Source organism: Leucoraja erinacea, chromosome 14 (assembly GCF_028641065.1).
Source record: "Leucoraja erinacea ecotype New England chromosome 14, Leri_hhj_1, whole genome shotgun sequence".
NCBI lineage: Eukaryota > Metazoa > Chordata > Chondrichthyes > Rajiformes > Rajidae > Leucoraja > Leucoraja erinaceus.
Window position 1 is genome coordinate 38,355,518 of NC_073390.1, and position 72,089 is coordinate 38,427,606.

General features: G+C 41.7%; 2 protein-coding genes and 1 long non-coding RNA gene across 3 annotated transcripts in view; 1 reads left to right on the plus strand and 2 right to left on the minus strand.

The window, feature by feature from the left end:
* The window catches only part of LOC129703597 (uncharacterized), a 14,002-nt gene extending 107 nt beyond the window's left edge, over positions 1-13,895 (minus strand). The window contains exons 1-6 of the mRNA XM_055646195.1: positions 10,462-13,895; positions 7,199-7,296; positions 6,751-7,107; positions 4,256-4,528; positions 3,643-3,750; positions 1-1,039 (exon numbers count right to left, since the gene is read on the minus strand). The exon at positions 1-1,039 is cut by the window's left edge and continues 107 nt beyond it. Coding sequence (XP_055502170.1) covers positions 948-1,039; positions 3,643-3,750; positions 4,256-4,528; positions 6,751-7,107; positions 7,199-7,241 — 873 coding nt within the window. The 5' untranslated portion in view covers positions 7,242-7,296; positions 10,462-13,895 and the 3' untranslated portion in view covers positions 1-947. The remainder of the gene's footprint in view (positions 1,040-3,642; positions 3,751-4,255; positions 4,529-6,750; positions 7,108-7,198; positions 7,297-10,461) is intronic.
* Positions 13,896-18,576: 4,681 nt separating this feature from the next.
* Positions 18,577-35,412, minus strand: LOC129703600 (uncharacterized). The gene is made up of 4 exons (XM_055646201.1): positions 32,527-35,412; positions 25,161-25,514; positions 22,753-23,031; positions 18,577-18,835 (listed from the first exon to the last, which is right to left on the minus strand). The coding sequence occupies exons 1-4, from the start codon at positions 32,615-32,617 to the stop codon at positions 18,831-18,833; spliced, it is 729 nt and encodes a 242-aa protein (XP_055502176.1). The 5' UTR covers positions 32,618-35,412; the 3' UTR covers positions 18,577-18,830.
* LOC129703601 (uncharacterized) lies at positions 22,905-46,884 on the plus strand. The gene is made up of 3 exons (XR_008724591.1): positions 22,905-22,937; positions 45,632-45,780; positions 46,643-46,884. It is a non-coding gene; the product is annotated as an uncharacterized LOC129703601 (long non-coding RNA).
* Positions 46,885-72,089: the final 25,205 nt, after the last annotated feature.

The following is a 72,089-nucleotide window of genomic DNA, read 5'->3' on the forward strand; positions in this document are numbered from 1 at the left end:
TGATTGTATTGGTAAAAAATTCCAAACCCCCACATGACTTTTATTTGTTGTTCTCTTTAACGGTGAATAAACATCTGTGTTTTGGTTAGAGTCATCGAACACAGTCCATGGGCCAACTCATCCATGCCGACCAGGTTGCTAACCCAAAACTAGTCCAGCTTTGTCCTCACTCCTGATTACCAAGAAGTTGAAAAGCACATATTCTTGCTAGAATAGATGATATTGATGATAAATTCTAAAGAGTGGTTTTGAGGAATTTTAGGCATAAATCCACAAACTCGTCTTCCACTTCGATGGAAGTGCAGACGATGATATTCTGGGTGATCTTATAAACCAAATGACTGCTCAACACTGGTGAACCAACAGTCAAAGCAACTGACCTTTTATCAGTTGATCAAATTATCTTCAATCTGTTCTGGCTGCTATAAAAAAGGTTTGATTTCATGGAGATGATTTTGAAGATGTTCCCTGTCTGTAAATCCAGCACTGCGGACGGAAAGCTGGTAACTTTTTATTGAAATTGATGATGCTCCATCCCAACTTTCTGTCTGTACTGCGGGTTTTTTTTGGTCAGAACGTATGTACATGAGTATTTTGTGTCAGAACACAGATGAATCAAATCCTTATTCTTAATATGCAGTTGTTCAACACAGAAGATTTTGCGAGTCCTATCTTACAAATGCACATATGATCGTACTGATCTCTGCTGAAGAAACATAATGACATAATCGGCTATTTCAGAAGTATAAATTGCCAGGCTTCACATTAACATCCAGCCTCTGCCTCCTGGGTGCATACACGTCTGGTGATTCATTTCGTTTTAGTTCTCATTTTATCGTTGGTGAGATTCAATTGCTTTCTCCCAATTTTTAGTTACTTGCTCCATAAGCTTCTCTTCACATGGAGGCAATCAGTGCAAGTGTCACTCTGCAGATAATGCCGAGTCATCAGCGTGAATCAACCATGGTAACATAAGTGGGTTCAATAAGTTCATGTTGAACAGAAAACATTTTCTCTTCAGACCTTTGTATTGATCTATCTGAAAAGTACATGAGAATATTATTATTTTAGTATATTAGTACTTTTTTGTGAGAACCACTCAAAAATGCAAAATATCAAGATGCTTTTTGTGTAGAGGACGCAGCTGGAATATTTTCTGCATTCCCAGATGGATGCAAATGTTGAAATTGTATCAGGACAGCTTGGCTCTAAAGGTGGTTGTGTCTGGAGCATAAGTCCTTTGTACTGCAGGTGGGATGTAGCCCAGTCCCATGGTTTTCCCTGTATCCCATGTGCTCAGCTGATTCTTAGTATCACATGCTGGTAATTATATTGTTGAATATTGACTTATGTGATGGTTGTGATTTCAAGACAGAGCCTAGATGGGTCACCTACTTGGAACTTCTGGTTCAATTATTGCTGTAAATGCTTTAACCATGTCTTTTGCATAGTTATGCTGGGTTATTAGTACATGAATTATCAACCACCAGTTGTGAGTAGTTCCAGCAAGACTGCTGAGTTTTGATCTGATCTGTTGGTTGTAACATTGCTTCACACTCTCTGTCGCATGCTAATGCCTCTGCTCTGCATGCTTGCAGTTCTCTCTTGCAGCTTATCCTAGCTGGAGAAAATCTCGCCTAAAATGAAAAGTGTGAACTTCTTGTGTCTATATTATTCAAAACAGGATGAGGTGGATTTAGAGCTAAATAAATCTCTGATGTATGGCGATCTATGAGAGAATACATCGGGAAACAGTGAAAAAAGTCTATGCTCCAGTCATGAATTGATTAGAATGTTACATTATGATCGGGCTTAGTTAGACAAATGCAGGGGTGGCGTTGCCATGTGAGGAGCAGACCAAAATGTTAGGCTGTCTTTAAAAATAATTGCTGATAAATTAACAAAGATCAATATCAAAGATCATTAACAGAAAGTTCTCCACACAATTAGAAAATTGAATTAATTGCTAAAAGGAGGAACTGAAACAAAAAGCACAGCTAAAATTAAGGAGAAGCTTTAAACATATGAACAAGATCAACTGTGATGGTGAGTATTTGAGGAACCTCATTTCGGGCAGATACTCCAGCATTTTGCAAATGGGGCAAACGGGCTCTTTCTATGCTTCACATTCAGTGCGCAGCCTGGGGCTTTACCTGGATGGGGAGGTACTCCAGTACTTTGGACTTTTTGTAAATGGTGCAAAAATGTCAATTTGTGCATGTGTGGTCTATGCAAAAAAGGATTTCACCCTGCACTCACGAAACAATAAAGCAAGACAAGAGACAAGACAAGACAAGAGACATTTATTGTCACATGCACCAAATGGTACAGTAAAATTTGTGGTCAATTGAATTCTCTATAAAAGCACCATTGAATTCTATGTAAAATGTTTTTCATTTCCTGGCTATAAAAATGTGAGGTTTGATCCAAAGATCCTATAGCAGAGGATCTGCTATAGGATCTTTGGTTTGATCTGTTTACGGTAATGTTTAAATGATTAGACAGACACACAGTGTGATAGCGCCCCCTGCCTCGGATACCTGTCACTGGCTGACAGCTCTGGAGAGGTCAATCACGCTCATCATGTGTGTTTGTCCCCACAGTCACGGGTTTGAGGAAGACTGAGCCACTGAGACAAACCTGAGACCACTGCGTGGCCAAGGCTGGGATGACAGGAAGAACTCCTAGTCAGCCACGGCTTCACTGAGGTTAAGTCTAAATGGTTGGGGCAAGCATGAGATGCCAGTGCCTCTTCCTGCCCACAAACAGTGAGGGACTGTGCTCACACGCTGAGCCGCCAGGGTAAGTCTGAGATTGCCACGCCTACTCCGTCAAGACCAGGACTGAACTACGAGGTCAAACCGATATCGCCAGCGCCACCACATATGTGCCCTGTAAGTGAAATATATCACATGAGTTCACCCTACTGTGAGTGTAGGTGTGGTCACTGCCAAACCCGGAGTCATCCCTGAAGGGACAATAGAAACAATGTACTCTGATAAAGGAATTAAGGAAAATGGGACATAGCCTTAAATTACTTAGTCGTTTAGTTTAGAATTTTTTTTGTACAAAGTGCAATGAAATCGTCTCTTAAAATACAAAGAAGGGATAATTGATGCTTTTAGGACTATGAGAATATTATTAAAGGATATCAAGGGATACGGAGCTAATGATATTGGATAACTTTGAATTACAGATCAAGCATGATCTATTGTAATGGCAGAACATTTTTTAAGGGCAAAACCATCTTCTACAATCCTCGGTTAAACATTTTAAAGCAACCTATGGTGAAGGTGGAATGGACTGACTAGGAAGAAGAGTGGGGACATTCCTGACAGAAATGATTTGATAACAGGAGTGCACACAGTAATTTTAGTTTTAGCACCTATCTACGACTCTTTTACATTCTTGTGCTTTATGGTCATAACTTGTAAGTATAAAATGTCTGGGATTACTAAATCTATTTTTTAAGATAATTAAGAACATAAAGAATTAATTGGGCAGGTGGATTTTCAAAACTATATAACTTCTACATGATTAAAAATACAATTCACAGGCATGATTAAATCTTGATCTTACAATGCACACAACAAATTATGCATAGTTGAACTTCCGTTTCACTCATAAAATAATTATACTTACTGTGTCTTTTATTATTAACAGCATATTTCATTTTGTGGTTGCTGAGCATGATTAAAACCAAAATTAAAAGAAATACTGGTGCAGCCAAGAGCCAAAGTAGTTTCTTATCTAAAATGAATCACAAATAATTTTTTTTGTTGTTATTAAAATGATGAAATAGAAGCACAACCAAGATGTGACAACAAAATCAATTGCTAGTTGTTTCTAAATTTATGTGTATGTATTTGAATAGATAGGGGAAAATTGTGTTTTGTCGATGAAATTATTTCCCTGGATAACATATAAGCAAAAAGAAAAATGTACTATCAATTTCACAGAATGTACAGTATGGCCAGCGCTGGTGCCCTCACCAACAAAATGAAACCTAAAAAAAGTTTTCTTTAATCATTATACCTGATGGTTTAGTAATTTAATAATGGTTTAGTCTTTAATAATTATACTGCTAATGGATCAAGTTTTATAGGGAGGAGACTGCAGATGCTGATTTTCAAAACTGATGCTTTTAACCTGATCTGTATGCTCACTGCTAGGAATTTTGCATTAGTTCACATCCATGGCGGGAGACCATTCATGAAGTGTCAAATGCTGCAGTATGAATAGATTTTATACTTACATTTATAAACATTTCCATTACATGGCTCTATGATTGTTGGTTCGCTACTGGCATTGCTGACTCGGTTCTTTGCTATGCATCTATGTTGTTCTCCTTCTTTCATATGGTGTATCACCAGCTCTGGCCCATTGCAGGTTGTGTTTATGCTATTGAACAAGGAGTGAATATCCCAGCAGATTGTAACATTTGTTCCATTGGAGACAGAGCATCTCAGAGTAATATTCGGAGTTGAACAATTCCCAGTTTTTGTTATCACCGGCTTTGAAACTGCCTCTGAAATGGATACAGTAGTTGGAAGAAGAATGAGGAGACTTAGTTATTTCCAGAATGTTAGCATTTTATTAACTGCCTAAAAATAAATTATTTATTAGAATCCAGAAATGAGCAAACATCTCTGGTAGCCCACGATCTGTGCATGTAGTAACACCAAACCACTGTTCACCAGCATTTCTCTGTGAGGCTGACGGCACTTCTGGCATCTAACACACAGGATTAAGTATAGAATTCCTCTCAGTGATACCCTGCTCCTCATCTTTGATTTTTGATTTGGTTTATTATTATCACATGTACTAAGATACTTTTGTACATGCTTTTGTTTGCAGGCTACTTAATTAAATCAGAAAATACATAACATGAATACATTCAAGCCTTGACAAGTTCCATTAAATAACTCCAATGTCCACAATGAGGTAGGTTGGAAGATTGAACATGACATCCGCGCCAACAGCTTGTCATCTTTTGTTGTTTTGGTCTGTGTGTACTTGTATGTTTTTAGTGTACCTTTAGTTTTTGTATTGCGTGGGGAGGGGTTGGGGGGGGGGGAGCTGGCGTGGAGCTGGCGTCCCTTTGTTAGGAATTGACTGCAGAAGCTCCAACTGCTTGAGCTTTGACCGGCCCGATCAAGGGAGCTTCGATTGCCCCAATGCAAGAGCTTCGATCACTGACTGCGGGAGCTTCGATTGCCCCGACTGAGGAAGTTTAGATTGCGCTGACCGCGGGAGAAAAGGAGGAAAGAAGGTATATGTTATCTGCCTTCCATCACAGTGGGGAATGTGAGGTCACCGAAAAACAAGATGGACGTGCTGCCTGCACTGGTGAGGACTCGGAGTGAGTGCAATAATCTCGGTGTTTTGCGGGTCATGGCTCCATGAGGACTTCCCAGAGTCTCGTGCGAATGTAGATGGCTTTCTGACTTTGGGCGGACAGAGACTGCAGGGAGAGTGACAGCAGTCGGTACAACTCTGGTCACATCACGGTGAAGGAGCATGTGTGTGGCCCAGACATTGAACTGGTGGCTGTGGGTCTCCGCTAATGCTGTGTGCCCTGGGGATTCTCACACTCCATTGTGGTGGTTGTTTAAGTTTATGTTTAATTTTTATGTGGCTATGTATCCTGTTGATTTTTGGTATGACTGGTGGCAAATCAAATTCCTTGTATGTTTACATACTTGACTAAAAAATGAATTACAATTTAGCAGGTTTTTTTTGCTCTAAACATAAATGGGAATGGTAAGCTATAATTGACCAGTAGCTGAGTGATTATTGAGTAAAGTTATGATTAGTACTGACAGTTTTGCAGTCATTGGCATACTGAGTTTACAAATGTGGAGTCTTATTCATCAGTAGATGACTGTAATCATTAACATAGGGGTAAGAAGACTTGACATAAAAGATCAGGTAGAGTCATCCAAGAACATGGACAGGTGATGTTTTGGGTTAGGACATCTCTTCGGATAGTCTGAGGGGTGGTGATTTTGTGTGCCCACGATTGATTGTGTAAATCCAGACAGCACAGTCTAGACTCCAACAGTCCTGGACCCAGTGTCCTTGTACGAGGTCTTCACTCTATCAGGCCCGTGTGGTATCTGCTGTGAGCCACCACTCCCATCTTAATGGATTCAGGCACAGGCATCTTCCACTCCACCTCCTTGGAAGCTGCTCACATTTAGGTGTGACCTCTATACATCCATAATTGTACACCGCTCCTTTTATCTGGCCCTCAAGCCCAACCCGTTCTGCTCGCCTCTGTTGCATCCCCCGAACCTTCTGATTATCTCACTCGCTCCCCTCCCACCACCGCTCCCTTAGTAGTCCTTCACTCTCCCTCTCCAGTCCCATTCCGTATCGCCACCACTTGTCCTGCCCCCTCTCTCCCCACCTCCCCCCCCTCCCCACAGGTTGGGGTTCTTCCCTCAACCTGGCTTCAGTCGCCTCTCCTGGCCTTTCCACCGGCTCCCCCACCCACCTCTCTGCCGTCCTCTCCGTCACCTCCCTCCCTCCGAGTACTCATTCCCTATCCGCGTGTCAACATTACCCTGAGACCCCATCACTCCGCCCGACCGCCCGCCCCCAGCAACTGGAGCCGCCGGGAGTCCCCAGCCAGCCTGGTGATTCCGCAGCTCCTGTGCTTCTCCCGGTCCCCGATCCTCTCCACAGCCCGAGGTATTCCCGGCAATCTGCCCACCAGCTGTGCCATCTCCCCCATCAGTTACCTACCAAACACATGCACATCGAAGGTTTTTTCACGTTGCTCTGTAGTTAGTTGTTGGCTGGGGCAGTCGATTTGGATCCCATATCTTTTACTGTCATTCACCTGCACATTGGACAGCACTGGTGATCTACTCGCGTCCCAATGCAGTCTGTCTGCGTACACTGGGTGAAGGGTCCCGGATATGTTCTTTACAAGTGAAGCAACTTTAGCATCAACCGGAGAAAGTAAATGAAATGCTACATCACTTTGATCTTCACACAGATTATCCACAGGGAAGTGAACATCTTGTCCAACGACGGCATCAATGACTGTATCGGGTCGGGCTGAGATTTCTGTACCGCTGAGTGTCAGTAAATGGAGTGCTGGGATGGGAGACAGATGCATTTGTATTACACTGGTGAATGCTAATGTTTCTGGAGAACAGTTGGCTGAATCATTACCAAAGTGTATTACCTGAAAGCACTGCGAGCATGTTTACACGGATGAAGTCATTCATTATTTACGTTTCTACTGTGTAGTCTGTATTTGCTCCCCGTTTATGGCAGCGGCTCCTAAAAGAAATACATTTAGAGAGGAAAATGAAATTGTTGTGCAACAACTCTACCGTTTCGAGGGAAATTAGATGTCTTCAAATTGGGCTGTTGTAGTTAAAGTGCTTCGGGATTAGTAAACTGTCGAGCAACAAGAGAAATTTTCAAACAAGAGAATTTGGATTAGGAAGAGTATGCAGATAATACCAAGATAAATGTGGTGTTGTGGATCAATGACGTACATGGTAAATGGTAGCGAATTAAGATTTTGAACAAAGTCTACAGAGAGATTTAGGCACATAGGGTTTAAAGAGAGCTTTTGTGTGCTGGCTTATAAATCAGAGATTGGCATAGAAGGAGATTTAATGTTAAAATTGTACAAGGCATTGGTGAGAAACAATTCTGTGCTACAATTTTGGGCCTAACAAATGTCAAAAATAGGACGTACAGAGGAGTACATGGTTAAATGTTGCCTGGTTTAGCTAAATTACAAGAAAGGTTGAAACATAGAAACATAGAAACATAGAAATTAGGTTGAACAGCCCTCGAGCCTGCACCGGATATGATAGGATCATCCATCAATCCCGTACCTGCCTTCTCTCCATACCCCCTGATCATAGGGTTACCCCTGTGGCAGAGAAGGTGGAATCTCACTTAGATAGGGTGGTAAAGAAAGCTATTTTGGTCTATCCAGTCTTTCTTCAATTGACAGTCCTGACATCCCAGGAATCAGTCTGGTGAACCGTCTCTGCACTCCCTCTTAATAAATCAGAGCATTGAGTATAGAAGTTAGGATGTAATGTTAAAATTGTACAAGGCATTGGTGAGACCAATTCTGGGGTATGGTGTACGATTTTGGTCACATATTTATAGGAAGGATGTCAACAAAATAGAGAGAGTACAGAGGAGATTTACTAGAATGTTGCCTGGGTTTCAGCAACTAAATTACAGAGAAAGGTTGAACAAGTTAGGTCTTTATTCTTTGGAGCGCAGAAGGTTAAGGGGGGACTTGATAGAGGTCTTTAAAATGATGAGAGGGATAGACAGAGTTGACGTGGATAAGCTTTTCCCATTGAGAGTAGGGAAGATTCAAACAAGAGGACATGACTTGAGAATTAAGGGGCAGAAGTTTAGGGATAACATGAGGGGGAACTTCTTTACTCAGAGAGTGGCAGCAGTGTGGAATGAGCTTCCAGTGGAAGTGGTGGAGGCAGGTTCGATTTTATCATTTAAAAATAAATTGGATAGGTATATGGACGGGAAAGGAACGGAGGGTTATGGTCTGAGTGCGGGTAGATGGGACTAGGGGAAAATAAGTGGTCGGCACGGACTTGAAGGGCCGAGATGGCCTGTTTCCGTGCTGTGATTGTTATAAGAGTTGTATCATGCGATATAATCAAGAGCAAAGCGGTCCGTGAACGGGTTGGTTAATTATAGAGAGCAGGAAACCTCGCTGGCACTTTCGAAAAAGCTACGCGGACTTAGAGTGCCTTTACTGTCAGTGGGATATGAACACAAGAACTGCGGATGCTGGTTTACAAAATAAGACACGGAGTTTGGAGTAACGGGTAGGGGACATCTCTGTAGAACATGGATAGGTGAAGTTTCGGGTCGGGACACCTTTTCAATCTCAAGAAGGATCTAAAGAAGAATACCGACCCGAAACGCAACCTAACCTATTCATGTTTACTGGAGATGCTGCCTGATGAGCTGAGCTACTCCAGCACTTTGTATATTTTATTGCCTCTGAGTTTTTTTCACCAGTCCGTGCAAGTGCAACAACTTCATATCATTCAAAACATTCCCGTGGACACCGCGTTTGGACACATGCTGCAGAGGAGCATCTTTGTATTACCAGCAGCATGGGGCCATGCTACGACCAACGGCGAGTCTCCTGATGTTCTTTGTTCCCTTAACTGTGAAATGTGATTCAATGTGAAGATTTCAGAAGATAGAGTAAAAGCTGGAGTAACTCACAGTGGGACAGGCAGCATCTCTGGAGAGAAGGAATGGGTGACGTTTTGGGTCGAGACCCTTCTTCAGACTGCAAGTCACGAGAAAAGGAAACGAGAGATATAGACGATGATGTAGATTTCAGAGATGTTTGAGAGCGTATTTTCGAATGTTCCGCTTGGGTAACTTGCAACCTAACTGCAAGAGCGTTGACGGCTCCAAGTTGAAGTAACTAATGTACATAAACAATGTCCCTGGATGGATGTGATGGAGGCGATATAGGGACACATGTTAAATCTCCTGCTGATGCAGGGGAAAGTACCTGGGAAAGGGATGGTTACAGTGACACCAACACTAATTCCGGTTGATGTAACCATATAATTCAACGGGACAAGTTCAGGGCGCAGCGGACTAGTTCAAGTTTCTGTTCTGTATAGTTGCCGATGTCCTCCTTGGCCCCCAAATGCCTAGCGTTTGACAAGGTAGACAAAAATGTTAGAGAAACTCAGCGGGTGAGACAGCATCTATGGAGCATTTTCCCAGCATCTGCAGTTCCTTCTTAAACATAGCGTTTGACAAGAGTAATTCAATCCCGACCTCCCAATTATTCTAACTACTTTTTGTTATTGAATTATATTGGAATTATAAACAAACAAATTTTATATTAGGGGCGTGGATAGCCGATTCTTATAATTTATTTCTACGTTCCTCGAGTTTAGCGACAATTCGAAACAATCAAAGATTCTAGCAACAACGTGCAACGAGAGAAAAATAGTAATCGTCTCCACTTTTCTTTCAAAGTTTAACTGTGTCTGGCATACTTTTGAATAAATAATACCAATGTAATATTTCGCCCAAGACTACATCATGCAAAGACTATGTGGTCGGTGGCGAAGGGGACAACGTAGAAGCGTTAGTTGTAAGACTTTCATTCAATTAAGTAATTGGTTCCGTTTGAATAGAGAATGCCATTGAGAGCAGGACTGTACGAAGGCGCCCGCATCTATAGATGCATATATTATAACTGTGGAATTAATGCAAGGAACGGCAGATATTATTAGTTTACCAACTAAAGACACAACATGCTGGGATAAATCAGCGGGTCGGGCAGCATCCATGGATGTTCCGGGTCAGGACCCTTCTTCAGACTTTCATTAATTCCTTGTACATCTTCATTAGATGTTCTTGTTGAAGAAATATGTTCAAATAAAAGCTACACATAATGTTACCAACCTGCTTAAATTATCTCCAAAGGGATCTGGATGCAGGTAAAGGGAGAAAGAAGTCCACGATTGTTGATCCTTCTGGGTGCACTTTATACTTAACCAATACAAATGGCCGTTCCAAACTTCAGCTCACACTTAGCAATAGCTACCGTTCACATGGATGTCGAGAGTGGTCCCGACGACTTTCGCCTATGACCGATTTGAGATGAATAAATACTATGTTACAATCATTTTCAGATTTGGGTCAGTATTCACAGAACAGTAATGGCGAACCATAGAATAGTCTAACAATTACTGCCAGTTCTTCTTTCTATACGCGAGGAGATCTCAGAAATGCGTGGACAAGGCTTTCCCGCGATCTGCTCGTTGGGTTCGGGCGCCACTTGCCAGACCGTGCCCTTCCTACGGTCAAATACGCACGTCTTAAAAAACATCTGTCGCCAAGAGGTCGCGTCCTGAAAATTAGGAAACAGAGCGTACATTTTCGCATTGTGGAGTCAGAGACTCGGTAAAGGCAGCGTCCCTGCAATGTCCTCACTCGCAAAACAGAACAGGGTTATTCCCCAGTGTCCACCCGTATTGTTCCAATGACTTTCAACGGCTGAAAGCTCCTGTTCACCGTATAATGCAAATCGTTAACAGCTTTAAACATGAACATTATTTCTCCTGGGATAAACATTATTCGCCAAAAGCTTCGGATTAAAAGATAATTGCAATTCTTCTTCCAAAGTTTTTTGGTAAACTCGCTTATTCCACGTTTATCCTGTACATGTACACTGTGGTCATTGTGGACGGCTTGATTGTAATCGTGTATAGTCTTTCCGTTGACTGGATAGCACACAAGAAAAAAGCTGCTCACTCTACCTCGATAAACGTAACAATTAACTAAACTGTATCTAAGAGCAGTGGTTATCAGAAACGGCTATTGTGTTTCAGTACATTCTGCAGGAAAACGTCTGTTCACACTTCTACAACCCTCTTACCTGTTACCTTGGAATCTTCTTCAATATGTTGCACATCCTGTGTCAAATGTTCTGGAAGAACCCTTCCTTAAAGTATCTCCCTTCTGCGAACAAAATGTCTAGCTTCTGTTATCCGATTTGATGAATCGGTTAACTTGTTGATGCAGATCAGACCTGTGTGTGACGTATGCTGAATTCTAGCCAATATTACTACGGTGATTGTGAGTTGCGAATAATATACTGGTAAATAAAACGTTACACTGATCCGAAATTGTATGCTCGTTCCTCAAAAAAACTAGTGGCACTCGGTAGCGTTGAGACACTTTCAATTCCAACTATGTAGGTTTTCTTTTAGTTTTCATCTTTTGTTGGAAACAATGAATTCTCAGAGTGTATTATGGTGTGACACGGTTCCAACTAAATTCTGGAGAATTTCAGAATGAGATAATGAAGGAGTTGTCCAGACTGAGGTGAAGAGGGGGCAAGGTATGCTTTTAATCTTTGATTTCTAGTTGTTTTAACTTTGTTAATCTGGATGATTTTATTGAACCATGTAAAAGAACAACACTGCAGTTTATCCATTACCTTCAAACACAATGTAAATTGTTGAATGCAAACAACCCTAACTCAAGGCCTGAGCCATAGCATTGGGGCAACACAGTGGTGCAGCCGGTAGAGCTGCTGCCTCACAGAGTTGGAGACCCAGGTACCATCCTGACCTCGGGTCCTTTCTGTGTGGAGTTTGCACATTCTCCCTGTCACCATGTGACTTTCCTCCGGGTGATTTGGTTTTCTTCCACATCCCAGAGACGTGCGTGTTTATGGTTTACTTGATCTCAGTAAAATTGTCCATAATGTGTAGGGAGTGGATGAGAAAGTGGGATAACATACAACTAGTGTCAACGGATGATCGATGGTTAGTGAGTACTTGGTGGGCCGAAGGTCCTGTTTCTATCTCTAAACTAAAATTAAATTTGGCCCCAAAGGACACAAAGTGCTGGAGTAACTCAGCGGGTCAGGCAGCATCTGTGGAGAACATGGATAGGTGACATTTCAGGTGGAGACCTTTCTTCAGACGTAAGGTTTGACCCATTCTTAGGGTGAGGGATTCCTCTTGGGGCCATAACTAGAAATTCAGCAGATTCTGGCATGTGCTTGATGAAGTGCGAGGTTGCGCTGTTGAAGTCCTACAGCATGGGATGAAAATCATGGGACTGTAGAACTGTTTTTGTTTCAAAGCAAAGCCCGGTGAGACAAACCAATTATTTCTTCAGATCTCTTGTTTTAGTCAAATCCTGACCCTCTGAAGGATATTTCTTCAACCTGCTGAGAATATTCACTAGTAACCTTTAATTGCATCATGCAATTAATTTAATTATCAGATTACCATCTAAAAAAAGCGCCCACATGACAAAATTGTCATCTCACCCACGGTGCTGTTTTTCTGTGGCTTATCTATCTGTACCCTATCTGTGGGCGTTTCTTCAGGTCAATTAATTATCCGAGACACTTCTTTTGTTGCGTGGGCTGCTTAGATGTTCTCAGAAATATAAAACCAATTCTGCTTGCATCAGGGAGTGAAAAACCAAGACCCTAGAGCCTTTGCTAAGAGATGTGTATCTGGGTTTCCTGCCACTTCCTGTTATATAACCCCCCTGTGTTAAATAACACCTATTTATCATCCCACACATTTTCCATTCAGCTGCTGAAATGGTCTAAATAAATACAGTCCACACAACTAATACTGTCCGAGGACACCTTCTTTTAGAAGTTGTTTCTTAACATCTTTTTAACACGTGGACATGTTTATTTCTTTTTACAGAAAACCACATACAGTGATCAGTTGCAGTCCTATTGTTTAAGTTACTACTTTTGAAGAGTGCTTTCCAACCTGCTATTAATTCATGTGTTTTTTGTGCATTTTCTGCTTCTGCTAATATTACACTTATAACCATATAACAGGCCATCTCCGTGCCGAACACTTACTGTCACCTGCACTCAGACCATAACCCTCCATTCCTTTCCCTCCATTCCTATACCTATCCAATTTATTTTTAAATGATAAAATCAAACCTGCCTCCACCACTTCCACTGGAAGCTCATTCCACACAGCTACCACTCTCTGAGTAAAGAAGTTCCCCCTCATGTTACCCCTAAACTTTTGTCCTTTAATTCTCAAATCATGTCCACTTGTTTGAATCTTCCCTACTCTCAATGGAAAAAGCTTATCCACGTCAATCCTGTCTATCCCTCTCATAATTTTAAAGACCTCTATCAATTCCCCCCTTAACCTTCTGCGCTCCAAAGAATAACGTCCTAACTTGTTCAACCTAACTTCTGACGTTGTTGTTTTACAAACAAAATGTTGAATGTCAAGTCACTGAGAGAACCCCTCATATCTCCTTCATCAAAAACTTATTGACTGATGCTTTTATATGCAGAAAAAAGGAATCAGTCATTTTGACCTGTAACCTCGTGTCCAATCTTGGAGACACATCTGCACTGGTCTGGAGGAAGGTTATTGTCCAGGTTGTTATGTATTACATCTCAAATCAATAAAAGTGAATAAATGTATTAAATTTAAGGTCAATAATGTTAAATATGTAAAAAATAGCTGTTTCAGGACTGGACGAGGGTTGGTCAAGATTATAAATAATGATCTTTTCTTTTTTATTTTATTTTCTTTTCTCTATTTTCTCTCTCAACTTTCTTCATTTACTCGTTTTCTTTCTTCACACACTATATATTTCACATTTTTCTATCCTTTACTATCTAACTTCTTTTTCTTATTCTCATCTTTTTTCAATGTAACAAAAAAAAAAGAAGTTGTACATAAAATGTATTATGAAAATATATATTAGGCACTTTGGTGCCATATGACTGTGCTTACTTCTAATAAAATAAAATATTAAAAAAAAAAAAATAAATAATGTTAAATATCTATTAAGGGATAGTATTACTACTGGGGACTAAAACTTGTTGGGGATTTTTAACATAACCCTTTGTAGTGTAACATGCCTGAGATACTACCAGTTAATCTATTTGAAAAGTGATTCCGAAATGAAGGTCCTCACTTGACGAAAGGTCGACTTCAATATATGGAAGGATATGGCAAGCAGCTACTTGTAGCAAATCAGTATGTGAATGGATGGAGTGATTCAAAAATGAAATAGTGAGAGTTCAGCGCCAATGTGGTCCCATATAGTTGAAAGGTAAGAAAGACTAACAAGTCCAAGGAACTTTTGATGTCATGGGATATTGAAGACTGGCTTTTTTTTTTGTTAGCTTGTGGCACGTCTAGAGGATTGAAACAAGTGAGGCCATGAGAGCAGCATAGATTGGGTGTTGGGTACTTAAAATATTTAAAAGCTGGAGAGGTGCAAAATGGAACTGGTGGGCAAGATTAAGAAATATCCCAAATGTTTTATAGGCATGTAAGGTTAATTGGATAAAGAGTAGGACTGATTTGGGACTACATGGCTTTCTGTGACAGAGTTAGAAGATCAAGGGGAAATCGTAAATTAATATTTATGATCTGTGTTCATTATAGGGCATTGTAGTTTGACAATTTGGGAAGGAGATGGTGGAAATGTAGAGCAATTTGCCATTGAAAAGGAGAGGATATTAAATGTTTTTGCAGGGATAGAAATCAGCACAGTGGCATTGCTGCCTTACAGCGCCACAGGGTTCAATCCAAACAATGGGTGATATCTGTATGGAGTTTGTACATTCTCCTTGTGACCACATGGATTTTCTCCAGGTTCTCCGATTTCCTCCCACACTCCAAAGACGTGCAGGTTTGTGGGTTAATTGGCTTTAGTAAAAAAAATTGTAAATTGCCCCTGGTGTGATAGTGTGCAGGGTGATAGCTTGTCGGCGTAAACTCGGTGGGCTGAAGGGGCTGTTTCCACTCTCTGGTTAAAGCAAAGTGGATAAATCTCCAAGGTCTGAGGAGATGTATCACAGGCTGCTGTGGGAGGAGATTGCTGTGCTGCTGCGAAACATTTAAAAACGTATTTGTTCATAGAACAAGTGCGAGAACAGGTGCCTGAAGCATAACAAGTGTAATCCTTTTATTTAGTACATGCAGCGTGGATAAAACAGGTAATTACATGCCAGTGAGTTTAATATCGGTCCCACAGTCGGGATCGATCCTGGGTCTCTGGCGTTGTAAGTGCAGTAAGGCAGCAACTTTACTGCTGCACCACCGTGCCGCCCATTAAATTGGTGCTGCTTCTAGAATACCCTCTATAGTTCTCATTGACCTCTGAGTTATCATGATACAATGAGGAATGTAGAAATGTTGTATGTGGGTGCATTACTTAACTTCTCTCCTGCATAACATGTCCTCAGTCCTTCCTCTGTTCTGGTTTAATTTTGTACCCAAGCAAACAGCTGCAAACATTCTAATTACATTTAGCTTATGATCATTATTAAAACATTTATTGGTTGTTAATAAAGTTATTTTTTACTTCTCTGGGCACTGTGAAAACTCGGTTAGTTAAGACCAGTTAAATTGGAAACACTATTAACCAATGAAGTAATATAAAGAGAAACAAAACTGTTCAATAAAGTTCAGGCAATGCATGAAGCCTAAGTCTAAAGGCTGGCTGTGGCTCAATGACACCACCAGAGCCCTAAGAAGAGAGTGCAGAAAATCAGAATGGAAGTACAAATCTGATAGGCTTCAAATCTCCTTTGAACCTCTGAGAAACAATCTTCACAAATACCAGGGAGCAGTAAAATCTGCAAGAACAAAAGACTTTTCCGCCCTTATTTCCCAAAACGCTCATAACTCCAAGGTATTTTTTAGTACCATCACCTCCATCATATGCCCTGCCCCCAGCACCAGCTTAACTGGGTCCCCTGCTAAGTGCGAAGAATTTACTACATTTTTCACCAGCAAAATTAAGAACATCAGATTGAATATTTCCCCTCCCATCCGTGACCTAGCTGTCTCATTGGTCTGTTCTTCAAAATTAGACTGTTTCCAACCTGTAACTCTACCCTCCCTTGTAAAACTGGTCACCACCATGAAACTTACTACCTGCCCCCTCGACGTTGTCCCCTCTGCCATTACAATAGCCGGTCCCAGCATCCTCGCCATCTTCAACAGTTCTCTGGCCACTGGCACTGTTCCTACCTGTTTCAAGCATGCGGTGGTCCAGCCCCTCCTGAAAAAACCTAACCTCGACCCCACCTTGCCTAGCAAATACAGACCTATTTCAAAACTGCCTTTCCTTTTAAAAGTCCTTGAAAATGAAATTTTAAGTCAACTTATGCCTTACCTTCACCAAAATACTATTTTGGAAACTTTCCAATCAGGTTTCAGGGCCCACCACAGCATAGAGTCTGCCTTGTTGAAGGTACATAATGACCTACTTCTCACCATTGACTCCGGCAACTGTGCAATCCTGCTCCTTCTCGACCTCAGTGCAGAGTTTGATACAGTCGACCACACCATCCTAATTGACCATCCCCGGTACGGGGCTGGTATTGATGGCACTGCCCCTGAGCTGGTTCATCTCCTACCTCAAATGTAGTAGTTTCTCTACTAACATAGGCAACTCTTTCTCCTCCCCAGCTAGCCTCTGCTGCGGGGTTCCACAAGGTTCCATCTTCGGCCCCATTCTCCTCTCCCTGTATATGCTCCCCTTAGGCCTAGTCATTCAAAGGCACGGCATTTCCTTCCATTGCTATGCAGATGATACACAACTCTATCTCCCCCTGAAGCCCAACAACCGATCAAATCTACTTAACCTTATCCACTGCCTCGAGGATATAAAGTGTTGGATGGCCCAGAACTTCCTCCAACTAAACAAGAGTAAGTCTGAGGTCATCCTTCTCGGCCCCTCGGACTCAATCAAAACGATAGCAGGCAGCCTTGGAAGCCTTAACCCATTACTCAAACCTCACGTCAAAAACCTTGGCGTGATATTTGACTCAGCGTTGAAATTTGACAAACAAGTCAATGCCATGGTAAAAGCTAGCTTCTTCCAGCTTTGGACGATAGCTAAAATAAAACAATTCCTCCAGTTTGATGACCTCGAAAAGATCATCCACACATTTATCTCCTCCCGCCTCAATTACTGCAACTTCCTTAACACTGGCATCAGCCAATCTTCCCTGTCCCGCCTGCAACTGGTCCAAAACGCCGCAGCGAGACTCCTGAAGGGCACCCGAAAAAGGGACTACATCACCCCGATTCTGGCCTCTCTCCACTGGCTCCCTGTGCGATTCCGAATAAATTTCAAGATCCTTCTTTATGTTTACAAAGCCCTTAACGGGCTTGCCCCCACCTACATCAAAAGTCTGCTAACCCACCACACCACCTCCAGGTCCCTCAGATCAGCCGACTTGGGGTTACTGACCATCCCGGGGTCTAGGCATAAGCTCAGGGGGACCGCGCCTTTGCGGTTGCAGCTCCTAGTCTGTGGAACAGCATCCCTCTTCCCATCAGAACTGCCCCCTCCATCGACTCTTTTAAGTCCAGACTTAAAACTCATCTTTAGAAAATAGGTGCAGGAGTAGGCCATTCGGCCCTTCGAGCCTGAACTCGACCCTTTACTCTCAAGCCTTTCTTGGTGTCCTCTGAGGGAGGGCTATATGTATGTATGTATGTATGTACTTAATCTATGAACCACTGTTGTATAACGTTAGTACCTCCACCAATGTAAAGCACTTTGGCCAACGTGAGTTGTTTTTTAAATGTGCTATAGAAATAAAAGTGACTTGACTTGCAAGAAAATAATGTTTCCAGCAATATTATAATCAAATTCCTTGACAGTGTAGATGATGCACATGATTGATGGAGGAGAGGATTGGGGAATGGTGGAATTTGTGAAGGATATCAGTACCAAAGGTAAGTACCAAAAGAAGGCATGAAGCAAGAAGAAAATAGACGCTTTGTGGCCTAGGTGGATTGAATCTGAAGACTATTAGTCTAACTTCTTTATGTTTACAAAGCCCTTATTGGGCTTGCCCCCACCTACATCAAAAGTCTGCTTACCCCCCCCCCCCCCCCCCCCCCCACCCCCACTTTCTGTATACATGTGCTGTATTTTGCTTTCTAAAATATAATTATCAGGCTTCTCATAAATACCAATATCTTATGTGTAAATATTAATATTTCTAAAGAGTACACATGTTGGAAAACTGGGTTTGGGTATTAACAATAGTTTAATTGGATAATGCTCATGCAATAAATTCATTGTCAAAGGAGTGGCAATGTTGAACAAAGTTCCCATGCTGCTGTTTTTCATTCTAATGTTGGCGAAAACTCAATCACCGTTTTTCCAGTTTTTAGTTAATTGTTCCTAAAACTGACCAACAATACAAATGCCACTTTGCAAGAGGAGCACGTCAAATGTAGGTAATCCATCTTGGTCAACAGTTTTCCTGTCAGTCCCTTGTATTACTCTGAAAAATGGAAGAAAGTCATATTGTTTTAGTATTAATTTGAAAACTTGTCAAAAATGCACAATTAGCCAGCTAACAAAGTAATCCAAAGTATTCCTCCCTTTCTCCTCATCAAATCATGGTAAGAGATCATGCTCTACTTTTCTAACATCTGTGCATCACCATCTATGCTGCTTTCTTCAACTTCTCTTACATGTCTGTTCAAGTAAATTGTTCCCTCTTGTCCACAAAGTGAAATATGTAAATTCCATATCCAGTATTTTCCATTATTTTTGCTCCCATCATTAGTGCACTACATAACTTAGCAGCCTATTCCATATCTGTCCATTTTGTAGATAAACTATTTGGCACAGCAGTAGTATGTAAATATATCCGGCTATAATATGGTGAATGGCTGGTAAAATAGAGAAATGAATTATATAAAATTGTGTTTAGGTTTATTATTGTCACGTGTCAGATACATTGAAAAGCTTTGTTTTGCATACTATCCACGCAGATCAGGTATACCATACATAAATACAATCATTTCAACCTCAAGTTCAATGGATAGAGCAAAGGGGAAGATGCAGAGTTCAGAATATAGCTCTCAGCATCGTAGCAAACGTTCAGAAATAGTACTACACTAATAGGTAGAAAAGAGATTTAAAATATCAGAATAATTGCATCGGATGATAATAGATCCATCTCTGGGAAGAACATGCAAATTTATAACACAGAAGATCATTTCAACCTTCAGCTCTGTTGAAACAATTAACACAACCAATTCTAGCACCATTGTCCTGGTTTAGAAGATGGAAATGTTGTTAATACATCATTGCATTTATAATGAAACTTACAAACTACATCTTCTAATTGTCCTCTACTGTTTACCAATATCCCTGAATATCCAATTTGATTTAATGTAACTATTGTATGTATCTATTTAATGTAACTATTCACACCCATGATGAACGAGTGTGGCACGACCACCTGATGGCGCCACACTCGCAAGGTTTTGCCTGCTTTGGTTTTGACCTATTAATCAACTTTGAATTGGCATCCAGGACCAGGAAAGTTGCTGATCTGTGTGATCAAGGTAAGCGGCACTCATGATCAACTTCTTTACTCATTATAGTACAGTAGTTAGCTCTGTACTTCCAAAAAGGTAATTTATTTGCATTATCAATATTTCAACATATCAATTAAGGATCATATTGAAATAGAGATTGAAAATCATCTTCTATTTCAACTTATCAATGAAGGATCATATTGAAGTAAAGGTTGAAGAGATTTAAAAGATTAGAGTGATTGTACCAGATGATAGTAGATCCTTTTCTAGGAATTTATAAAACACAGTTCGTGAGTGGATTAATTTCTTTGTCTCAGAGAGGATTGAGTGTACGAGGAGAACAGACCAGAGACGCAATTAAGATATCTAAACTCGTGAAGGAATGAGGTAAAGTTAGTAGGAAGAACACATTTTCCTCGTGCACTTTGTGCTTATAATCTGTGAGTATAAAAAGTTTAGGGTTACCATGCCTATTGGTTAATAATTATTAATAAGAACACAAACACATATTTCTGCTACTGATTGTTTGAAAATATAACTTCTACATGATTTAGAACACAATTAACAGTCAGGACTAAATCCTGAGATCTACGTACCCTTGAACTAATGCTGCAGGCTTGAATTATTGTTATTGTTTCCTTTATCACCGATAACCTGTTTTATTTTGCAGCAGATGAAGATGGTTAAACCCCAAAATAAGGGCAATGTTGCTGCAGCTAAGAGCGAGTGAAGTTTCTGATCTAAAATAGATCACACAGAGTCATTTTTGTAACATTGTGCTTTGAATGAAAAGCCATATTGAGCTGAAAAATATAGAGGAAAAGATTAACATTTTCCTTATCATAAATACTTCAGCAAAAACACTTAACCAAATATTCTAGTTGAAATATATTGTAATAAATGGAGTTGATATATTGTAATCCTCTTGGTAATTTATGGGTATATTCTGCTGCAAAATGGCAAAGTATTAAACATGCTAACTTTGCACCTACTTGTGAAAATGAAAAATAGTGAGCACTGCTTGGCTTAGGACACAGTTTTAATGTTATAATTTCTTGAAGCTGTTTGAAAAAGAGTTGTCAACTCGGAATGGGAGATTAGTTGGTGGGAAGCATGGGGCATGAGCTTTGGGAGTTTGGTGTTGGATTGGAAGGCTGAAGGAGCAGATAAGTTATTTATCAAGTACCTCAACTGTTTCGGGTTCCCTGGGTCAAGGAGTCAGGAGATGGTAGGTACCACACACAAATGCTGCTGAACATTCTAAAAGTGGCATTAGGATCTGCTCATAAAAACACATTAGTTTAGTGTGGGGCATGTTTATCAAGTCATAGTTGTACAGCATGGAAACAGGCCCTTTGGTCTAACGGTCATGCCGACCAAGATGGCTTCCTAGTTATGCCTGCGTTAGGCTCATGTAATAGGCAATCCTTTCAGCTCAGGGCTTGGCCAAGTAAATCTCCAATTCTACCACGTTTATAAGTAAGGGGACAAACCTATGTGCAGTATTCCAGTTGAGGCCTCACCAGCACCCAGTACAACTGTGACAAAACCTTCCTTTTCTTAAACTTCAATATCTTTGCAAATCAGACCAACATACCTTCGCCTTATTAACTACTTATTGGACTTGCCAGCTACATTTTTGTAATTAAAGCAATAGAACACCTAAACCCCTCTGAACTTCACACATTTGCAATCTTTTACCATTTAGATAATAGTCCTTATCCTTGCCTGTCCTGCCTTTTTTGATATCATTGATAAACTTAATTTTGTTTTCCTTTCACCAGGTTGATCTCTCCTCAAGGTCAAAACTACTTTCCCACCCCATTTTACTGTCCAGTTTCTACAGCTTATATACAGACACAATGGACTGACTTTTTTACTATCTGTGTATAAAAAAAGGATTTCTGATTCTCCCTTGCTGCTCAACACAACTAAATAACATGCATTTATCTAGAACCTGAAACAAAGTGGCACTTCATAATAATGCACACCCAAGGAATGTCCCCAAGAAACTTTGAACGTAAGGCAGATGACCAAAAGTCTGTTCAAGGAAATAATTTTTTAAGGAACGTTTTTAAGAATTTAACAATTAGAAACAGGAACCGGAACCGGAGTACACCGTTCAGCCCTTGTGTCTACTTCACCCTTCAAGATGATCATTTATCATTGTTCATATCAGTAACCACATTACTCTTCATTCCCTTAATATCCAACAGTCTACCAATCTCTGACTTGACTGCACTCGCAACTGTCTCTACATCAAGATCAGAGGGATCGAGAATTCTAAAGATTCACTCTCCTCTAGGTGAAGAAATTTCATATTTTAATCCTTACTAGATGGAGATTATGATCCTTAATCCTAAACACCCAAGACTACATCTACCAAGTCAACTCCTCTAAGAATTTGGTGTGTTGCAATGAGACCATATATCTGTTTTTTTTAATGTGATACACAAAGTACTGAAGTAACTCAGTGCATCAGGCAGCGCTTCTGGAGGGAATGGATAGGTGACGTTTCAGGTCAGGAGCCTTTTTCAGACTCAAGATAGCGCAGGGCTAGTCCTCATAAAATAATACCCCTCTGGCAGGAATCAATCTGGCGAACCTCTGTTACAATTATATCCTTCTCTACAGAGTGAGAACAAACCGGTTTACAATATTCCAGGTCTAGCATTAACAAAGCCCACCACATATAACATAGAAGAGGGAAGGGGATCTGAAAATGTTACTACCTTGCCAATAATAATGTCAGCAAAACCAGATGCAAGGAGTGAAAAGGAGTTGTTGTGAGTTTAAGAAACATTCACATTGATGGAGGAAGGCCAGTCAGGAGTGCAATGCAAGGGTCAAATGTAGTTTTAATACGTACGTGCATAGTCATTTCCATAACACAGCTCCGTGATTGTTTGTTGTCTGCTTGCATTACTGACTCTGTTCTTTGCCGTGCACCTGAATGTATCCAGTTCCTGTTCTCTACCGTGGTTTATCACCAGTTCTGGCCCATGGCAAGTTTCGTTGAGGCCTTTGGACAAGGAGAACATTTCCCAGCAGAAGGTAACTTTTGTTCCATTGGTGACGGAGCAGCTTAGATTAACAGTTGGAGTTGAATTACACCCACTTGCTGTTATCACTGGCTTTGAAACTGATTCTGAAATAGGGACAGTAGTCAGAAGAAGAATGTGGAAATTTAACATTAATTCCTGGGTTGCACCATTTACTTAGTAGGAAACATATTTTACTTAAGATTCATAAGTATACAGTAACTTCTGATCATGCAGGATCTGTGGTGTAATAACAGCAAAACCGTATGTGTTCATTAGCACTTCCCTGTAAAAACTACAGCAACTTCTGTCATCCCACAAATGGAGGAATCTGGAGGTTGTTTTCTATGCGATGTTACATACATTGTGGGGACAATCAACATGTAATCACTAATTTCAATTTGACTTACTGGCACTCCTACATACAAACAAGCTCCCATAACATTCAAAAGGGCGGCACGGTGGCGGTAGAGTTGCTGCCTTACAGCGCCGTAGACCAGGGTTCAATCCTGGCTATTGTTGCTGTCAGTACAGAGTTTGTACGTTCCCCCTATGACCGCATGGGTTTTCTCTGGGTGTTCCAGTTTCCTATCGCACTCCAAAGTGCAAATTCGTACGTTAATCAGCGTCTGTAATTTGTCCCTAGTAAGTACGATAGAACTAGAGTACAGGTGTTCGCTGATCTGCGCAGACTCGTGGGCCGATGACCTGTTTCCACGCTGTATCACTAAACTAAATTGAACTAAAAGGACTGGCTTAGTGAATAGAAAAACATCACTAATGTTGTCACCATCTATTGCATTCGGGGACCTGCCCTCCCCCGTGACACCGCCCCCCACCCCTCAATCTCTACCCCCTCCCTATCCCTCTCTACCCTCCTCCCCCTCTCTCTCCACCCCTTCACCCTCTCCCTCTCTAACCGCTCCGCCCTCTTCCTCTCTAGCCATGCCTGCACAGTTGGGGACTATGTGTGAGTGGATAGGGCGGGGGATGGGGGAAAAGGAGCGAATGAATAATATTAATATAATATCAAGGGTGGTTTGTGTGTGTGACACTGCAGGTCGCCCACTCCGCAACTGCGCGTTGAGTGGACGGGACCCAACGGGTCCCCCCTGGTCTAGTGTTAGATAAAAATAACATCTTGTTCCCTTTGTGATAATCTCAGTAGCTTCCAAGTGAGTAACAATGCAAAGTATTGGTTTATCTCCTGATTTCCTGTTATTCAGATTCAGATACAGATTCAATTTTAATTGTCATTGTCAATGTACAGTACAGAGACAACTGTACACTGTTCATTATTCATTTCTCAGTTTCTTACTAACGAACTAACTCCCATCTTCCCTTCTATATATTCACAGTGGCTCCTTCTGTTTGTTTGATATTACCATTTTTTAAAATCATAACCAGTTTTCTCCAATCTTAATAGTTTTGGTCTGCTGACTTCTGATCATTCCCCAATCTTCAGGTCTGCCTCTAGTTTGTACCATTTTGTGTCCAATATTGCCAAAGTTTCTATTTTTTCAGATTTTCCTGTTATACATTTTTGTTTGCATTTTTATTCAGGGGATTCGAGTTGGCGCAGTAGGGGTCCGCGTATGTGTTCAAGTCCATGATCTTGGACCTTGTGGCAATGGGCCGGGGCTTCACTCCCTCAAGCCTGATGAGCAGCGACCACCCGAATTCCCAGACCTTTCTACGTTGGAAGGTATTCATATTAGACCTGACCAGCGTTCTCTCCACATCTCAAATATTTACTCGCTTTCCTCTGATCCCCAACACTCGCCTATCAATGTCCTCTTCCCTCTCTATCGTCAGCACCCCTCCCCAACAACCCCCCCCCTCCCCCCTCCCCCCTCCTCCTCCTATCCCCCACCATGGTTCTTATCCGAGTCAGGATCCTCCGCCTCTTCCCTCACACACTCACCCCGGGAGCTGCCCGACCACCGCAACCCAACCTCTGATGGCCCCCGCTGGCTCGCTCCAGATGATTTAGACCAAACCCCACCCTCGGTCGTAACATCGCAACTAATCTTCCCACTCTCACGCCACCCTACCCCGGTCGGACCCGCTCCTGGCAGCTGGAGCCGCAGGGAGTCCGCTGCCTGGCACGGTGTCCACCCTCTTGATCCCAGATACCGCACCCCGGGGCTTCTCCCGGTCTCCCGGTCATCTCCACTGCCCCTGGTATTCCCCAGCAATCTCCCGAGCGGCACCATCTGGCCCATCAGTTACCTACCAAACACATGCAAATCGAAGGTCTTTTCACTTGGCTCTGTTCGTTTTGTGCTGTAGCAGTCGATTTGTAGTTCATATCTTTCACTGTCATTGACCTGCACATTGGACAGCACCAGGGATCCACTCGCGTCCCAATGCAGTCTGTCAGCGTACACTGGGTGTCGGGTTTCGGGTGTGTCCGTTCCCGTAGAAGCTAGTTGAGCAACAAACGGTGATAGTATCTGAAATGTCACTTCATATCGATCTTCACACGGGTTATCCGCAGGGAACTGAACATCCTGTCCAACGACGGCATCAATGACGGTATCGGGTGGGGCTGGGGTCCCTGTGCCGCAGAGGGTCAGTAAGCGGAGCGCTGGGATGGGAAACAGATGCATTTGTATTACACTGGTGAATGTGAATGTTTCTGTACAGGAGTAAGGTTAAAGATTAGACTGATGTGATACCTGAAAACACTGTAAGCATTTTCACAAGGAAAAGTCCAATCAATTGTTTATTTACATCTGTATGGCGAAGTCAGAATTTATTTTGGAATAGCAGATCATAAAACAACCTGTTGAGAAAAATGAAATTGTTAACTGAAATTGTTATCATTCGTATCAATTAATAATGCTTCCCATTGGAGTGCTGTGTTGTTTTCGTGTTTGATTTACGAAGCACCGTTCAGCTGCAGGAGTTACATCAAACAACATAATTATGGACAATGACAGTTGGAATATATGAGTTTTCGTTTCGTTTAGAGATACAGCATGGAAACGGACCCTTCGGCCCACCGAGTCTGCGCCGACTATCACCCATACACTAATACTATCCTGCGGGACAATTTACAGAAGCCAACTAACCTGCACGTCCTTGGAATGTGAAAGGAAACTGGAGCACCAGGAGAAATTAGTTAAGACCAAAGTTGGAAACCTTGAAGACAGAAACAAACGAGTTGAACAGGTCTTCAGTAAGGAAGACACAAACAACCTCCCAGATGTACTAGTGGCCAGAGGATCTAGGGTGACTGAGGAACTGAAGGAAATTCACATTAGGCAGGAAATGGTGTTGGGTAGACTGATGGGACTGAAGGCTGATAAATCCCCAGGATCTGATGGTTTGCATCCTTGGGTATTTAAGAAAGTGGATCTAGATATCGTGGATGCATTGGTGGTCATTTTCCAATGTTCCATAGATTCAGGATCAGTTCCTGTAGATTAAAGGGTAGCTAATGTTATCCCACATTTTAGGAAACGAGGGAGAGAGAAAACGGAATTTTAGACCAGTTAGCCTGACATCGGTGGTGGGGAAGGTGCTGGAGTCAATTATAAAAGATGAAATAGCGGCACATTTAGATGGCAGTAACAGGATCGGACTGAGTCAGCAAGAATTTACGAAGGGGAAATCATACTTGACTGGATAGGGCGGGGGATGGGGGAAAAGGAGCGAATGAATAACAGGATCGGACTGAGTCAGCAAGAATTTACGAAGGGGAAATCATACTTGACTAATCTTCTGGAATTTTTTTATTTAAATCTTTTTATTTGAATTTCACAGCAATTTGCATACATACAATGATAACAGACAATGACAGTCAAGGCATAATTGTGCAACAGTATGTAAGCGACCCTCAAAGCCCTTACCCTTACCCACCTTCAACCCACCCGAATCAGGTCGGAACCAAATGGGGACAAACAACACTCGCATACATACACATCCACACAAATATGGTAACATAAACAAAACAAAAAGTACTTAAAAAAAAGAAAGAAAAAAAGGGGGTCACTAATAACAGTAAATAAGTAAGTATTTAAATAAATAAGTGTGGGGAGAGGGGGGATTAAGGGGAGAGCAGCTGCAGTAGAGCAGAACAATGGTGGAGAGCACTCAGTCCTCTTCCGAGTCCGGGGACAAGTTGAGAGAGTTAACAAGTTCCAAGAAAGGGTTCCATGTATCTAGGAATTTCTTGGGAGAGCCTTTGAGAGAGAACTTAAGTTGTTCAAGCTTTAAATTGTAAAGCACCTCCTTAATCCAGCGAGCATGTGTCGGGGGACAGGTGAGCCTCCAGTTAAGCAAGATCAGTCTCCGGGCTAACAAGGTTGTAAAAGCTAGAATTCGTTTCACCGCAACAGAGAGGTTGGTGTTGGGAGGGGTACCGACAATGGCTGACAGTGGGTTTGGAGGAATAGTCTGGCCGTAGGCTCTGCTTATCAAGTCGAAAGCACTCCTCCAAAAGGCTGCTAGCTTAGGGCAAGACCAAAACATATGGCTATGGTTGGCAGGAGATTGATTACATCTGTTGCAGGTGTCCCTAACAGTGGGGTAAATTCTAGATAATCTTGCATTTGTGTAGTGGACTTTGTGAAGGACTTTGCATTGGATTGTTGGTCTGTTAGTTTCGTATTCACCCTCCCACGCAGGTATGAGGTTGAGGTTTCAATATAACCAACCCTAACAAGTTATACAAAACAGAGATGCATTTCTTCCGGTTGGGATCTACAGCTAAGATGGTATCGATCAGGGTTTCAGGGGGACGATTTGGGAAATGGGGGAATGTCTTCTTCACAAAATCCCTAATCTGGAAAAAACGAAAAAGGTGGGAGTTTGGGAGGCTATAGTTGGACGAGAGCTCCGCAAAAGACGAAAAGATGCCATCCTTGTATAGGTTTTTGATACTACTGATACCGTTGCTATGCCAGGTTTTGAATGCGTGGTCTGTACTTGAAGGTTTAAAGATGTGGTTTTTAAGCAGTGGGGTCAAGATGGAAGGGCCTTGTAAACCGAAGTTTTTCCTGAGTTGACTCCATATCTTGAGCGAGAGGGACGCAATTGGGCCTGCACCCACAGATGTTATAGGAAGGGGGAGTTGGGAGCATAGGACAGACCGCAACGGGAGATGTGAACTCGCCTTTTCCATGTGTACCCAGGTCGGTAGGTGGTCGCAATCATCATTCATCCAATACAGGAGTTTTTGCAAGTTAGCTGCCCAATAGTATCGCCTAAAGTCAGGAAGTGCCAAACCGCCGTCACTCTTAGGAGACTGCAGTATCGCCTTTCGGATTCTAGCCGGTTTGCTACCCCATAAAAATTTAGATATTGTCCTTTCTAATTTATCAAAAAAAGATTTAGTGATAAGTATAGGGACGTGCTGGAAAAGATACAGGAATTTGGGTAGGATGACCATCTTGACCAGATTTATCCGGCCCATGAGGGATAGCGGTAAAACTGACCAGCGGTCAAAATCTCTTTCAGCTTTCTCAACCAGAGGCAGAAAGTTTGTGCGGAACATATCAGATAAGGGTGTTGTGATAAAGACGCCGAGGTAGCGAAACCCGTCCTCTGCCCATTTGAATGAGGTTAAAGAGCGAGGGAGCTGCTTAGCCAATGAGTTAATCGGTAATAGCTCACTTTTTTGGTGTGTACAAGAGCAATTCATCCACATACAATGAGACTTTATGAGTTGTGTCAAACCGTGTAATACCTTTAAAGCCCTTCTCTGAGCGTAACCAGACCGCCAAGGGTTCTATCGCGACAGCAAACAGGAGTGGTGGTAACGGGCAACCCTGTCTGGTATCTCTCTGAAGGGGGAAGTGGGGCGACAGTGTGCCGTTTGTTTGTACTGAGGCCACCGGGGACGAGTATAATAGACTGACCCAAAGAATAAAACTGTTACCGAGGCCAAACCTGTCCATCGCCTCATATAGGTACCTCCACTCGACCCTGTCGAAAGCTTTTTCGGCGTCGAGGGAGACCACTATGTCTGGGGTCTCACTACTCGGTGAATGGATGATGTTAAGGAGACGCCTAGTATTGTGGGAAGATTGTCGGCCTGGTATGAACCCTGTTTGGTCTAACGGGATAATAGAGGGCATCACTCGTTGAAGACGGAGCGCAAGGGCTTTAGAGAGGATTTTGAGGTCCACATTCAGGAGTGAAATTGGTCTATAGCTACTACAAAGCAGGGGATCTTTCTGGAATCTTCTGGAATTTTTCGATGGTGTAACTAGGAAAATGGACAAGGGAGAGCCAGTGGATGTGGTGTACCTGGACTTTCAGAAAGCATTTGATAAGGTCCCACATAGGAGATTAGTGGGCAAAATTAGAGCACATGGTATTGGGGGTAGGGTACTGACATGGACAGAAAATTGGTTGCCAGAAAGGAAACATAGAGTAGGGTTTAATGGGTCCCTTTCAGAATGGCAGGCAGTGATTAGTGGGGTACCGCAAGGCTCGGTGTTGGGACCGCAGCTATTTACAATATACATTAATGATTCACATGAAGGGATTAAAAGTAACATTAGCAAATTTGCAGATGCCACAAAGCTGGGTGGCAGAGTGAACTGTGACGAGGATGCTATGAGGATGCAGGGTGACTTGGACAGGTTGGGTGAGTTGGCAGATGCAGTTTAATGTGGATAAATGTGAGGTTATCCACTTTGGTAGCAAGAAATGGAAGGCAGATTGTTATCTGAATGGCTTCAATTAGGAAAAGAGGAAGTAGAACGAGATCTGGATGTCCTAATTCATCAGTCACTGAAAGTAAGCATGCAGGTAGAGTACGCAGTGGAGAAAGCTAATGGCATGTTAGCCTTCATAACAAGAGGAGTTGAGTATAGGAGCAAAGAGGTCCTTCTGCAGTTGTACAGGGCCCTAGTGAGACAACACCTGGAGTATTGTGTGCAGTTTTGGTCTCCAAATTTGAGGAAGGACATTCTTGCTATTGAGGGAGTGCAGCGTAGGTTCACGGGGTTAATTCCCATGATGGGCAGGACTGTCATATGTTGACAGAATGGAACAGCTGGGCTTGTATACACTGGCATTTAGAAGGATGAGAGGCAATCTTATTGAAACATAAGATTATTAAGGGATTGGACAAGCTAGAGGCAGGAAACATGTTCCTGATGTTGGGGGTGTCCAGAACCAGTAGCCCCAGTTGAAGAATAAGGGGTAGGCCATTTAGAACGGAGCTGAGGAAAAACTTTTTCACCCAGAGAGTTGTGAATCTGTGGAATTCTCTGCCTCAAACGGCAGTGGAGATCAATTCCCTGGATGTTTTCAAGAGAGAGTTAGATAGAGCTCTTAAAGATAGCGGAGTCAGGGGATATGGGGGGAGGGCAGGAACGGGGTTCTGATTGTGGATGATCAGCCATAATCACATTGAATGGCGGTGCTGGCTCGAGGGGCTGAATGGCCTACTCCTGCACCTATTGTCTATGTATCTATGTAAAACCCACGCGGGAGAACGTACAAACTATGTACGGACAACACCCATAGTCAGGATCGATCCATGGTCTCGGGCGCTGTTAGCACTACGCCACTACTGGCGCTGCACCACCATGTCGCTAATTTTAGTTGATTTTAGATACCGGGAAAATTCACGGTCAACATAGAACATAGAACATAGAACAGTACTGTGACAGGAGCAGGCCCTTCGGTTCACATTGACTATGCCGAACATATAGTCAGGATCGGACCCGTGTTTCTGGCTCTGCAAGGCAGCAATTCTACCACTGTGCCGTCCCATATTTACAATGTTCTGATTTATTCTTGTAAGTTTGTATATTCATGAATAAATATCAGTAAATTAGTTTCCCTTTCAAATTTAACTTTGTCCTCTGATCATACAAATTGGAGAGTGCGTAAAATTAATGATAACGAAATTATCGTAAGTCTTTTCCCATTTTGATCTTGATATTAATCTGACCAGAGTATCCTAAACAAAATTGACGATATAACCGAAATAAATGATACATTTTAATATAGACACACACGAACTGCAGATGCTGGTTTACAAAAGAAAGCCACAGATTGTCCCAGTAACTCAGCGGGTCAGGCAGCTTCTGTGGAGAACGTGGATGGGTGATGTTTCGGGTCGGGGTCCCTTCTTCAGCCATGCTACATGGCTCGCTGAGTTACTCCAGTGCTTTGTGTCCTTTTCTTTTGGTAAACCAGTACATGCAGTTCCTTCTTTCTCCGTTGTCCTCAGAGAGCTATTGTTCTTGGGATCTCCCCTGTCGAGAATGCTGTTTACAAAATATTGTCTGTTCAATTCTAGTGTTCGTGTGCATAGAAACTTGCGGCTGGGACTCTATTCCAGGCTAGGATTCTATTCCGTGGAGCGCCAGAGGATGAGGGGTGATCATACAGAGGCGTGCAAAGTCATGGGAGGAATAGGTTGAGGAGACGCATAGAGTCAGGAAATCGCGAACCAGAGAACATTGGTTTAAGGTGAGGGGAAGGGGCGTATATTAGGAACCCGAGGCGTACCCTTTTTCACTCAGGGCGGTGGCTGTATGGAACGAGCTGCCGAAGGGATAGTTGAGGCAGGTAATGTCGCAACGTTTAAGAAACATTTGGACAGGTACATGGATAGGACAGGTTTAGAGGGATATAGGCCAAGCGCAGGTAAGTGGGACTTGTGTAGATGGGATATGTAGGTCGGCATGGGCTAGTTGGGCAGAAGGGCATATTTCCAGAGTGTACGACTATGGCTCTATAAACTGATTCTATTAGTCAAAGGAATGTCACTTCACCAAGCATCTTGTAAAATAACTAATATACAATGTCTATGTTCTATATTCTGTACAGTTGGAACCCGGATTGAGTTCGCGAGGCAGGAAGTTCACGGTTATTGAACTTTCTCGGCACATTTTACATTTTTAATCAGTACTGGTGGCTACGCTAAGGTCCAGTTATGATTTGACAACTACTCGCGTTTATACAGCGCGTTTGAGATACAAAGTGATCCCGAGTGGCTTCGTCTATAATTGATTTTGAATCGATTGCGGTGCTTGCTCGAAGGGCCGAATGGCCTCCTCCTGCACCTATTTCCTATGATAAATGTGAAAATACTGTTTCGCTCTGAATTAACGGTGTATAAATTAATCCAAATTACTATTATTCTGCTCCAAAAATGTGGAAATTGCCCAAGATTGCCGGATGGTGCCTTTATAAGGCCAAAAGCCCACGTTAAAATACACGTGTACCCCAACATCAAGGACTGGGCTGGAGGGAGCGAAACAGGCAACACAAGTATAAATTCTAGGTTATAAAGGGGGAGCGCACCCTCCTTACACATGGGAATCAGAGAGTCGGTTCCTTATTAATTACCCAGATAATCCCAACGACGTTCAACCGGACATTGTAATTAGAATATACCTGTTAATGCAAATTACTGTTAACAGACACAACAACAATGCAAACTATCTATATAATTTTAAAGGTACACAAAAAAGAAACTCAGCGGGTGCAGCAGCATCTCTGGAGCGAGGGAAATAGGCAACGTTTCGGGCTAACATCTTGAGCCAAACTAAATTATTTAGGTTTAAAGAAAAGCTGAAATAATATTTTACACTCCAGTTCAAAAGGTTATTGGAAAACTTTCTTACTCCAGATTCCAAAAAGGTGACCCTTCCCACAAAAACAGCGCCCGGCAGGAAAACCAACTCTTTTCAGTTCTTCGTAGTTCTTTATCCTCATGCTTTTTAATTATGTATCTTGTAAATTCGGAGTCAAATATTTTCACCGGCCCTCTTTTATTTTTACACTGCCTCTGCTTGCCAACAAGATGCCCGGCTTCCGTTAGCCGAGTTTATTCTTTGCGATGTATTAAACCGGAGGTGAGTGGCAGGAAGAGATCAGTGTTGGTGCTCGCGGTGAGACGCCATCTGAACTCTGACAGTTCACACTTCAGCTGCCCTCGACTGATTCCGAGCTGCAGATGATGGAAAACAAGACGTGTTCACTGACTTGCAGGCTTTTGCAAGCGCTTGAAACGTTGGCCGAGCACGCTAATTTCAAAGATAAACTTCTCATTATGAAACCCAGTGAGTAATGCATGGCAGCGCCGAAATATTATTTGAATGAAGACACTTTTTCAACTTTTGTTGGGAACAACTATTTTTAGAAAGTTGGGTTTAGATTTATTATCATCAGATGTATCAAGGTACAATGAAACACGTTGTTTAGTATGCTATCTGATACTATTATCAGATCAAATAATAAATAAAATCAGCTCAAACTCAAGTACAATAAGTAGAGCAAAGCGGAAGATCCAGAGTGCAGGATGTAGTTCTCATCATTAGTCAAGTCAAGTCACATTTAAAAAACAACTCTCGTTGGCCAAAGTGCTTTACATTTGTTATAAGAATAGCACAACAAAACAAACTACATACATATATACATGTAGCCCTCACTCAGAGGACGTCAGGAAAGGCTTGGGAGTATAGATAAGTCTTTAGTCTTGACTTAAAAGAGTCGATGGAGGGGGCAGTTCTGATGGGAAAGGGGATGCTGTTCCACAGTCTAGGGGCTGCAACCGCAAAGGCGTGGTCGCCCCTGAGCTTATGCCTAGACCGTGGGATATTCAGCAAACCCCAAGTCGGCTGATCTGAGGGGCCTGGAGGTGGAGTGGTGGGTGAGAAGACTTTTTATGTAGGTGGGGGCAAGCTCGTTGAGGGCTTTGTAGACATGGAGGAGAATCTTGAAGTTAATACGGAACCGCACAGGGAGCCAGTGGAGAGAGGCCAGGATCGGGGTGATGTGGTCCCTTTTTCGGGTGCCCGTCAGGAGTCTCGCTGCGACGTTTTGGACCAGGTGCAGGCGGGACAGGGAAGATTGGCTGATGCCACTGTAAAGGGAGTTGCAGAAATCTAGGCTGGAGGAGATGAATGTGTGGATGATCTTTTCCAGATCATCAAACTGGAGGAATTTTTTTTTTTTAGCTATCGTCTGAAGCTGAAAGAAGCTAGCGTTTTACCACGGCATTGACTTGATTGTCAAATTTCAGTGCTGAGTCAAATATCACGCCAAGGTTTTTGACGTGAGGTTTGAGTAGTGGGGTATGGTTTCCAAGGCTGCCTGCTATAATTTTGATTGAGTCCGAGGGGCCGAGAAGGATGACCTCAGACTTATAGTGCACCAGTTCCATTGACAAAGTCCAATGTCTGCAATGGGGTAGAGGTGCATCGGACCATACCCAAGTTCATGAAAGGACAATTCAGGACATTGATTACAGGGGAAGAAGTTAATCCTGAGTCTGGTGGTGTGTGCATTTCTGCCAGGTGGAGGCAGGGAGAAGGAATGATGAGAGTGGGATGTCATTAATTATGTTGGCTTTTTCCAATGCAGCATGAAAGTGTAGATGGAGTCAATGGAGGGAAGTCTGGTCGGTGTGATTTACTGGTCTACATGTATAACTCTGTGCAATTTCTTGCAGACCATAAGACATTGCAGCAGAATTAAGCCATTCAATCATGGGTGATCTATTTATCCCTCTCAACCCAACTCTCCTGTACTGTAACCTTTGATGCTCTTCCCAATCAAGAACTTATGAATCTCTGTCTTAAAAATACCCAATGTCTTGGCCTCCACAACTGTGTGCAGCAATGAACTCCACAGTTTCACTACTCTTGGCTCACGATACTTCTCTTCGTCACCATTTCAAAGGTTTGTCCTATTATTCTGAGACTAGGTTCTCTGGTCCTTGACTATCCCATTACACGAAACATCCTTTCTACATCCACTCTATCCAGGCCTTTCATTATCTGGCAGGTTTCAATGAGACTCTCCCTCCTCTTTCTACACTCCAGTGAGTATAGGCCCAGAGCCATAAAACGCTCCTCATACGTTAACCTAACCATCCCTGGGATCATTTTGAAACCTCTCCAAAGCCAGCACATCTGTCCTCAGCCATGGGGCCCAAAACTGCTCACAATATTCCAAATGTAGCCTCACCAGCATCTGATAAAGCCTCAGCATTACATCCTTGCTTCTATATTCTAGTCCCCTCAAAATGAATGCTAACATTGCATTTGCTTTCCTTACTGCTGACTCGACCTACAAACTAACGTTTTGGCAATCCTGCACCAGCTCTCCCATGTCCCTTTGCACGTCCAATTTCTGTATCATTCTCCCCATTTAGAAAGTAGTCCACAACTTTACCTCCTCAAAAAACTCCAACGGATTTGGCAGACAAGATCCCCCCTTATCAAAACCGTTTACAGTCTTGGGCCAAACTTGTCGCAAACCAAGCTGTTACGCAACCCAACAGTATGTTTACTATGGAGCTTCTGTAGAAGTTTGTGAAAGTAATAAGAAACGTGCTGAATTTCCCCAGTCTTCATAGGAAACAGGGGTCAAAGATATCAAAATGTGGAGTTTACCAGAAGCTTGTTTGTATCTCAGAGTTTGTGGATGGCACAAAGCTGGGAGGCAGTGTGAGCTGCAAGGCGGATGCTATGAGGCTGCAGAGTGGTTTAGGTTGGGTGGGTGGGCAGATGCATGGCAGATGCAGTATAATGTGGATAAATGGGAGGTTATCCTCTTTGGTGGCATCAGTCACTGAAAGTAAGCATGCAGGCAAAGCAGGCAGTGAAGAAAGCAAATGGCATGTTGGCCTTCATAGCAAAAGGATTTAAGCAGAAGCAAGGAGATCCTACTGTGCTTGTACAGGGCCCTGTTGAGACTACACATGGAGTATTGTGTGCAGTTTTGGTCTCCTAATTTGAGGGACATTATTGCTATTGAGGGGTTGCAATATTGGTTCACTAGGTTAATTCCTGGGATGGTGGGACATATATATAATGAAAGAATGGATCGACTGGGCTTATATTCACTGGAATTTAGCAGGATGAGAGGATATCTTATAGAAACATATACAATTCTTAAAAGATTGGACAAAAAATGTCCTGATATTGGGGGAGTCCAAGAACCAGGGGTCACAGTTTAAGAATAAGGGGTTGTCCCATTTAGGACTACGATTAGGAAAAACCTTTTCACCCAGAGCGTTGTGAATCTGTGGAATTCTCAATTCCTTTCAGCTTCTCTGCTTATGTTGCTTCCACATGCGTTTATTGCTGTGAGCTGATTTGATGTTCAGAATAAAATCACCAATTCTTTCTGCACTGGGCCACAGAAAACCAATATTTCTGTTAAATCCAGCTCTCTTTCCGAAATCATGTTGTCAGACTCTGTTATGTATCAGCTCCATTGCCTTTAACAACATCTCCTTCACATCAGCAACAAATTCAAATAAAGTCAGTCATGACTTTCCTTTTGCATCCTGTCATTTACTAAAATGTGTGATTATGGGGACAATTGTGTTTAAATATTCTCTGAAAAAACACATTCTGCCATAGCTGTTGGTCTGACTTAGGCACTTAGTGGCAGGCTTCAATTTTTGGTTTACCATTTATGTTATTTGCAATACTCTGGTCCTTCAATAAAGATCCAATGAAGGTTGTGGTGAGAGCTCCTGCCATCTCCACCCAAGCCTCTCTCAGCAACATGAAATGCACAATGTCCGGTTTTATATATTTTTTTATTTGAATGCTGGCATCAACTCAGTTGTCTCCTTATATATGAGGATACTGTCAGAATAATTTACATGAGACTTGAGGGACAGTTAACTTCTTTTTTATTTGCAATAACTTGTCAGACAAGGAGAACAGTCAAGCTAGAGACTGCTCTACAGAATCAAAGCATGCACTATTTTTATATAACTTTTGATAGCATAAATGTGACACCAGTTTACAGGCTTAACTATTGTGATCCAGTATTCTGTCATTTTCCCCTCAAAAACATGTGGGCGTTCAAGTTGTTGACTGAGTGGGCCACTTGAACCAGGCATGTTTAGCCAAGCGCTGAAGGGCGACTTCACTTGAGTAAAGATAGATACAAAATGCTGGAGTAACTCAGTGGGACAGGCAGCATATCTGGAGAAAATGAATGGGTGATGTTTTGGGCCTAGACACATTTAGCGACCCCTTTTGATTATAGGAATTATCCCTTTCCCAAATGTCAATATCATGACTTGTATTGCAGGCTTTAAGTTTATAACCCATAAATTTATAACCCAAATATAAAAGAAAAATTGGAATCAGACTACAGTCTGAAGAAGGGGTCTGGCCCAAAACGAACCCTATTCCTTTTCTCAAGAGGTGCTGAGTTACTCCATAATTTTGTTTATCTTAGGTTTACACCAGCATCTGCAGTTCCTTCCTACACATTTCAGTGAAGCAAAGTTTGATTCCCACAGAATTAAGCACTGCCCATTTTTAAGACAAAATGGAAGAACAGCTGAGATCTACCTACAATTCTCATAATACAAACATACCAATTAGAAGCTGAAGGAGGACACTAGGCCTCTCAAGCCTGCTCTGCCATTCCATAATATAATTGCTGATCTGATTGCAACCGCAACCTAGCACTTCCTGGTAACATCTCACCTCTTTGCTCATGAGGAATCCATCTACCTTTTCCATGAAAATATTCAAACATTTTACTTCCATTGAGAGGAAAATATTTCACCACATCTCTGATTTAAAGAGGTGCATGCTTATTTTTAAGCAGTGCTCCCTGGTTCCGGATTCTCCAGATTGATTCTGTTTTCAATCAAATACCCTTTCCCTGGGGTATCTTGGTCAGCATGGATGAGTTAGGCTGAAGGATCTGTTTCTTTGCTGTATTTCTATGATTCATCTATACAGCCGATGCAAGCTCAGCCTGTCCAACCCTTGAGTCCAGAAAACCACTTCTGCACTGCTTCCATTGCATTAACACCCTTCCTGAAAATAAGGGACCACTACTTATACAATACTCCAGATGTGCCTATTTCACAGAAACATAATCTTCCTCATTTTTTATTCAAAACACCCAAGTGATAAATAATATCCTGTTAATATTAATTTCTCACTAAATCTTCACACTAGCCTTTTGCAAATCATGCAAAGCACTTAGATCCCTCTGCACCTCAAAGCTCTGCAAACTACAATTTAGATAACAAGTTCTGGGCACCCACCACCCTCGGTGTAAAAACTGTGCCTCTCTCACTTTAAAACTATGCCCTCAAGTCTTAGACATTTCTATCCCTGGAAAGGGCTTCTGACTGCCTATCTTATCTATGCCTCATAATTGTATATACTTCTATCAGGGCTCCTCAGCCTCTGATGCTCCAGAGAAAACAAATACATGTGTACAACCTCTTATAGCTGATACCCTCCTCTAATCTAAGCAGCATTTGGCAAACCTCTTTTGCATTCTCTCCAAAGACTCCACATCCTTCCTCTAATGTGATGACGTTAAATTAAATGTGCAGATTAAATTAAAATGTACATTGTATGAAGTATTGCTGAGGTTTTAGGCAAAATACGAAAATACCACATGCTCTGCTTGCATTTATTTTTGGAGACTTACAGATAGAATTATCTGGCAAGTGTTATGTTGCTGGAAAGGTACACTGCACCTTGAATTTTACATTTGCCGATCTCAGGCCGATCCTCCAGAATAGCAAAGCCACCCTTGACACTTTGCACACATGTCAAAATTAATTATCTATTCATTCTACTTACCTGATTGAAATTCAGTAACCATACACTGCAAGGATACTACTGTTTCACAGTAACTGGCCTCTCATACTATTACTTGCCAAGTAATAGGAAATTCAATGCCATTAGCAACATAAATGAGAAGAAAAAGAATAGGAACACCCAAAACAAAAAGGTGGTTAATATAACACATCAACAAGTAAAAAGCAGTATAAAAAGTGTTTGACATTTACATAGGTGCATCTTTATGAAAAATGATTAAGATATCTTAACCATTATAGAAGTACGCCATAAGGGTGGAATAGTGGCACAGCTTGTAGAGCTGCTGCCTCCCAGCACCTCTCTGACCTCGGGTGCGGTCTGTGTGGCGTTAGCATGTTCTTTCTGTGACTGTGTGTGTTTCCTCCGGGTCTGGATTCCTCCCACATCCCAAAAATGCACAGGTTTGTAGATTAATTTGGCCTTTGTAAATTACTCCTAATGCGTAGGTAGTGAATGAGAAAGTGAGATAACATCGAACTATTGTAAATGGGAGAACGATTGTCGGTGTGGACTGAGGGTGAGTTGAAGGGCCTGTTTCTATTTTGTATCTCAAAACTAACCTGAACTAAACCCAAGTAGAATTAGACATAAATGCAAGTTTTGAGACGGAATATATCCAGGATTGTTTTCACATTCAAAGATCATACATTCAGTATAAAGAATCTACGTGAAAAAGAATATAGAGGCCAACTTTTGGGACACCATATGTAGATGTGTTTCCATGCAGCAGACATGCTCATAGCCACAGTGTTAAGAGGAAATCAGATCAGATTATCAGAAATCAGATGAAGCACATCAAACGAGCTGAGGTGATATCTGTAAAGGCCATGTTTGTGAGACCTGGATGTGCTTAGTGAGTTAGAGGTGTTTCAAGATTAAGATCTTGTTGCAGGCAACTATGTGCGTCAAATATTTCTCAATAAAAGTTTCCAAAATGAATCTTTGATGTTAGGTTTATATTTAAATCCTCACTTTATTGCAATGTACAAACTAGCTTGCAGCCATATTCATTTGGTACAGATACACCATTAAATTAGTTAGATACCTTTTAGGAATGAAACAAAACAAAAAAGATAATTTTACAAAATTCGTCTCTGAGCTGTGAGTTAAATTAGTTGGAGCATAAATCTGAAACTCAAGCACATTCACCATCATTTTTAAATCCATTATTTTTAAAAGTGGGAAAATGATGGTGAGTGCATGTATTTTGTTGTGAAATGGGTTACCCGTAGGTTTTCTCTTCAAATCCCATTGCTTAATTCAACGTTAACTTCTAGAAAAGAAAACCACTTTTTAAAAAACTTTAAAACTTTTTTTTACTGTTCCTGACATGCATCAATGGCCTCACATGCAGGCAACAACTGGCATTTGACAATCACAAAGAAAAGCAGGTCTTCATAACTTTGACACTTCAATAAGAACATGTTTAAACATCCATGCACATATGAAAAGGAAGCTTGAGCACCTTGCTGCAGAATCGGTGAGGATTGTTGGCAGAAATTATAAAGGCTCAGAGTCACCACAGGCACTTTGTACTGAAGTTTAATGTGTCATTTACAAACTACTTATCATGGCTGTATCCATGGTAATATGCTAGATCTGCATTTTTAGTTGAAGCTTTTACTCCAGTCATTGTCAGTGCTTCAGACAAGGTGCTAACAATACTCAAAGGGGAAGGTAGAAAATGCACATGTTTGGTGAGTACTTTCATGCAAACAAGCATTTTATATCAACCCTCCTGAGTAGCTATAACTGCAGACTCGGGTTTACCAAGCAAATCAATACCTTCTATCACCATAGACTTTAAACGTACAAAGTTGCACCCAGTCATGCCACTCTACTGCTAACTGTTGCTTTATTACACTGAATATTGTCAGGAACATTCTATTGCATCTGTGCAGTTCTTCTTCTGATAATCAGTCTAAATGCAATAAAATGGCAGATTTCAAAATCTGAAAGAAAACATGTGAAAATATTCAGCAGGACCGGAAATATGTGGCGTTCAAGATTGTTCTGATGTAAGACTGCCTTCTCCCATTGATCCCTTCAGGGTCCATGAAAATAAATGCATTCAGTTTGACCTGAAGAGTGGACAGTGTGATTGATCCTTTTCACGACACATACCTCCCACTAGATGCAACACAGCAACGTCAATATTGCTGGGGAAACTCATTATTTCTACTTATTTGAAGTACAACTTCCTGACGAACAGGTCCCGTGAAAAGGGAGTCCCCTCGCTGAGGTCCTTCGTGCTCACTAGCAGGGTATTGTGGATTCCCTGTCCTCCCACTGCATTTGCTGCTGCCATTCTGATCATTTTCCAATGTCCTATAGATTCAGGATCAATTCCTGTGGATTGGAGGGTAGCTAAGGGGGAGATGCAGCGAGACCTGGGTGTCATGGTACACCAGTCATTGAAGGTAGGCATGCAGGTGCAACAGGTAGTAAAGAAAGCGAATGGTATGTTAGCTTTCATTGCAAAAGGATTTGAGTATAGGAGCAGAGAGGTTCTACTGCAGTTGTACAGGGTCTTGGTGAGACCACACCTGGAGTATTGCGTACAGTTTTGGTCTCCAAATCTGAGGAAGGACATTATTGCCATAGAGGGAGTGCAGAGACGGTTCACCAGACTGATTCCTGGGATGTCAGGACTGTCTTATGAAGAAAGACTGGATAGACTTGGTTTATACTCTCTAGAATTTAGAAGATTGAGAGGGGATCTTATAGAAACTTACAAAATTCTTAAGGGGTTGGACAGGCTAGATGCAGGAAGATTGTTCCCGATGTTAGGGAAGTCCAGGACAAGGGGTCACAGCTTAAGGATAAAGGGGAAATCCTTTAAAACCGAGATGAGAAGAACTTTTTTCACACAGAGAGTGGTGAATCTCTGGAACTCTCTGCCATAGAGGGTAGTTGAGGCCAGTTCATTGGCTATATTTAAGAGGGAGTTAGATGTGGCCCTTGTGGCTAAGGGGATCAGGGGGTATGGAGAGAAGGCAGGTACGGGATACTGAGTTGGATGATCAGCCATGATCATATTGAATGGCGGTGCAGGCTCAAAGGGCCGAATGGCCTACTCCTGCACCTATTTCTATGTTTCTATGTTTCTAATGTTATCCCACTTTTTAAGAAATGCGAGAGAGAGAAAACAAGGAATTATAGACCAGTTAGCCTGACATCGGTGGTGGGGAAGATGCTGGAGTCAATCATAAAAGATGAAATAGCGACACATTTGGATAGCAGTAACAGGATCGGTCCGAGTCAGCATGGATTTACGAAGGGGAAATCTTCTGGATTTTTTTGAGGATGTAACTAGGAAAATGGAAAGGGGAGAGCCAGTGGATGTAGTGGACCTGGAGTTTCAGAAAGCATTTGATAAGGTCCCACATAGGAGATTAGTGAGCAAAATGAGGGCACATGGTATTGTGTGTAGAGTGCTGACATGGATAGTAAATTGTTTGGCAGACAGGAAACAAAGAGTAGGGATTAACGGGTCCCTTTCAGAATGGCAGACAGTGATTAGCAAGGCTCAGTGCTGGAACTGCAGCTATTTACAATATACATCAATGATTTAGATGAAGGGATTCAAATAACATTAGCAAATTTGCAGATAACACAAAGCTGGGTGGCAGTGGAACTGTGAGGAGGATGCTATTAGAATACAGGGTGACTTAGACAGTCTGTCGGTCTGGTCGGTAGGCCGGTGAGTGCTGCGAGGGGTCGGTCGGACTGTCGGTAGGCCAGTGAATCCTGGGAGGGGTCGGTCGGACTGTCGGTAGGCCGGTCAGTGCTGCGAAGATTCAGTCGGGCAGTTGGTAGGCTGGTGAGTGTTGCGAAGGGGTCGGTCGGGCTGTCGGTAAGCCGGTGAATGCAGCATGGGGTCGGTCGGGCTGTCGGTAGACAGGTGAGTGCTGCGAGGGATCGGTCCGGCTGTCGGCCGGACGGTGTTGCAGCGAGCGTGCGGGCGGACTGACGGAGCCGGCACTCTGGGGTGCTGAAGGCGGCCCGGGCGGCGTTCAAGGCAGTGCTGCTCCTCACCACCAGAAGGGCATGCTGGCCGAGGTGGATGCGCTGCGGGGCCACACGTACGGAGCCCGCAACCCATCCCAAAGCGGCTTCAGCTCCAGCAGTGGGCAGCTTTGGATTGGTGGGGCGGGTTAGGGTTAGGCATTTTCCTGTCAGTGGAAGATGCCTTAGCCTTCCCCCAGCCTGGCATTGCCCCAGTCCCACTATCGCTGTGACCCCCCCACTCTGCACACTGGCAGTCAGTGTGGTTCAGTAAACGGGGGAACCCACAGGAACTGCCCTCGCCCATTAATTAGGCTGGTTCAGGAGCCGGACCTCTGCGGCAATCATTCAAAAAACACAATCACAATTATATTTTTATTTTATTATTTATTTCGAACAGAATAAAAGAATAAAAAGCAAGTGTGAAACAGCATACAAAAAACAAAACAAAAATATTTGTAAGGTGTCATAAATAATATCTATAAATAAATGAAATCATATGTGTCCGAAAAGGAGCAGGAAAAAGCCAAACCTGATTAATTCCCACCCCTTATTCAACTGCTTGTAATTATCTTATACAAATTTAGCAGCTATATGTACACCATATGGACACCAGCCACTATATGTACACCAAATTATTTACATTTAAACACTAATCAAATATTTACAAAGCCATACAAAAAAGAAAAAAAGAAACAGAAAAGAAAAAACCCTCATATACTATACAGTATCTTATATTCATTCTATTATTTTTATATACTATAGATATACATAATTATATATGATTACAGTCATATTCACAAGTCATATATATGTATATATATAGTTTGAATAGACTGCAACAGAAATAGGCTCCCCATGGTGTAATGTACACAAAAATGCTGGAGAAACTCAGCGGGTGCAGCAGCATCTATGGAGCGATATTACCCCATGGTGTAATATAGTCATTGGACACTAGATGGCGCTTAGAAACATAGAAAATAGGTGCAGGAGGAGGCCATTCGGCCCAGCACCGCCATTCATTGTGATCATGGCTGATCGTCCCCTATCAATAACCCGTGCCTGGCTTCTCCCCATATCACTCCATTAGCCCCTAGAGCTCTATCTAACTCTCTCTTAAATCCATGCAGTGATTTGGGCTCCACTGCCCTCTGTGGCAGGGAATTCCATAAATCCACAACTCTCTGGGTGAAAATTACCTCCTTTATTCTAAGACTGTGGCCCCTGATTCTGGACTCACCCAACATTGAAAACATTTTTCCTGCATCTAGCTTCTCCAGTCCTGTTATAATTTTATATGTTTCTATAAGATATCCCCTCATCCTTCTAAACTCCAATGAATACAAGCCTAGTCTTTTAAATCTGACGGATTGAACTCCCTATCCGTCTGTTCCTGTGCCTTGCCAAGATGGCCATTCATGAGTCCAGGCAGTGGGTAATCGACGGCCGCACCGGGGTTGACTGCCTGCACCTTTTCCGGGCCTACGTCTGTGCCCGCGTGTCCCTAGAGAGGGAACACACGGTGTCCACGGGGACTTTGGAGGCATTCCGTGAACGCTGGTCGCCACAGGAGGTCGAGTGTTTTGCTGATAAAGTTGGCATTATATTAATTTGATGATCGATTGTTTGTAAACTGTCAACATAGGCAGTCTTTGATTGTGTTAATACTTCGTATGTTTATTTTTATATTTTTGAATAAAAGTATTTGTATAATTTTTTTAAATGAGGCATGACGGGAAATGTAACCTGTCCCCACCACAATGTCTACAACTCCCCTGAGCCGCTGGGCGCTGCCAGGTCCAACGACCAGGGACAGGCCCAACGGCTCCCCCTGTAGGCCGGCAGTGTGACGGCGTGTCCAACAACCAGGGGCTGGCTCAGTGGCTCCCCCTGTAGGCCGGCAGTCTGCCAGGTCCAACGACCAGGGACCGGCTCAGTGGCTCCCCCTGTAGGCCGGCAGTCTGTCAGGTCCATCGACCAGGGACCGGCTCAGTGGCTCCCCCTGTAGGCTGGCAGTCTGCCAGGTCCAACGACCAGGGACCGGCTCAGTGGCTCCCCCTGTAGGCCGGCAGTCTGTCAGGTCCATCGACCAGGGACCGGCTCAGTGGCTCCCCAAGTCTGCCAGGTCCAACGACCAGGGACCGGCTCAATGGCTCCCCCTGTAGGCCGGCAGTCTGCCAGGTCCAACGACCAGGGACTGGCTCAGTAGCTCCCCCTGTAGGCCGACAGTCTGCCAGGTCCAACGACCAGAGACCGGCTCAATGGCCCCCCCTGTAGGCCAGCAGTCTGCCAGGTCCAACGACCAGGGACCGGCTCAGTGGCTCTCCCTGCAGGCCGGCAGTCTGACCGCGTGTCCAACCAGCAGGGACCAGCTCAGTGGCTCCCCCTGTAGGCTGTCAGTCTGCCAGGTCAAACGACCAAGGAATGGCTGAGTGCCCCCCCTGTAGGCCGGCAGTCGGACCACGGGTCCAACCAGCAGGGACCAGCTCAGTGGCTCCCCCTGAAGCCGTGATCCGCTGGTCCAGGTCAAGTACTACGTTGTACTGAGGACTTTTCCCTTTAGCTCAGAACCTCAAGTCCTGGCAACATCCTTCTAAATCCTTTCTGCACTCAAAGGTCGAAAACTTCCACAGAATTAAGAAGGGGACCAAAGAAGCCTCGTTAAAATCATTACAATAATCCCGTTTCTCAAGCTGTTAATATTTAGGTGAATTATCAATTCATATTGTGGAACATGGGAATGCTGGAATTTAGGCCATAATTAAGTTCAATTTAATGTACAGAAATTCTAGCGAGCAGATGAATCAGTCATGTTTGGGACATTTGGAAGAAACTTGGAGTAAGGAACTCGTTTCACTCGATGCGTGCATTGTCATTACCCATGGCCACAATGTACACACTCGGGCACTTTGTGCGTCGCCTCTGATATTTGTACAGAACCCATTCCTTCGATCTCCAAACTTGCAATGATTATTTCCCATATGACTGAATATTTGATTGATGCCTATCCTGCTCTGTGTGCTGTTCTTAACGTGTTTATTATTTTCAAAAATGTTGTTTTGCACAAACCTTCAGGGAGCAGTGAATTAAGCAATGCTCATTGTTTCTTTTATTCCAGTACATTTTGGAGCTGGCAGATGCATTGCTATATCGTCATGCAAAGAAGGTCATTCATCGGGACATTAAACCAGAGAATCTGATGAGCGGCCTTCATGGGGAGCTGCAGATAGGTGACTTTGGATGGTCTGTCCATTCTCCCTCATCCAGGTTGGTGCCACCTCATTTGCACTTTTGTAAAGTATGATGAATTCCAAATTATTTCCTATTTTTCTTCATTGATTCCAAAACATTTAATTGTCTTATCTCTAAAGGGACATTAACAAGAGCTGGGATGTAATAATAGTCAGAAAAGGTTCAATCCTCTAAAGTGGACACTGGAAATGTGAAATTCCTGAGCCCCCTCTTGCCTGGTGAATTTACTATCTCCTGGTGAGCAGTTTTCTCACTCAAATTAATGAATTGGCAATTGAGAAGAAATAAGGGAGTTTATTGTGGGGAAAACCTAAGTTTCTAAATGTTAACATGACCGTCTCCATTGATCACTATTGTTGGCGACCGGCTCTTGATTTAGGAGGAGCTGAGGGTTTACTTACCTCTCACTCTATTCGGGTAAAATGGAAATCGTTTCTTTTTCATCTGAGATTTTTACTTGGTGGCATGGATCACACCCTTGTTTGGACTGTGCTGAGCTTAATAACATTTCACTGATTTTTCAACCACTATACTTGCAGCAACATCATACTGTATCCTTTTCTCTTTGTCTTGATCAGAAGTTGCTCCAAACTAGTTTCAGTTGCGTACCAGTTCCTTACATCAGTGCCTTCTCTTTGCAAAGTATAGCCTACCCAGAATATGACTATTATTGGATTCTCTGGTGTAGTGGGCCATGTATTATCCCTGTGGTTTGAGCTCCAGTAGCCTCTCTCCCAAAGAGTAACCGTCATCCTTCAGTTAATTCCTTAAGAACTGTTTCCCACATATTCAGAGGCCTTTGGCCATGCACATGTTTAATTGTTCTCTGAATTACAATAAACATTTTGTTTTCTTGTTATTTCCTATTCATCTCAAGCTTCCTTCTAATCCCTTGCGATCTTGTTTTCCAAAGACTGTTCTTCCCACTTGTGAAATGGTGAGTATGGCCACTTCAGTCCCATTACTGATTGAGTCGTATGTAGCGGCACCCAGTGGTTAAGCTATGTTATGCAGAACCCTCGGGACTGTCAAGTGACAGGGTTTTTTCATCGGGTTTCGAGTTAGGAGGTGTTTTCAGTTAGCTAGTGCTCTTTGCAATGACAACAACTTCAAACCGTTTCTCTCGACTAAGTGCACGTGTAATTCGAATGCGTTTTGGTAATAAAACTATTTGTTCTAACCGCTTGGTCTTGCTACAATTGATGATCCCATCGATCCAAAATACTTCACTATTTATTTAAAAACAGTTGTGATTTTGAAAAGACTTCACAATTACATTTTAAAAAGACTTCACAATCACAATTAAATAAGTTTTTTTAATTACTTTGTCCCCCCCCCCCCCTTCCTGCCCAACCTCAGCCTCACGGACCTTAGCGTATCCCTAATTCCTAAACCCCATTTCCATCACTGATTGCAATTTATATGTAACACCACATTGCAGGTTCTACAGAGATTTTGATTATATTGAGTGGATGTTTCTAGATTAATTTATGGGAATTAAACATCAAATTCCTTCCATCTGGCATATAAATTCATGACAGTGAGATTTAAAAATCATGTTATATTGTGAATTCTTGTGTGAATGGGATTAGTTTGTTATTTGGATACTTAGGCTATTTTTAAAAATTATAATTTTCTTAAAAAATTGAATCTACAGGACATTCTTAATGGGAAAGTAGTGGGCAGAAAGGCATGTCTTGCGTGGTTTGAAGAGCAAAAACCTGTAGTTTCCAATGCCAAAATTGAAAAGTTGAGGAGAAACAAGGTGTACAGAGTTGTTTATTGGTTACAATCTGAGGAGTATGATGATGCTACTGTTTATGATATGCCAATGTACCAGCTAGCAACTGACCTTCTCCATAAAGACTTGGTCTATTGCTAGAAATTGTAATTTATTTACCTATCTGTTACGGACTTACAGCATTTTATACAATAATATTAAAGTTCTGATCTTGAGAATATCACATTTTTGAATTTTCAAGGCAGTCTAGTTTATTACTATTTCCGTCACAACTTGTGTCAAAATCTCAAAATGTTGTAACATTGCTAGAAAATGTACCTGCATCTTGGAGGCCGTAGGTTAGGTTGTTAGCCAAGAAAGATAGACTTTGTTAATCCTCAGTACAGCAACATCAAGAACTATGTTGCTGTCCTGAGGGATAGCCAAGTCTTTTCCTCATTGCTAGCAGCTGATGGGAAGTGGCTGTAAAGTGGGATGCGGCTGTAAAAGGACAGCGCTGCTGGGGGGAAGAGTTCCTTTCACAGCGTGTGAGTAGTCTGGCCAGGGGTAAAGTTGCGGGGAGGGCAGGAGCTTTGAGAAGGAGGCGGTCGGGGATCATACCAGCATCCAGCTCAAGAGCAGTTACACGGCCGATGGATAACAGGACAGCGGGTGGTGGAGCTTACTCCATATGTCAGGGTGAGTAACCTCAATTGATTCCTTGCTCGCGCTGACACAGGAGTAAGCTCCACCGCCTGCTGTGATGTTATCCATCGCCCGTTGACCCACTCCGCTCTATGATCTTTGCTCTTGAGCTGGTCCCCTCACTGTTCAGACGGAGAGCACTGCCAGAGGTTAGCGGGCCGGAAGAAGGCGCTGTGATGGCAGTTGGTTCTGCTGTCCGGTGATGGCGGCCACTCATAGCCATGCAAGCTTCTTCCCTCCCCGGCCACAATGCGGTGGCTCTGCGCCCGGAGCGCCGCGGCAGTGGTGAGTGAGTGGGTTACTGGCATGAACCCCGACCCCCTCCTTCTCAACGCTCCCGCCCTCCCCACAACTTTACCCCTGGCTAGGCTCCCCACACGCTGTGAAAGTAAATCTCCCCCCCAATTGGTCCCTTGAGCTAGTGTAGTCATTCAATAAGATGACAACTGATTCATGTTGTCCCGGTGTGCTCCCGTTTTTCCCATCATCTTTCCACCTGCCGTCACCCTCCCCCCCCCCACCCATTCAGTAATTCAGAAAGAAGGAGATTTGGAAGCCTTGGGCAAATTGAATTGTTACTTTATTTTTTTATTTTCTTATTTTTACGGAGAGAACAATCTGCACATGCGCGGTTTAAGATTTCTTTAAAGCCGACTGACTGTCATATTACTCACGACACGACTCATTTATAATTATTCATTCATATTTCTATAAAAATTGTTCCCAATTGTGTCCAGCACCTCCTAAGGCCGGCCTTGTTTTCAGAGATTATCCGGCTGAGGCTGTTAAGAGATGAGCACTTTTTAATGAGGCAATAGCAATTCTGAGGCAGATCCCAACGCTCAGATTTGGACTGCTGTACCCTGCTACGTTCCGAGTCACCTACAAGGCGACAGAACCCTTCTATACTGATCACAAAAAAGCACTTGAATTCTCTCGGGAGATTGAAAAGTCGTTGGAGGGGTGAATATCATCCCACGGCTTTAATAGCCGGCAGAGAACTGATTGAACTTTAAGGTGTTACAACTTAAAGATCTGAGTTTGGTGAACAAGTTAAATTACTATTAATTACTACTAATTACCACTAATAAAAAATATTATTAATTACTACCAATAAGAAATTCAAGCAATACTTGACGTACACTTTACCTCGAATACTCAACTAACACTTCCTGGGGGGGGGGGGGGGGGGGGATTGGCCTATTGTTGGATTACATTCTTTTGGGCCTGTCCTGTTTACTTCTCCTATTTTTCTTTCTTTTATTAAAATTCTTTAAAACTGGAGCTAGTATTAATTTTATTAAAAGCTTCGGAAGTTTTTGGATTTTTTGCCACAATGGGGCAGCTTTCACTAAATGCACTGATTGAAGTCGTAGTTTTAGTTGTTTCTTTTTTTTTCCTGCACTCTTTTAACTCTTTACTGACTTATTTCATTTTTAATTTTTATTTCATTATTAAGAATTTATATCTTTTTGGGAGATACTTTCGGGAGACAGATCAAACAGAACAAATGCCCATCCACCCTCCATTCAAGCAGAATGCTATGTCTAATGTGTTAAACCATTTACTTTACCACAGACTATATAACCTATAAGATGCAAGATACTACAACGAAAGTTGGGAGTAAAGGAATCACATTCTGTAGTTGGAATGTCAAGGGCGTTAACGAACCAATTAAAATAGGTAAAGTACTATCACACTTAAAATCAATAAATGCTGACATAATGGTCCTTCAGGAAACCTATCTCTAAAACGAAGCACACAATAGACTGAAAGGCAAATGGCTTGATAGATTATATCATTCATCATTCTCCTTTAAGTCAAGAAGGGTAGCCATTTTAATTCCTAAGGGTACACCATTTAAATATACCTCCTCTATTGTTGATGCTGAAGGTAGATATCTGATATTAGTGGGTGAATTGCATTCAACAAGACTGATATTGGTGAATATCTATGCACCAAACTTTAACAACCCGCTAGTTTTTAAGAAAATATTTAATACTATTCCAGAATTTGGACAATAGAATTTGATAATTGGAGGAGATTTAAACTGTACATTAGATCCCTATTTGGACAGATCGTCAACTCAAAAGAAAACAAAATCCAAGTTGTGTGAATTATTAAATTAATATATAAATAGTGCAAATATAAAAGACGTTTGGAGAATTGAAAACCCCTCAGGGTGAGAGTATTCATTTTATTCACCGTGCACAAAACATATTCAAGAATTGAATATTTCTTAATGGATTCCAAACTTATTCCTTATATGTATAACTCAAAATATCATAACATTATTATATCCAATCACTCTCCCCTAACCTTTAGGGTAAAACTACAAGGAATGTCGGAGAAACAGACAAATTGGAGATTTAACCCACAAATTCTAAATGACACGGCATGCTATGACTATCTTAACTCGCAGATTAAAACTTTTTTTCAAACAAATTACCTTCCAGAAACACCGTTTTCCTGCTCTGGGAAACATTTAAAGCGTTTGTGAGAGGATGTATTATTGCCTTTCAAGCTTTCCAAAACAAGAAGAACCAAGCTGAACAACATGAGCTCGAAGGACAGATAAAACAGCTTGACATAGAAAATGCGACCGCTCCTGCTATGATTAAACATAATAAAATTGCTGCTCTCAAATATAGGTTAAATCATATACATTCAGCTCAAATCTTAAGGCTTGTCCAGCATACTAAACAAACAAACTTTGAATTTGGAGACATAGAAACATAGAAAATAGGTGCAGGAGTAGGCCATTCGGCCCTTCGAGCCTGCACCGCCATTCAATATGATCATGGCTGATCATCCAACTCAGTATCCTGTTCCTGCCTTCTCTCCATACCCCCTGATCCCTTTAGCCACAAGGGCCACATCTAACTCCCTCTTAAATATAGCCAATGAACTGGCCTCAACTACCTTCTGCGCCAGAGAATTCCAGAGATTCACCACTCTCTGTGTGAAAAAAGTTTTCCTCATCTCGGTCCTAAAAGATTTTCCCCTTATCCTTAAACTGTGACCCCTTGTTCTGGACTTCCCCAAAAACATCGGGAACAATCTTCCTGCATCTAGCCTGTCCAACCCCTTAAGAATTATGTAAGTTTCTATAAGATCCCCCCTCAATCTTCTAAATTCTAGCGAGTACAAACCGAGTCTATCCAGTCTTTCTTCATATGAAAGTCCTGACATCCCAGGAATCAGTCTGGTGAACCTTCTCTGTACTCCCTCTATGGCAAGAATGTCTTTCCTCAGATTAGGAGACCAAAACTGTACACAATACTCCAGGTGTGGTCTCAGCAAGACCCTGTACAACTGCAGTAGAACCTCCCTGCCAAACCACAGAAATTGTTAGCTCGTCAACTCCGCAAACTAGAAGTCGAACGCACAATTTACAAAATCAGATCAGACCAGGGAGACTTGCTTACACTACACTACACTATCAACGATAGATTTTTGCAATTTTATCAGACATTATACTCATCAAAAACAACAGGCAACTTTCAAAACTTCAGAACATGCAAAACTTTCTGCAGAAATGCAACCTCTATTGTTTAAACGAGAGAGAAAGTTATTGGGCGCAGAAATAACTACGATAGACATTGAAGAGGCCATCAAGTCTCTGAAAAACGGAAAGACCCCTGGCCCCAATGGCCTGAACAATTAATTTTATTAAAAAATTAGTGACTTGGTCTCCCCACGCTTACAAACTTTATATAGCTATGCCTTTAAACAACAGATATTACCACAACTGACTGATTCAACAATAACACTTATCCTGAAAAGAGATAAGGATCTTGAAGACCCTGGCTCGTATAGAGCCATAGCCCTTTTAAACACTGATCAGAAGGTATTAGCTAATATTTTAGCCCACAGATTAAGTTTATTTATCGATAACATTAATACACCCTGACCAATCAGGCTTTATATCTAAACGATATTCATTCTTCAATTTGAGACGCTTGTTTAATATAATATTCAGATAGAATATAAAATGAAGACTTAGCAATCATCACGCTAGATGCTGAAAAAGCATTTGATCAAGTGGAATGGTCCTATCTTTTCTGTGATGGAAAAATTTCAACTCGGTGAAAACTTTTGCTCATGGGTGAAACTCCTATATAAAACCCCAACAGCTAGAATACTGACAAACCAAATGTGGTCACCCAAATTTCACTTATCCCGAGGTTGTAGACAAGGATGTCCCCTATCCCCACTTTTATTTGCACTCGTCATAGAACCACTCGCCGAGAGTATCAGATCTCAGCCAGACATCCATGGGTACAATACTCAACATACAGTTAATAAAATTTCTTCATACGCAGATGATGTATTATTATACATCACAAACCCAGAAATTAGCATTCAGAGTTTATTAAATCTCATAACTCAATTTGGCTCATTCTCCAGATATAGAATTAATTGGAATAAAATCAAAATTATGTCAATAACTGAACAAAACCCGTCTATACTTCAACAATTCGCTTTTAAAATTACCCATGAAAAGTTTAAATACCTTGGAATCTATGTGACCAGGAAATATACTTCTTTATTCTATTCAAATTTTCCTTTTTTAGTTACTAAATTACACAGAAACATCCAATTTTGGAAAACCCATCTCACTAGTTGGTAGAATTAATGCTATAAAGATGATCTTTCTCCCACAACTATTATACTTATTCCAATCAATTCCGATATATCTTCCATTTTTTCCCCAAAAATGGATTCAATTGTACTAATTTTATTTGGGATTATAAGACCCATAGAATAAATAAAAGACATCTATGTAAGTATAAAGCTAATGGAAGATTAGCTTTATCAAACTTTATTTTATTATGGGGCAGTTAATATTAAAAATATAACCTTCTGGCTGGATGACACTGATCAGCAGCCAGATTGGCTAAAAATGGAGAAGAGGATTGTTTACCTTTTGACAAAGGCTCGATTCTTTTAGCTCCAATAAATTTGAATAAAAAAACATATGGAGGAAATCCGATTATACTTAGTGTTATCCGTATCTGGAAACAATTAAAATTTACTTCAAAATTGGGTAATTTAGCTCTCTTTCTCCCTATTGCAAATAACCCTTCTTTCAAACCGTCTGTCTTAGATAGAGGATTTGTTCAATGGAAAATTCACGGAATTAAAATGGTGGGAGACCTTTATCAAAAGGGGACTTTTCTCTCTTTTCAGGAATTACAACAGAAGTACGAATTACATGTTAATAATTTTTTTAGATATTTACAACTTAGAGATTATGTAAAATTACATACGCAAGATTATAGATTTAGGGGTCCAGAAATCCTTGATGAATGTTTGAACCGACATCCCAATACAAATAAACTAATAACTTATATTTATAATACCCTTTTAGATACTGACATTCCTTCATCAGAGTCATATAGACGAGCATGGGAGGATGAACTGACACAACCCATAATGAAAGACACATGGGATAAAAGTTTACAATATATACATCATTGCTCGTTAAACACTAGACATTCCTTAATACAATTTAAAATATTTCATAGATTACACTATTCGAAGACAACATTAAACAGGATCTTCCCAAGTATTTCCCCTCTCTGTGGTAAATGTCAATTTCAAAAAGCCAACTTAACTCACACTTTTGTAACTTGTATAAAAATGCAAAATTTCTGGACGGACATTTTAAAAATTATCTCTAAAGTTATCGATAATCAACCGGACCCAGATCCAAAATTAATAATATTAGGATTATCAGAACATAGCACAAATGCAGGCAGGTGGATCTAGTGCAGATGGCTCAACTTGGTCAGAATAGTCAAGAAGGGAGTTTCCATGCTATATGACTCTGGGTCTGAATCTGACATTTTCCGATATTAGCCACTCTCTCAATTCATCCTATTTCTCAAATTGCGTGATCCTTATTTGTAAACTTTGATCTCTTGCATATTCCACCACAACAGGAAACAATCCTTGTCAATGCCCCTCAAGATTTTGTTTTGATCAGGTCCCCTTTTACCTGGATTCTTTAGTTGTTTCAGCAAAACAAATTTGTGTCCAAGCAACTTTATGTGTAAAATGCAGCAAATAATTTGTTGCCTGGTTTTAATCCTGTTTATGTGTAGTATGTGAGCTGTGACTTTATAATCCCTTGGAAATGGCACTTGGGCAAAGTGAGACACTTCCCTGAGCCAGCAGCGGTCACCTGCAATTGTTGTACACCAGCATCTGCAGTTCCTCCTGTCTCCTTGTACTTAAATGCCCCCTTGAACAATGAAACATTCTTTGACACTTCACAAGAGAACTGACACCAAGCCATTTGGAACAGGTCACCAAAATCTTTGTCTATCAAGCAGGATTTTAAGACATCCAGAAGGAGAATAAGAGCAAACATAGGGAAAAAATGTTCAGACATTAACATCTTGGCCGCTGAAGACACACCCACCCGTGGCAGAGCAATTAGATCATCAGACTGAAGAAGGGTTTCGACCTGAAACATCACCCATTTCTTCGCTCCATGGATGCTGCCTTCCCCGCTGAGTTTCTCCAGCATTTTGTCTGCAAGCAATTAGGCCGGAAGTAGATATCAGAGTGTTGTCTAGCTGGAAGAGATTACATAAATGGTGGAGGGCATGGCTATGGAGGATTTGATATAAGAAGAATCTGACCAGGAGCCACTATGTAACAGGTGCAGGGACGATGGATAATGAAACTTGATCACACCCTTTAATTAACCTCTCCGCTTTCTTTCACTCTATCAGACTTCAGTATAACCTCTTTGATCAGACCCAGAGGCAAGGAAGGCTCTAGGAACAAAGGAGCTGAAACTATCAGCCATGGTGAGCTTTGACTTTAAGTTTGTTTTCCTACGTTATCCCTACATGCCTTGATTCCTTCAATGTTCAGAAGGGTTTAGGCAGATATGGACTAAACATGGGCAGATGGGACTAGCTTAAATGGGCATCTTGGTTGACATGCTGCATCCCTTTATCCTCTATGATTCTATCAATCTCTCTTGTGAATGAACTTCACCTGAAGATGCCTTAGCCTTCCCCCATCCTGGCATTGCCCCAGCCCCACTATGGCTGTGACCCCCCCACTCTGCACACTGGCAGTCAGTGTGGTTCAGTAAACGGGGGAACCCACAGGAACTGCCCTCGCCCATTAATTAGGCTGGTTCAGGAGCCGGATCTCTGCAGCAATCATTCAAAAAACACACTCACAATTATATTTTTATTTTATTATTTATTTCGAACAGAATAAAAGAATAAAAAGCAAGTGTGAAACAGCATACAAAAAACAAAACAAAAATATTTATAAAGTGTCATAAACAATATCTATAAATAAATGAAATCATATGTGTCCGAAAAGGAGCAGGAAGAAGCCAAAGCTGATTAATTCCCACCCCTTATTCAACTGCTTGTAATTATCTTATACAAATTTGGCAGCTATATGTACACTATATGTACACCAGCCACTATATGTACACCAAATTATTTACATTTAAACACTAATCAAATATTTACAAAGCCATACAAAAAAGAAAATAAGAAATAGAAAAGAAAAAACCCTCATATACTATACAGTATCTTATATTCATTCTATTATTTTTATATACTATAGATATACATAATTATATATGATTACAGTCATATTCACAAGTCATATATATGTATATATATGGTTTAAATAGACTGCAACAGAAATAGGCTCCCCATGGTGTAAGGTACACAAAAATGCTGGAGAAACTCAGCGGGTGCAGCAGCATCTATGGAGCGATATTACCCCATGGTGTAATATGGTCATTGGACACTAGATGGCGCTTAGAAACATAGAAAATAGGTGCAGGAGGAGGCCATTCGGCCCAGCACCGCTATTTATTGTGATCATGGCTGATCGTCCCCTATCAATAACCCGTGCCTGCCTTCTCCCCATATCACTCCATTAGCCCCTAGAGCTCTATCTAACTCTCTCTTAAATCCATCCAGTGATTTGGGCTCCACTGCCCTCTGTGGCAGGGAATTCCATAAATCCACAACTCTCTGGGTGAAAATTACCTCCTTTATTCTAAGACTGTGGCCCCTGATTCTGGACTCACCCAACATTAAAAACATTTTTCTTGCATCTAGCTTGTCCAGTCCTTTTATAATTTTATATGTTTCTATAAGATATCCCCTCATCCTTTTAAACTCCAATGAATACAAGCCTAGGGAGAGACACGGAGAACAGGGGAGAGAAAAGACTTGCCTTCCATCACAGTGGGTCCACTGTGATGGATGTTTGTGTGAATTTAATTATGTGTATGTCTGTAAGACAGTGTCTTTGTTTGTATGGCTGTGGAAACAACATTTCGTTTGAGTCTCACTGGGGCTCAAATGATAATAAATTTGTATTGTATTGTATTGTATTGTAGTCTTTTCAATTTGACGGATTGAACTCCCTATCCATCTGTTCCTGTGCCTTGCCAAGAAGGCCATTCATGAGTCCAGGCAGTGGGTAATCGACGGCCGCACCGGGGTTGACTGCCTGCACCTTTTCCGGGCCTACGTCTGTGCCCGCGTGTCCCTAGAGAGGGAACACACGGTGTCCACGGGGACTTTGGAGGCATTCCGTGAACGCTGGTCGCCACGGTAGGTCGAGTGTTTTGTTGATAAAGTTGGCGTTATATTAATTTGATAATCGATTGTTTGTAAACTGTCAACATAGGCAGTCTTTGATTGCGTTAATATTCCGTATGTTTATTTTTATATTTTTGAATAAAAGTATTTGTATAATTTTTTTAAATGAGGCGTGACGGGAAATGTAACCTGTCCCCACCACAATGTCTACAACTCCCCTGAGCCGCTGGGCGCTGCCAGGTCCAACGACCAGGGACAGGCCCAACGGCTCCCCCTGTAGGCCAGCAGTGTGACCGCGTGTCCAACAGCCAGGGACTGGCTCAGTGGCTCCCCCTGTAGGCCGGCATTGTGACCACGTGTCCAACGACCAGGGACAGGCCCAGCGGCTCCCCCTGTAGGCCGGCAGTCTGCCAGGTCCAACGACCAGGGACCGGCTCAATGGCTCCCCCTGTAGGCCGGCAGTCTGCCAGGTCCAACGACCAGGGACCGGCTCAATGGCTCCCCCTGTAGGCCGGCAGTCTGCCAGGTCCAACGACCAGGGACCGGCTCAGTAGCTCCCCCTGTAGGCCGGCAGTCTGCCAGGTCCAACGACCAGGGAACGGCTCAGTGGCTCCCCCTGTAGGTCAGCAGTCTGCCAGGTCCAACAACCAGGGACCGGCTCAGTGGCTCTCCCTGCAGGCCGGCAGTCTGACCGCGTGTCCAACCAGCAGGGACCAGCTCAGTGGCTCCCCCTGAAGCCGTGATCCGCTGGTCCAGGTCAAGTACTACGTTGTACTGAGGACTTTTCCCTTTAGCTCAGAACCTCAAGTCCTGGCAACATCCTTCTAAATCCTTTCTGCACTCAAAGGTTGAAAACTTCCACAGAATTAAGAAGGGGACCAAAGAAGCCTCGTTAAAATCATTACAATAATCCCGTTTCTCAAGCTGTTAATATTTAGGTGAATTATCAATTCATATTGTGGAACATGGGAATGCTGGAATTTAGGCCATAATTAAGTTCAATTTAATGTACAGAAATTCTAGCGAGCAGATGAATCAGTCATGTTTGGGACATTTGGAAGAAACTTGGAGTAAGGAACTCGTTTCACTCGATGCGTGCATTGTCATTACCCATGGCCACAATGTACACACTCGGGCACTTTGTGCGTCGCCTCTGATATTTGTACAGAACCCATTCCTTCGATCTCCAAACTTGCAATGATTATTTCCCATATGACTGAATATTTGATTGATGCCTATCCTGCTCTGTGTGCTGTTCTTAACGTGTTTATTATTTTCAAAAATGTTGTTTTGCACAAATTACCTTCAGGGAGCAGTGAATGAAGCGATGCTCATTGTTTCTTTTATTCCAGTACATTTTGGAGCTGGCAGATGCATTGCTATATCGTCATGCAAAGAAGGTCATTCATCAGGACATTAAACCAGAGAATCTGATGAGCGGCCTTCATGGGGAGCTGCAGATAGGTGACTTTGGATGGTCTGTCCATTCTCCCTCATCCAGGTTGGTGCCACCTCATTTGCACTTTTGTAAAGTATGATGAATTCCAAATTATTTCCTATTTTTCTTCATTGATTCCAAAACATGTAATTGTCTTATCTCTAAAGGGACATTAACAAGAGCTGGGATGTAATAATAGTCAGAAAAGGTTCAATCCTCTAAAGTGGACACTGGAAATATAAAATTCCAATTATTAGTTCGAAGCCTGAGCCCCCTCTTGCCTGGTGAATTTACTGTCTCATGGTGAGCAGTTTTCTCACTCAAATTAATGAATTGGCAATTGAGAAGAAATAAGGGAGTTTATTGTGGGGAAAACCTAAGTTTCCAAATGTTAACATGACCGTCTCCATTGATCACTATTGTTGGCGACCGGCTCTTGATTTAGGAGGAGCTGAGGGTTTACTTACCTCTCGCTCTATTCGGGTAAAATGGAAATCGTTTCTTTTTCATCTGAGATTTTTACTTGGTGGCATGGATCACACCCTTGTTTGGACTGTGCTGAGCTTAATAACATTTCACTGATTTTTCAGCAACATCATACTGTATCCTTTTCTCTTTGTCTTGATCAGAAGTTGCTCCAAACTAGTTTCAGTTGCGTACCAGTTCCTTACATCAGTGCCTTCTCTTTGCAAAGTATAGCCTACCCAGAATATGACTATTATTAGATTCTCTGGTGTAGTGGGCCATGTATTATCCCTGAGAGCTCCAGTAGCCTCTCTCCCAAAGAGTAACCGTCATCCTTCAGTTAATTCCTTAAGAACTGTTTCCCACATATTCAGAGGCCTTTGGCCATGCACATGTTTAATTGTTCTCTGAATTACAATAAACATTTTGTTCTCTTGTTATTTCCTATTCATCTCAAGCTTCCTTCTAATCCCTTGCGATCTTGTTTTCCAAAGACTGTTCTTCCCACTTGTGAAATGGTGAGTATGGCCACTTCAGTCCCATTACTGATTGAGTCCTATGTAGCGGCACCCAGTGGTTAAGCTATGTTATGCAGAACCCTCGGGACTGTCAAGTGACAGGGTTTTTTCATCGGGTTTCGAGTTAGGAGGTGTTTTCAGTTAGCTAGTGCTCTTTGCAATGACAACAACTTCAAACCGTTTCTCTCGACTAAGTGCACGTGTAATTCGAATGCGTTTTGTTAATAAAACTATTTGTTCTAACCGCTTGGTCTTGCTACAATTGATGATCCCATCGATCCAAAATACTTCGCTATTTATTTAAAAACAGTTGTGATTTTGAAAAGACTTCACAATTACATTTTAAAAAGACTTCACAATCACAATTAAATAAGTTTTTTTAATTACTTTGTCTCCCCCCCCCCCCCCGCCTTCCTGCCCAACCTCAGCCTCACGGACCTTAGCGTATCCCTAGTTCCTAAACCCCATTTCTATCACTGATTGCAATTTATATGTAACACCACATTGCAGTTTCTACAGAGATTTTGATTATATTGAGTGGATGTTTCTAGATTAATTTATGGGAATTAAACATCAAATTCCTTCCATCTGGCATATAAATTCATGACAGTGAGATTTAAAAATCATGTTATATTGTGAATTCTTGTGTGAATGGGATTAGTTTGTTATTTGGATACTTAGGCTATTTTTAAAAATTATAATTTTCTTAAAAAATTGAATCTACAGGACATTCTTAATGGGAAAGTAGTGGGCAGAAAGGCATGTCTTGCGTGGTTTGAAGAGCAAAAACCTGTAGTTTACAATGCCAAAATTGAAAAGTTGAGGAGAAACAAGGTGTACAGAGTTGTTTATTGGTTACAATCTGAGGAGTATGATGATGCTACTGATTATGATATGCCAATGTACCAGCTAGCAACTGATCTTCTCCATAAAGACTTGGTCTATTGCTAGAAATTGTAATTTATTTACCTATCTGTTACGGACTTATAGCATTTTATACAATAATATTAAAGTTCTGATCTTGAGAATATCACATTTTTGAATTTTCAAGGCAGTCTAGTTTATTACTATTTCCGTCACAACTTGTGTCAAAATCTCAAAATGTTGTAACATTGCTAGAAAATGTACCTGCATCTTGGAGGCCGAAGGTTAGGTTGTTAGCCAAGAAAGATAGACTTTGTTAATCCTCAGTACAGCAACATCAAGAACGATGTTGCTGTACTGATGGATAACCAAGTCTTTTCCTCATTGCTAGCAGCTGATCAGGAATATGATGGACATAGCACGCCTTGAAGAAATGAGACTCCGACTAATAGATAAATATGACCAATTCTTAAGGAGTTGGTCTCCTTTCATCGACTTTTTGGAATCATGTGATGCAGCGGTACCGTAAGGATTGCTGATTTCAGTTCATGACGCGGATAGATCTACATCTCCGAATACAGATTTGAAAAATTCTCTTTTAAGTGGCCTTCTCTTCTATTTCTACTTTCCACTTTCTCTCTTCCTTTTTTTATTTTTTATATACACACTTCACGTTTTTCTACTCTCTACCATCTATTTTTTCACTTTTTCCCCTTTCTATTGTTTTCTTTTTCTTGTCCTGCTTACTTCCTTCTTATAACATAAAACTAGAGGTTGTACATAGAATGGATTACGGTATTACATAGTTGGCACCTAAAATTAGGTTCCACTGTATTGTTTTGTGCTGTATTAACTTCTAATAAAATAAACAAAAAAAAAAAAAAAAAAAAAAAAAGAGAACTGATTGAACTTTAAGGTGTTACAACTTAAAGATCTGAGTTTGGTGAACAAGTTAAATTACTATTAATTACTACTAATTACCACTAATAAAAAATATTATTAATTACTACCAATAAGAAATTCAAGCAATACTTGACGTACACTTTACCTCGAATACTCAACTAACACTTCCTGGGGGGGGAGGGGGGGAATTGGCCTATTGTTGGATTACATTCTTTTGGGCCTGTCCTGTTTACTTCTCCTATTTTTCTTTCTTTTATTAAAATTCTTTAAAACTGGAGCTAGTATTAATTTTATTAAAAGCTTCGGAAGTTTTTGGATTTTTTGCCACAATGGGGCGGCTTTCACTAACTGCACTGATTGAAGTTGTAGTTTTAGTTGTTTCTTTTTTTTTCCTGCACTCTTTTAACTCTTTACTTACTTATTTCATTTCTAATTTTTATTTCATTATTAAGAATTTATATCTTTTTGGGAGATACTTTCGGGAGACAGATCAAACAGAACAAATGCCCATCCACCCTCCATTCAAGCAGAATGCTATGTCTAATGTGTTAAACCATTTACTTTACCACAGACCATATAACCTATAAGATGCAAGATACTACTACGAAAATTGGGGGTAAAGGAATCACATTCTGTAGTTGGAATGTCAAGGGCGTTAACGAACCAATTAAAATAGGTAAAGTACTATCACACTTAAAATCAAGAAATGCTGACATAATGGTCCTTCAGGAAACCCATCTCTAAAACGAAGCACACAATAGACTGAACGGCAAATGGCTTGATAGATTATATCATTCATCATTCTCCTTTAAGTCAAGAAGGGTAGCCATTTTAATTCCTAAGGGTACACCATTTAAATATACCTCCTCTATTGTTGATGCTGAAGGTAGATATCTGATATTAGTGGGTGAATTGCATTCAACAAGACTGATATTGGTGAATATCTATGCACCAAACTTTAACAACCCGCTAGTTTTTAAGAAAATATTTAATACTATTCCAGAATTTGGACAATAGAATTTGATAATTGGAGGAGATTTAAACTGTACATTAGATCCCTATTTGGACAGATCGCCAACTCAAAAGAAAACAAAATCCAAGTTGTGTGAATTATTAAATTAATATATAAATAGTGCAAATATAAAAGACGTTTGGAGAATTGAAAAGCCCTCAGGGTGAGAGTATTCATTTTATTCACCGGGCACAAAACATATTCAAGAATTGAATAGTTCTTAATGGATTCCAAACTTATTCCTTATATGTATAACTCAAAATATCATAACATTATTATATCCAATCACTCTCCCCTAACCTTTAGGGTAAAACTACAAGGAATATCGGAGAAACAGACAAATTGGAGATTTAACCCACAAATTCTAAATGACACGGCATGCTATGACTATCTTAACTCGCAGATTAAAACTTTTTTTCAACCAAATTACCTTCCAGAAACACCGTTTCCCTGCTCTGGGAAACATTTAAAGCGTTTGTGAGAGGATGTATTATTGCCTTTCAAGCTTTCCAAAACAAGAAGAACCGAGCTGAACAACATGAGCTCGAAGGACAGATAAAACAGCTTGACATAGAAAATGCGACCGCTCCTGCTATGATTAAACATAATAAAATTGCTGCTCTCAAATATAGGTTAAATCATATACATTCAGCTCAAATCTTAAGGCTTGTCCAGCATACTAAACAAACACACTTTGAATTTGGAGACATAGAAACATAGAAAATAGGTGCAGGAGTAGGCCATTCAGCCCTTCGAGCCTGCACCGCCATTCAATATGATCATGGCTGATCATCCAACTCAGTATCCTGTTCCTGCCTTCTCTCCATATCCCCTGATCCCTTTAGCCACAAGGGCCACATCTAACTCCCTCTTAAATATAGCCAATGAACTGGCCTCAACTGCCCTCTGTGGCAGAGAAATCCAGAGATTCACCACTCTCTGTGTGAAAAAAGTTTTCCTCATCTCGGTCCTAAAGGATTTCCCCCTTATCCTTAAACTGTGACCCCTTGTTCTGGACTTCCCCAACATCGGGAACAATCTTCCTGCATCTAGCCTGTCCAACCCCTTAAGAACTTTGTAAGTTTCTATAAGATCCCCCCTCAATCTTCTAAATTCTAGCGAGTACAAACCGAGTCTATCCAGTCTTTCTTCATATGAAAGTCCTGACATCCCAAGAATCAGTCTGGTGAACCTTCTCTGTACTCCCTCTATGGCAAGAATGTCTTTCCTCAGATTAGGAGACCAAAACTGTACGTAATACTCCAGGTGTGGTCTCACCAAGACCCTGTACAACTACAGTAGAACCTCACTGCCAAACCACAGAAATTGTTAGCTCGTCAACTCCACAAACTAGAAGTCGAACGCACAATTTACAAAATCAGATCAGACAAGGGAGACTTGCTTACACTACACTACACTATCAACGATAGATTTTTGCAATTTTATCAGACATTATACTCATCAAAAACAACAGGCAACTTTCAAAACTTCAGAACATGCAAAACTTTCTGCAGAAATGCAGCCTCTATTGTTTAAATGAGAGAGAGAGAAAGTTATTGGGCGCAGAAATAACTACGATAGACATTGAAGAGGCCATCAAGTCTCTGAAAAACGGAAAGACCCCTGGCCTGAACAATTAATTTTATTAAAAAATTAGTGACTTGGTCTCCCCACGCTTACAAACTTTATATAGCTATGCCTTTAAACAACAGATATTACCACAACTGACTGATTCAACAATAACACTTATCCTGAAAAGAGATAAGGATCTTGAAGACCCTGGCTCGTATAGAGCCATAGCCCTTTTAAACACTGATCAGAAGATATTAGCTAATATTTTAGCCCACAGATTAAGTTTATTTATCGATAAAATTAATACACCCTGACCAATCAGGCTTCATATCTAAACGATATTCATTCTTCAATTTGAGACGCTTGTTTAATATATTATTCAGATAGAATATAAAATGAAGACTTAGCAATCATCTCGCTAGATGCTGAAAAAGCATCTGATCAAGTGGAATGGTCCTATCTTTTCTCTGTGATGGAAAAATTTCAACTCGGTGAAAGCTTTTGCTCATGGGCGAAACTCCTATATAAAACCCCAACAGCTAGAATATTGACAAACCAAATGTTGTCACCCAAATTTCACTTATCCCGAGGTTGTAGACAAGGATGTCCCCTATCCCCACTTTTATTTGCACTCGTCATAGAACCACTCGCCGAGAGTATCAGATCTCAGCCAGACATCCATGGGTACAATACTCAACATACAGTTAATAACATTTCTTCATACGCAGATGATGTATTATTATACATTACAAACCCAGAAATTAGCATTCAGAGTTTATTAAATCTCATAACTCAATTTGGCTCATTCTCCAGATATAGAATTAATTGGAATAAAATCGAAATTATGTCAATAACTGAACAAAACCCGTCTATACTTCAACAATTCCCTTTTAAAATGACCTATGAAAAGTTTAAATACCTTGGAATCTATGTGACCAGGAAGTATACTTCTTTATTCAAATCAAATTTTCCTTTTTTAGTTACTAAATTACACAGAAACATCCAATTTTGGAAAACCCATCTCACTAGTTGGTAGAATTAATGCTATAAAGATGATCTTTCTCCCACAACTATTATACTTATTCCAATCAATTCCGATATATCTTCCATTTTTTTCCCAAAAAATGGGCTCAATTGTTACTAATTTTATTTGGGATTATAAGACCCATAGAATAAATAAAATACATCTATGTAAGTATAAAGCTAATGGAAGATTAGCTTTATCAAACTTTATTTTATTATGGGGCGGTTAATATTAAAAATATAACCTTCTGGCTGGATGACACTGATCAGCAGCCAGATTGGCTAAAAATGGAGAAGGAGGATTGTTTACCTTTTGACAAAGGCTCGATTCTTTTAGCTCCAATAAATTTGAATAAAAAAACATATGGAGGAAATCCGATTATACTTAGTGTTATCCGTATCTGGAAACAATTAAAATTTACTTAAAAATTGGGTAATTTATCTCTCTTTCTCCCTATTGCAAATAACCCTTCTTTCAAACCGTCTGTCTTAGATAGAGGATTTGTTCAATGGAAAATTCACGGAATTAAAATGGTGGGAGATCTTTATCAAAAGGGGACTTTTCTCTCTTTTCAGGAATTACAACAGAAGTACGAATTGCATGTTAATAATTTTGTTAGATATTTACAACTTAGAGATTATGTAAAATTACATACGCAAGATTATAGATTTAGGGGTCCAGAAATCCTTGATGAATGTTTGAACCGACATCCCAATACAAATAAACTAATAACTTATATTTATAATACCCTTTTAGATACTGACATTCCGTCATCAGAGTCATATAGACGAGCATGGGAGGATGAACTGACACAACCCATAATGAAAGACACATGGGATAAAAGTTTACAATATATACATCATTGCTCGTTAAACACTAGACATTCCTTAATACAATTTAAAATATTTCATAGATTACACTATTCGAAGACAACATTAAACAGGATCTTCCCAAGTATTTCCCCTCTCTGTGGTAAATGTCAATTTCAAGAAGCCAACTTAACTAACACTTTTGTAACTTGTATAAAAATGCAAAATTTTTGGACGGACATTTTTTAAATTATCTCTAAAGTTATCGATAATCCACTGGACCCAGATCCAAAAATAATAATATTAGGATTATCAGAACATAGCACAAATGCAGGCAGGTGGATCTAGTGCAGATGGCTCAACTTGGTCAGAATAGTCAAGAAGGGAGTTTCCATGCTATATGACTCTGGGTCTGAATCTGACATTTTCCGATATTAGCCACTCTCTCAATTCATCCTATTTCTCAAATTGCGTGATCCTTATTTGTAAACTTTGATCTCTTGCATATTCCACCACAACAGGAAACAATCCTTGTCAATGCCCCTCAAGATTTTGTTTTGATCAGGTCCCCTTTTACCTGGATTCTTTAGTTGTTTCAGCAAAACAAATTTGTGTCCAAGCAACTTTATGTGTAAAATGCAGCAAATAATTTGTTGCCTGGTTTTAATCCTGTTTATGTGTAGTATGTGAGCTGTGACTTTATAATCCCTTGGAAATGGCACTTGGGCAAAGTGAGACACTTCCCTGAGCCAGCCACGGTCACCTGCAATTGTTGTAAACCAGCATCTGCAGTTCCTCCTGTCTCCTTGTACTTAAATGCCCCCTTGAACAATGAAACATTCTTTGACACTTCACAAGAGAACTGACACCAAGCCATTTGGAGCAGGTCACCAAAATCTTTGTCTATCAAGCAGGATTTTAAGACATCCAGAAGGAGAAGCAGAGCAAACATAGGGAAAAAATGTTCAGACATTAACATCTTGGCCGCTGAAGACACACCCACCCGTGGCAGAGCAATTAGATCATCAGACTGAAGAAGGGTTTCGACCTGAAACATCACCCATTTCTTCGCTCCATGGATGCTGCCTTCCCCGCTGAGTTTCTCCAGCATTTTGTCTGCAAGCAATTAGGCAAGCAATTAGGCCGGAAGTAGATATCAGAGTGCTGTCTAGCTGGAAGAGATTACATAAATGGTGGAGGGCATGGTTATGGAGGATTTGATATAAGAAGAATCTGACCAGGAGCCATTATGTAACAGGTGCAGGGACGATGGATGATGAAACTTAATCACACCCTTTAATTAACCTCTCCGCTTTCTTTCACTCTATCAGACTTCAGTATAACCTCTTTGATCAGACCCAGAGGCAAGGAAGGCTCTAGGAACAAAGGAGCTGAAACTATCAGCCATGGTGAGCTTTGACTTCAGGTTTGTTTTCCTACGTTATCCCTACACGCCTTGATTCCTTCAATGTTCAGAAGGGTTTAGGCAGATATGGACTAAACATGGGCAGATGGGACTAGCTTAAGTGGGCATCTTGGTTGACATGCTGCATCCCTTTATCCTCTATGATTCTATCAATCTCTCTTGTGAATGAACTTGACCTGAAGATGCCTTAGCCTTCCCCCAGCCTGGCATTGCCCCAGTCCCACTATGGCTGTGACCCCCCCACTCTGCACACTGGCAGTCAGTGTGGTTCAGTAAACGGGGGAACCCACAGGAACTGCCCTCGCCCATTAATAGTAAGATTAAACGAGTACTTACCAGTATGAAGTTTGATCTGTATTTTATGAGGAGTTACGGTGAGGTATTACGTGAAGATCCCAGCCCAGTGCGCATGTGCGGCATACTTCGAAGCAGCGGTGTGAAATCACAGGATAGACACAATATTTGAAGTAAGATAGTAAAGATCATGAGACATCAGTTTATTAGTTTGATCTATATATTGAGGGTGGGAGCGGAGGGCACGTAATACCTCACCGTAACTCCTCATAAAATACAGATCAAACTTCATACTGGTAAGTACTCGTTTAATCTTACTATTTTACTTCGGAGTCACGTGAGTGATTCCGTGAAGACTTCAAAGGTCTGTGATTTCAAACCGTGTAACAGTTTTTATTTCACTCACTGCCGAAGTTTTTGAGGGAGGAAGTGTTATCGTAATCAACCAGTGGATCTGCTTTCACAAGAAACAGAAAGGTATTTGTTAACAATAACAACATAAAAAGCTCCCCTGAGCTTAAATTAATATTGCAGTTTGTAATATTCTTTCTGCAATTAAATCAGGTTTATCAACGGTTTATAATAAAAAATGTTCTGAACGTCGTTCCCTTGACCATTCTGCCGTATTGAGAATGTGGTCAACCGGGATGTCCATTCGTTCAGCCGCTGATATCAATGCTGCCCTAGTGGAATGGGATTAAAATGTATTATTATCTATTCCGGCAGCTTTCAGTACCTGTTTGAGCCACCTTGGAGTGGTTTGGCTCGTACCCCGTCTTGGGGTTTCTGTGGTTGACCCATAGGCTTTCCTCTCCCTCTAAGATTGTGGGTTGTGTCTATATATTGTAGTAGATGGGTCACCACACTCAACCTGGACTCTGGTGGGTAGGCCCGGAATCCCACCAGTGAATTGGGCGTTCCTGGTCCATATAGCCATATAACGATTACAGCACGGAAAACACAGGCGATCTCGACCCTACTAGTCCGTGCCGAACTCATAATCTCGCCTAGTCCCATATACCTGCGAGTTAGATTTTACCAGACCTAGAATATGAACGTGATGCGTCTGGGGTAATCACCATGTTATCCAGTCTAGTTTTATGGAGTGACTGGACTCTGTGAGCGTGTACGAGAGCCATAAGCATGAGCGTTTTTAACATAGATTGAGCAAGCTGAGGGATCTGGCTGGTGCCATTCTCTGAGATATGGGATCCCATGCTCTGCTGTCATGCTGTTTTAGATAAGCAGATAAGGCGCTCCATGCTGTATTTACGGCACTGTAACTCACCTTTTAGTCATGGTGTAGATGTTCCAGGAACTCCAATACGTCAGTGGTTGAATAGTTTGTTGTCCCTGCATCGTGGCAGTATTTTACCCATGTTAGCTTTTAGTGACTGTTTGCAGGGATGCCGACATGGTGGTAATGGTTCCTTTGGATAATCCCAGTCCCAGGTAAGGTCTATTCAAAACCTGCACCCAGGAGTTTGATGTTTTTTCTGGCATGGGTGGCTTGTGCCTGATACTGGGTTGAGTCAGCAACCATGGTCCACTAGGGAAATCCATAGGTGACTCGCCCACCGTGTCGTGATGAACTGGGAACCATGGCTGTGTAGGCCGGTCGGGCACGTTCAATATCTCGGAGACAGATCCCATCTGTATTGCGAAGTGCCCGTCTGATGAGGCAGAAGGGAGGAAGGCAAAGCAGAAATTCCCCCTTCCAGCGTGTAGGCATCTATCGCTGCTGCCTCTAATCTGGTTCCTAAGTCACATACATAGGTTACTGGTGATTCCGTCTTGTGCAACCAAATTGATATCTGGCTTTCAAACTGCTTAATACCTTTAGCAGATATTTTGGGTTTTACATCTATTCAATGTAATCATAAATTTTACCCCGTGACATGGTGTCTCCCACTGTGTTCTAGCTTCCTAGGACATAGGCAGCTGATAGTTAAAATGTCTTTTGACACACCATTGCCAGATTTGTTTGACCAATTTGTTGCACAATAATGATTATTATGCTCCCCATATGGTTGATATAAGCCACCACCATAGTATTATCAATCCGTAACCACATATGTACGTGCTGCATTTGAAATGCATATGCTTTTTAGCCCAATAGGCGATCACCAATCCCAAGTAGTTGATGCCTGGTATGTGTAGTAACGATGTTTGTGAATTGGTCCATCTGTTACCTGTGCTGGATATGGAGTTTAGTTGCTCCCCAGCCTAAAGTACTGGCATCGGTTTTTAATAACCAAGTTGGGATTGGTGATGATAATAGGGCTGAAAACTATGCCAAATATATGTCTGCCCACCACCGTAATTGTGATATAGCTTTAGTGGGTACATTCATGATTTGATTATAGTGACCCAAGTACCTTGGCAAAGTAACAGTCATATGGATGGAATTATTATTGAAGCCCAGATAATCCATGGTAGTTAACGCTTCAATTCTGGTTTATCTGGGCGTGGGATAAACCTCAGAGCTTTAGGGAGCTGTTTCGTAGCTAGAACTGCTGCCACAGCTAATTCCTTTGTTTCCCCTAATATGAGGATATCATCCAATATATGCCATGATTATGCTTGTTTTCTTAATATTTTCATGGCCATTTTTTTTTTTTTTTTTTTTTAATATTTATAATAGTTTAGGGCTGAGGTTAGACCATAGGGAATGCTCTATGCTCCCATAGTTGCCCTAACCGGGATATCCATTATCCAGGTAAATTTTTTTTTTTAGGTATCTATAATGATCCTAGTGTATGGGTATAAGATAGTTAGCATCTTCCATATCAATGCTCCCCATAGGTATCCTTTGGAGATCAGATGTCTGGCAGTGACAAAAACCTGTCTCCATCTTAAAGTGTATATACTCAACAGATTTTTTTAGTGATATTAGATCAATGATGATGCTACATTCACCATCTTTTGTAGTTTTGGTGAATATATTCGATACAAATTCCAATGGTTCATGTTTACTCCCATGATCCGTTTAGTAATGAGCCTTTCTAGTTCAGCTTGACCTTCTCACTTCTCTTTCTTAGAGGGAGAAAATGCCCTTTGGGCGCATTGCTGAACTGGCGGTAATATGCCCAATTTGAATTCGTTTTTATCCACTAATACTGTTGAGAATATTTTAGTTATTTGTGACAGCATCCCATGCTTTATCAACAAGTGTAAATGCCCCCCCCCCCCCCCCCCCCCCCCCAGTTAGTAGAACACCCTTATTTAGTGTAAACTGGGAGGAACCAGACTACCTACCTCCATGTTAATTGTTTTTTCATGAAGGCCTAGTTTGCTGGTATGCTGGTGCTGTCGGTGGGGCGGCGCATTTTTCCACGGCTCCGCTCTGGGCCCCTGTCTAAAAAGAACTTTGGGGGTAATGTGAAGCGGTCGCCAGGCTTTCACCAGTCCTTGTTTGATATTGCTGGTGGATGCCGAGGGGTGCTGCCAGCTGGGTGTTGGATGCGATGTCCTGCTCGTTCCATGGCCTGCCCTCATGAGGCGCACAGGTTTAGCTGCCTCTCTTCCCGCAGCAGCGGTTTGCATAGCCCCGTATATTTGGGGTTGCGGGCAGGTCTTATATGCACCATTGTTCAGTCGAGTATCCCAAATTTGGGAACATCTTAGGCGTCAGCACCCTGGTAGTGCAACGGGATAGTCTCATCCTGGGAGAACCACCTTGGTGATCATGGCGTCTCGCCTGCCAGGTGAGTATGATCCGTGGAAAACGAGCAAAGGCGGTAACATCTTGACCCTTCTGTTAGGAGCTTCAGAATTCGCTGCTTGTCTGCGAGTCTGCTGACCCAGCTGCCTGCGGATTTGCCTCTAGAAAGGCCTGCTCCTGCAGGGCTTTGTTGGGAAGATGGTCGCGTGGAGGAGCCATGTAGTGGCCCACGACACCCAGTAGCTCTTCCTGATCCTGCTCCCCTGGCATACTGCTGTTCTCGTCCGCCTGCCCAGCGTTTAAGCCAGCCCAGCCCTGGCCTCCTTAGCTAGCCTCAAAAGAGGGAGCAAAAGGGTGTGCTATAAATTGGAGGAGGCATAGCTCAAACTCCGCTGTTGCATCAATCCCTCGTCAAGGGAGATGGCTAGTGCAATAGCACTGGGGTAGGAGTGTCAGCTCCCTTGGCATTCAGCCAGTGCCCCTTTTTTCCTGGAGGTGAACTCCATGACCTCCTCTGGCTTGGGGAGACAGACATACTTATTTTTGCTGTCTCCAACCTGTTCCAGTTTTGGAGGAAGTTGGCTCCTGTAGAACCTGTAAATTGGTAAGATTTTTGTCTTACCTGTATGTAGAGGCTGCCTGCCGTTTTTCAGGCGGCATTGTAGCGGTTCCCGGGCGGCGATTCTCCTTGTCAGGAGTCTGCAGGGCTGCCGGTCGGGTTTTTAAACTTCCCGCCGGTCCGCTGCTGTTCACCAAACAGCTGTTCAGCGGACCGGCATCAGCGCAGCTCCCTGTCAGCGGTCCGCAGCGTGTGCGGTCCCGTTAGCGCCTTTCCCCCTCCACTGTCGGCTCCTTCGCTGGAGTCGAAACGGGGGCCGCTTCCTCTCTACTTTGCTCCCCCTGGAGCAAAAAACCACAAGGCCCGATTAAGGTAAGTACTTACCTCACGTCCTTGGATGCGGGAGCTGCCGACTCCCGCTGGCCGCGTTCTGCACAGCTGTGCGATAATCCGCACATGCGCACTGGGCTGGGATCTTCACGGAATCACTCACGTGACTCCGAAGTAAAATTAGGCTGGTTCAGGAGCCGGACCTCTGCGGCAATCATTCAAAAAACACACTCACAATTATATTTTTATTTTATTATTTATTTCGAACAGAATAAAAGAATAAAAAGCAAGTGTGAAACAGCATACAAAAAACAAAACAAAAATATTTATAAAGTGTCATAAACAATATCTATAAATAAATGAAATCATATGTGTCCGAAAAGGAGCAGGAAGAAGCCAAACCTGATTAATTCCCACC

Coding starts and splice junctions, on each gene's coding strand:
- LOC129703600 (XM_055646201.1), bottom strand. CDS start 32,617: ATGAGGATAAAGAACTACGAAGAACTGAAAAGAGTTGGTTTTCCTGCC. Junction 25,515..32,526: donor TCACCTTTTTGGAATCTGGA/GTAAGAAAGTTT, acceptor TTCCCATCCCAG/CGCTCCGCTTACTGACCCTC. Junction 23,032..25,160: donor CTTCGATTTGCATGTGTTTG/GTAGGTAACTGA, acceptor TCCCTATTTCAG/AATCAGTTTCAAAGCCAGTG.